Below are 72,089 nucleotides of genomic sequence, written 5' to 3'. Positions count from 1 at the left end.
CTCTAGAGACGGACTAGCACTCGCCCCAGTTGTACGACGACGTTGCTAGCGACTACACTGACGAAGCCTTTCTCTCATTTGCCGAGAGACAGTTAGAACAGCCTTCAGCTAAGTTAATGGCTACGACCTAGCAAGGCTCCATTTGTACCATTGCATGTATCTCAAGATAGTCTCACTTGTATCATCAAGAATGCTGTATACCAAAGGACGATATAAAAGTTAAGTGTTCTAGTAGCTACGTTCTTTTCTTTATCACATTCATAACGTATCCTGTTCCAGACTTCGCGCCAGTCGGCGTGTGTGTACGTGTGCCCTATCGGCTACCCGTCTATGTGGACTGGCTGCCTTGTCAGTCCACTACAAAAACCTCATTATAAAAATGACCCTCCTATAACAATGTCTTTTTCTTGGTCTCATGAATATTTTTCTAGCGAAGTTTCACCGTATTTGATATGCTGGACTTACAATGTCTGAAGTCTTTCCTAAAACTGCAGTCATCTTTTAACGAAGGTAAGCTATAGAGAAAGCATATATTTGAAAATAGTGTCGTAGTGTTTCCGTTCGTACTACAGTGATGTAGTGTTGATACTGTCAAATATTTGCGATGTATAAATGTCTGAAATAGACTCATTATTCGTTACAGATGCCTTACTGCTGTGACCATTCTGTAAGGAAAAAAGGGGAAAAACGAATTTAATCAGTTACCACGGTTTTTTGGTTGATAATGATCTAATAAATAGGCGGTTACGAGTGATTTTTCTACAAAACGTCACGACAAATACGTTAACTAATTCATTAGTAAATTGTAGTTAACATTTTACCGAGTCAGACTATAATCTGAGGTATTACTCCCAGCTAAATTAACCTCTCCCCAAAAACCATTAGCAGCAAAATCTGGTGTGTTTCAAACATAAGACAAGCGCGTGCCCTATGCAAGAATGTTGCATAATGAAGAGAAATATCAAAACTGGCTGATTATCGGTCCCTTCGGGTATAACCACAGATACGGGCAAAACAGCAGTTTCAGTATAGAAAATTTCGTTTATGTAAACATCACCACTTTATATTGACGGGGAAAACAATGAGAAACTGCTACTTAACCACGATATTATTGCAGTTGGCCGTTAACGGAAACAAGCGGTGATGTTGCAGTAAACAAGTAGAGTGTTGACTGAGGAAAATGCATCATACTGTCAGTGATGTCAGGTGGGTTGTGCATATACTATCAACCCTGATTAAGCGCTGATTCACGATAAGACGACCGTAGCTTCCTGAACACAAAGTGCAATAACATTGTGGTCGGCCAATACAGCTATCTGCTCATATTGTCAACGTCTTACCTGCCATGCGTGAAATTCAACATAATAATTGTTGACTGATGCTCCTACCGGTGTTAAAATAATTTAATACTACTGTCTCATAAAAGCAGATTTTACATTTTCTCTAAATTATTCACTTTTAATAACAACTGAGAACAAAGAACTCTACCGAAGCCGTCTCAAGCCCCGTTGAAAAATGAGGAGTGAGAGGAGTAACGCCTCGTTAAAAAACCTTGGTTCACCTGACCTGGGTGATAGTACCTTGTAAGGGTTCCTTGCCAGGATAACGGCGAACACCTCAACAGCAGTGTAAGCGGAGCAGCAGATCATCGGAACGGTGGAATTGGTGGAAGTGGCTAGCTTTATAAAGAAGATAAATCATATTTAAAAGTCCCGACATGCCTGTGTGGTTTACACCGCTACCCTGGCCGGCGTCTGTTCACCGTGTGAGGTGCGGCCTAACACTGAGCTCCAGGAACTAACAGTCCATGGTTCAGTCCAACCAGCATTAGCTGGAACCTAACTACAAGCAGAAGAATTCGTACAAGTAGCAGTGAAATTACTCCTGTGGTGTCAATCAAGCCATCGTATTGTGGGGAGCTAGGGGTCGTACGCCGCAGAAAGTCATAGTTCTCTGGTAAACTTCCATGAAAATCTTAAGGATATATTGGCACTCTTAACTTCCGAACACTAATTCAGACGGGAAAATTACAGAATCTTACTACAGAACTCAACAGACAGATAATTCAAGTCCTCACACTGAAGGAAACTAGATTCAGTGATTCGAAAACAACAGACTACAACAACTACCGTATCTTTAAAAGCAAAACAGATTAGGAGCTGTATTATTTGGTATGGTCTTTATTGTGAATAAACAGCAGCAGACTAATAATCATGCGAATTAAGCGCACAAACAAGACATATACAATTATTAATGCTCTTCGCGCCTACTAACATTTATAACAAAAAATAACCAGACAAGAAAGAAAAATTTTGGGACAAACTTGAAACTGAGATGTCCAAAATTCTGAAGGAGTACATAATAATTTAATTCTTGTTGGTGATTTCAACGCACAAATTGTCAAAGAGAGGATATATATATATATATATATATATATATATATATATATATATATATATATATAAAACGGCACACAAATTCACGAACAAGAATGGCATCAGGCTCATCGAGTTGTGCCAACAAAACAATCTAAAAATTATATCAACATCACTTCGAAAGAACCCTAAGAAGTAAAAAACTTGGTGATCCCTGATCTTTCAGCTACGTGAATTTCAAGTAGACCACGTTACGGTCTCCTATGATTTCCGAAAAGAAATACACGACGTTCAAATCTGCAGAAAAGCTAATATAATGACCTCAACCTTATCAGAGTCAAAATTAAATTCACATCAAAATAGGAAATGCCAAAGAAGAACACAATTGATTCCCAAATTTGATTTGGAAAAAAAAACAAGAATCAAAAATTACAGAAGTGTGGGAAATCAACCTGCAAATAACTGGAAAGATTTACAAACGTAGATTATACAGAAATCAATAGCACTTATCCCATTAAAGAAAAAAATCGAAGCACCCTTGGTGGAATTCAAATTTTGATAATGCAATAGAAGGGAGGTAACGAGTCTTCTTAAACTATAACTGTGATAAATAAGAAATGGCACAAGAAAAATTTTTTGTAGTCAGAAAACAAATATTTAAAATACTTAGACGAACTAAAAGAAAATATTTTAATGACGAATTAAACTCAATTGAAGAAGACTTTAGGAAACACAAAACACAGACTTTTACAAAACGTTTCATAATCAAATCAAAGTATACACCCCTCGAAACTTCTGTTTCAGGAAACAAAATGGAAAATTAGCCCTAGCTAACAAAGAAAATTCTCAATAATTAGCCAAATATTTCTCACGACTTCTAAACTGCTCACAACGAAGTACGAGATTCCCCAGCACACACTAATGAATCTTCACTAGCGCCAACTTACGAAGCAATTTGTAGTCACAATAAAATGCTCAATAATAATAATAAGTCATTGGGAGAAGGTGGAATTGTAGATTAACTACTAAAGAACGTTGGTCCAAATTCCTGAAAAGAAATCAATCAAGTCATCCAAGAAATTTGGCAGACAGAAAAAATTCCAGAGGATTTGAAATGTGCACTAATTCATCTATTGCACAAAAAGGGTGATAGATAAGATACAAAAAAAGCACAGAGCCATTTCACTTTTGATGTCACTTGCAAAATTTTATCCTCGTGTCTTCTAAAGAGAGCAAAAAAACAGCTAGAACATACAATTTCAGGTTACCAAAGAGGCTTTCGTTCTAATAGATCGTGCCCGGAACAGATCTTTAATCTTAAAACTATTTTAAAAATTAAATCAATCACTTCAAAACCGATGCTCTGCACATTTGTTGATTTTTTAAAAACCACACGATTCTATAGCTAGACCCTATGAAACATCGAAAATCACCTGATTATCGTTCTCCAATTCGCACACTCGCTAGTAAAATCATAATATTGACAACAAACTCGAAATTTTAGAACTGTCAAGTAAGTATGCTCATAAACAGTTTTGCACATTTTTCCTTATACACATCTCATTGCTGTCAATGTCTCATCATTGACCAATGTTGGTGAATATGTTCTAATCCAAGTTCTAAACGAAATATACCTTTCAACTTGCCAAGATACCATTTCAATAATGCGCATAAATATTCATTAATGGATTTGACGTTCTCCCGTAACATCACTGGAGGCAGCAATTATCCATTAGTGTAATTCGTGAATTTCCTAAATGCAGTTTTCTTTCGTACTTGTAAACCTTTGGTGTGAGAAAAGAGTTGGAAATGTATATAGTATCAGAAATTGAAATCCGGCACGTTTTTGTTGTAACAGTGGGGAAAACCGTTCAAGACTTACAAGTGCTCTTATGTATGAATATTTATCCCCAGTTGTGCTTAAGCATATAGTTCCTACGCTACAGAAGCATAAGAAAAACAGAAGATATTGGAGTCCAAACGGTTGAATCAGAAGATGCTGCTACTTTAACACCAGGCTCTCCACTCAGTAGCAGTTCTAAACAGTCAGCTGTCAGTGCTTTGCGGCTACAGGTTGAACTTCACAACCTGACAAGCCCCTGTAAGAAGTGTCGAGGCTAGCAGAGCTTACTAGCGGGCTGTGGCTGAATTTTCACTGGTGATAACGGAATTCCACCCTTAGAACAAGTGACCAGCCAACTCCTTCTGTCCCAGCATCTTGGATTCTAGAGATTACGGACAAAAAAGACAGGCCGTGGAGCGTACGTCACGATGGTAGGTCTGAGCTCGCTCGCTCGCTCAACTCATAATTCATAACTAGGGGAGCATGTGCCAACGAGAACTACATCTTCCACTGGAATCTGCTGTTATGAAGTCTGACTGATTATAAGCCCTGAAATAAAATTTAAGATCAATTCTCGACATAAATGGTATAACGGCTTTCTTATAGCATTTAGTCTCTTCTGCGTAACAGTCCTCATTTCACACAAGATGTGGCACCTTGTGCAACTGGTAATCATTTGGCATGATTTTTATTTCATTGTACCCCAGTACAGCGGTAACAAATTATTAGTAGGTCTATGGACTTCATATCGTTATGAGACTACTAAACAATAAAGCTACATAATAGTGGATTCCAGTAGAAGATGCAATTCTCGTTTGTAGATGCACACCCAGTTACGAGTTAACAGGTGTAGAAACGCAGTTTGTTCCTGAGCTGAGCGAGCTAGCAAGCGAGTTCGGCCTGCCTTCGTGGCGTATGTGCAGCGGCCTGTTTTTCTCACAGGCCTCGGTTGTACCAGTCTTCTAGAGGATCCTATACTTAGGACAAAAGCCCTTCTTCCACAGTGAATGAGGGGAAAACACAGTGGCCATCTTGAATTCTGTATTCAGTTAAAGTGGCCTATTTCTGTCACTATGACAATGTGACATACTGGATTTTGGAATTTCCTGCCATTTTATGCTTGGATAACTTCTCTGCTTCCACCATGATGTCAGAGGAGTGGAGCAAAACATCCATTTTTTTTTACTTTCCTCCTAATTTTCAGCTTTTGTATAAAAATGTATCTGTAAATAAACTCTCTCTCCTTGTGGGATGTGCAAGTACATATTATATTCAACTACTGCGGAATACTGACTGTTGTTTGGCCCTGCGCTGCGCACGTGAACAGTATTATGTAACAAAACTTTAGAATCACTGGAATACTGAATCTGAAATAATCAAAACTAATCTAATTAAATGCCAAACGTAACATACTGTGCTTTCAGAGCGTAATGTTTAACTGAAAGTCAATACTGAACTACATTATGATAGTTGCATGACATGAGGCGCAATTTCTGACAAGAAATATCCACAAAAATAAAATGTTGTTCTACTAGGAAGAAAAATTCTGTAAATTAATCTGCTTGCTTGACTCAACACGTGAGAAATCTGACTATGAACTGTGCGCAGTGAGATCTGCCCTGAAAAAAAAGTAACTTACTTCTTGTGATTCTTGAAGTTTTCCCGGCGGACATAATGTTTCATCATCTTTCGGGCGTGCACTCGGGACAGCGACAATTCTTCTTGCGATATTTCGGCTAGAAACCTCCAACTCGCCTTGAAGATGGCTGGGAGGTTTCTAGCCGAAATATCGCAAGAAGAATTGTCGCTGTCCCGAGTGCACGCCCGAAAGATGATGGAACAAAACTTACTTCTTGCTCACCATTCTATTTTATGTGTGATATACTGGCGTTCTGGAAAGCAAACTGAAATCAGCAGAAGCAACAGCTAAAGAAAAAAATAAACTAATCACTACAAAATTTGTTTTTGCTCGTCAAAAACAATCTGTGGCTTCATGTGGAGTAAGGTGCAATGCACACTGGATAAAACATTCAAAACTTCACTAAGAATAATGGCCATGACTTTTACTTTAAAGATAATCGTTCTTGAAAAATTAACCATTGATTATTGACAAAAAGGGACTATATAACATAAGATGACTAAAAATTACGAAATTCTCCAATAACAAAAATTACAGACATTTAGTCATTAGTGTTATTTGTGACATAATAAAAACAAAGAGATCACATTAACGCTAATCATGAATCTTATTCGTCATTTACGGGGCAAAAATTTTCTCAGTTAACAGTTCTGCCAAGCAAGCATTTCATTCCTACTTGAAATATTTCTCCAGAAATCTTCTCTATGAGTAGGATCAATGACATATGTTTACAAATAAGTTTTCATCTTCGTAATAAAATATTCTAGATAATTGCTTCAGATTCACAATTATCGAATCTACTTCTCTACAAAACTCAACTGTTCACTATTACACTTCAAGTAAGAACGCCCTAGCGCTGTACAACTGACAGGCGAGCAACCGAACCACACATAAACACAGTCAAGGATATTATTCACTGCTCCTGCAGTGCGCTCATTCAGCTTTGTCACAGTATAGCAAAGCTGTATTATTTTCAGTGGCAGAAAACATACGAAAACCTTACAATTCTTGAATATCCAGCCATTTTATACATGAGGCAGCTAGACTTTGTCACGTGGCTGGAGGGACAGTGGTGAGGATATCCGATGTGCCAGCCGGCCGAAGTGGCTGTGCAGTTCTAGGCGCTACAGTCTGGAGCCGAACGACCGCTACGGTCGAAGGTTCGAATCCTGCCTCGGGCATGGATGTGTGTGATGTCCTTAGGTTAGTTAGGTTTAATTAGTTCTAAGTTCTAGGCGACTGATGACCTCAGAAGTTAAGTCGCATAGTGCTCAGAGCCATCCGATGTGCCATCGGTGACGCCATAAGTCAGGTACTCTGTTCAAGAGCCAGCACTGCCCGAATACTGACGTTGATGGTTTCAGGCTTAAATGAAGTCATTTGAAAAGAGATTCAAAGACAATTATCTGTGAGGTGTCACCGCCAGACACCGCACTTGTTAGGTGGTAGAATTTAAATCGGCCGCGGTCCATTAGTATACGTCGGACCCACGTGTCGCCACTGTCAGTGATTGCAGACCGAGCGCCACCACACGGCAGGTCTAGAGAGACTTACTAGCACTCGCCCCAGTTGCACAGCCGACTTTGCTAGCGAAGCTACACTGACCAATACGCTCTCATTTGCCGAGACGATAGTTAGCTTAGCCTTCAGCTACGTCATTTGCTACTACCTAGCAAGGCGCCATTACCAGTTTATATTCAGTGTAATAATGTCTAAACAAGAGCGATGTTCTCCACTTGTGGATTAAAGTTACGTATTCCAAGATCTACGTTCTTTTCTTTATAGGATAATTACTTTACCTTGTTCCAGACCTCACGCCAATCTGCGTGAGCTTAACGCGTGCCTTTCGGCTACCTCCGAGTGGCTTGGCTGGCTTGCTACGCCACTACAATCTGTAGCCTATGATTGTGGCAGCTTGTGTTTCCTTGTTTCTCCTAAGTAAAACATTGTTTAATGCCAAAACGATATGAGTGACAAGGTGGGTTTACCACTTTGACATGTCCTATAAGTCAACTAAAGTGTCGCTGACGACGTCCACAGTCAGTGCCTGCGAACACTGCACAACAGCGCAATTTACAAAACGTGTATCACTGTTGTTTAGTGTAAACCCAACCTCAATTAACGTTACACAACAGATTTCCTGTTTCCAGTCAGATACTAGCTCCGCTCGATTGTAAAGAGTTACATTTTATGATAGGACTGTATCTAAAACACCTTCAGGTCAGAGTATACTAACTTGATATGCGCATTAGAAGTCGTTGTTCTAGCATTACGGATAATTAGGCGAACAGCACTGATAAGAATCCAACTCTGAACTGGATCGGTAGTGATAGCAACAGTCCTGTGCAAGAAACATAAAGTAACAATGTTGAGAATTTTTCTGTGTTTCTCAGCGTAATAATAAATCAGTAACTCCACCTGTATTGCTCGTAGTAGTTGCGATAGTAAGTTTATGAGGTTGTGATACTTGCTGTAAGTGGATCATTAAATGGGTGTGTTATGGGATTTGGAAATGGGAGATACGATACTGCGTGAAGAGTTTGACAGAGCACTGAAAGACCTGAGTCGAAACAAGGCCGCGGGAGTAGACAACATTCCATTAGAACTACTGACGGCCTTGGGAGAGCCAGTCCTGACAAAACTCTACCATGTGGTGAGCAAGATGTATGAGACAGGCGAAATACCCTCAGACTTCAAGAAGAATATAATAATTCCGATCCCAAAGAAAGCAGGTGTTGACAGATGTGAAAACTACCGAACTATCAGTTTAATAAGTCACAGCTACAAAATACTAACGCGAATTCTTTACAGACGAATGGAAAAACTGGTAGAAGCCGACCTCGGCGAAGATCAGTTTGGATTCCGCAGAAATGTTGGAACACGTGAGGCAATACTGACCCTACGACTTATCTTAGAAAATAGATTAAGGAAAGGCAAACCTACATTTCTAGCATTTGTGGACTTAGAGAAAGCTTTTGACAATGTTGACTGGAATACTCTCTTTCAAATTCTGAAGGTGGCAGGGGTAAAATACAGGGAGCGAAAGGCTATTTACAATTTGCACAGAAACCAGATGGCAATTATAAGAGTCGAGAGGTATGAAAGGGAAGCAGTGGTTGGGAAGGGAGTGAGACAGGGTTTTAGCCTGTCCCCGATGTTATTCAATCTGTATATTGAGCAAGCAGTAAAGGAAACAAAAGAAAAATTCGGAGTAGGTATTAAAATACATGGAGAAGAAATAAAAACGTTCAGGTTCGCCGATGACATTGTCATTCTGTCAGAGACAGCAAAGGACTTGGAAGAGCAGTTGAACGGAATGGACAGTGTCTTGAAAGGAGGATATAAGATGAAGATCAATAAAAGCAAAACGAGGATGATGGAATGTAGTCGAATTAAGTCGGGTGATGCTGAGGGAATTAGATTAGGAAATGAAACACTTAAAGTAGTAAAGGAGTTTTGCTATTTGGGGAGCAAAATAACTGATGATGGTCGAAGTAGAGAGGATATAAAATGTAGACTGGCAATAGCAAGGAAAGCGTTTCTGAAGAAAAGAAATTTGTTAATATCGAGTATAGATTTAAGTGTCAGGAAGTCGTTTCTGAAAGTATTTGTATCGAGCGTAGCCTTGTATGGAAGTGAAACATGGACGATAAATAGTTTGGATAAGAAGAGAAAAGAAGCTTTTGAAATGCGGTGCTACAGAAGAATGCTGAAGATTAGGTGGGTAGATCACATAACTAATGAGGCGGTATTAAATAGAATTGGGGAGAAGAGGAATTTGTGGCACAACTTGACAAGAAGATGGGACCGGTTGGTAGGACATGTTCTGAGGCATCAAGTGATCACAAATTTAGCATTGGAGGGCAGCGTGGAGGGTAAAAATCGTAGAGGGAGACCAAGAGATGAATACACTAAGCAGATTGAGAAGGATGTAGGTTGCAGTAGGTACTGGGAGATGAAGAAGCTTGCACAGGATAGAGTAGTTTGGAGAGCTGCATTAAACCAGTCTCAGGACTGAAGACAACAACAACTGCAATGGGATTTATAACTAGGTTCACGGGAAGAAGAGCTTCATTGAGGCAACTCGCTGCCGATTTTGCTTTAGGAAGGGCAGTGGCATGTTTGTGGAATGGGACAATAAAAAGCGGAGGTATGTCACTCGATAGCGCGAGCAACCTGAAGAACAATGTTTTCGGCCACACTACGCTTCTTGTGAGGGACAAAAACTTTTTAATTAAAATTAAGCGTGTATTAATTGTTTATTCTGCAGCTGATCTCTTAAACAGCTTCCACCACGTATTTGTAAATACACTAATATTTATGTTTTACTTACATCTTTAAAATATTTCTGTAGAATAACCAGGATAACGGATGGAACTACAGGTTTGTTAGATATTACTTATTGCTTCCCTACTGGTAAGTTACATTTAGTTAGAACATGAACCATCACATGGAAGGGTTTTCATCTTTTTTTACAAGGGTGTGGCAAAATTAAATTCATGATAAAGTCCCTCGGTATAGACTTTTGCTGCTTCATCTGTTGCGAAGTTTTACACGTCAAGTGCCTGTGCTGTTGAGGAAGAAATGGCAGCGTCTGAAGTACGGCATGGCATGGATCTGCCATGGTGTTTTCTCTTTTGAAAACAGTGACAGTTTTCTATTCTTCTGTGTCAGAGTAAATTTTTTTAATAGCTGTTTGATATGAGTGAGGATGAGACACCTTGAAGAGAGTGCGTTTGGAGATCTGACCGCATGCATGACAATGTTTCAGCAGCGTCTTTAAGTTCAAAATACTGAGTTGTACACATCTGAATCGCTTGGAACGAGTTCGTAACTTTAGCTGATGGAACTGCTGAGGTATTCACTGCTTCGCACAAAGACCATGTAGCTTCTGGTAATGAATGTTTCAAAGTATTTTTCCGTGATTTGACATTTGGAACAAGTATAATGTCACACAATCCAGTACTAAAAACACAACAACTCTGAAAACACAGTTTTGAAAACAAAATGTGTTTATAACGTTGAAATTTTCCACTCTTCGTATATTTTTTGATCTTACATGATTTCTCTTGTCTTGAATAACTCTCAAATTGCGAATCTATTCAATTTGCGTGACTTATTTCGTAAGTAATCAGTCACTCACATTGGATGGCACCGACGTTACATATATATTTTAATTTTTAATCTTTCACTGTGAGAGAAGAACCTTAGGAACATAGACACATAACAAAAGGCTGATGTTAATTAAGTTTGTTGATATATGAGTAATTAACCAATGATCTTACGGAAATTCGCAGGGGAGCTTCACATGCATAAATTGATTCAGTTTGTGTGTCAGGTTTATTTTCATCTGTGTATTTGTTTACTGTGTTACTGGTGATGCCATAGACGTAGTCTCCCACTCGAAGGCTTTCTGAGCTTTATCCAGTGTGAACTTCGCTATTCATGAAAGCTGAACGTTTAACAACAAGCTATAATCTTAAGAATTTCGTTACAAAGTACTATAGCGAGAAACTATTTTCTTGGCTGTTTACACTTCTATAGCATTTTGCGTCGTATACGTAAGTACGACTCCTGGAAGAGGATTCGCAACGTCTTCGGCAAATTTTATGAAGCACTTAATTATTTCGTCAGCAATATCCTGTTGGACGAATGATAATATCGTACACCTGCAACAGAAAAAGGATAATTATACATGCAGACAGAAGACAAGACACCCACGTAAAGAATTGAGAAATCGAAATGCACCAAAGCAAAGACATAACGCGGCATTTTCTTAAAGCCATTTTACAGTATGGCAGGTCATGTCATGTCACGCCCGATGTCGAGACGTTAATATCATTGTAGCAGTATATTATGTAATAACTTGTTTAATATATGACAGTAATAAACTGCGTTTCTAGCGTTGGTTGCTACAACTGTACACAGCACGAAAAATCTGCATACAGTATTAGAAAGATTACTATCATATATAAATTTTAATTTTGTTCAAGTCTGTGAAGTATACACATCCTAAGCAAGTTAGTAAATACATAAATATAGTATATACTGTAACTATCAAATATGTCTGTCACAGGCAGTAAGAAATCAAGAAACAGACGTTTAAAGTGCTGCATTAGTAGCAAATATGTATTATCGTACGAACACAGATTCCCAAAAGCACTTCCAATTTTGTGAACAACATTTCTGCTGTAAGGTGCTATCTGTTGCGTCAGCTGACACACAAGTTTTCAGGGTACAGGGCACTCATTGTCACTAGATAACTAAACCAGATGCCTTCGCAGGGGAAGGTCGCAGCAACCTTGGCTGGAACATCAGTTTTGCCTTTCAGCGGCAGTTAAAACACAAAGGACCAAAAAAAAAAAATGGCCGCTCCCAGAAGACATGGTGACGTTTATACCGAGTAACACTTCCTACGGCCTCAGTAACAGCCTCACTTTCCTTGACATGGACGCATGCTCAGATTCGGTTAGGAGGTGAGCGGTAAGGACGTTGTGTCCTCTCCCGAGGCATGTTGGCCCTCAGTAACGGCTCCTTGATACCTTGGAAAATCTTACTGAACGGAGTTTACGACCGAGCTGGCCATACACATTCTTTGTCCAGGAGAGATCTATCGATCTTTCTGGCCACAAGAGTAACTCAGTATAGAAAAATTACAACAAGATTTTGTTGCATGAGTGGTAACACTTGAGGACGCAAGACGTCTGCTACGTACCGCTCTGCCGTCAGAGTTTCGTCAACGACGGACAGCCTTGACCTGAACTCACACGCGATGGCTCCTCACACGAAGAGTTTGCAGTAAAACCACTTTGCTTCTCCGAAACACTGAAGGTAACTTTATCCTACGCAGGGGATGGTAATTCCCTAGTCTGCCTGCTGCTGCTCTCTGACCACGGGTGCGAGATTAGGCAGAATGCTCAGTACCTTCTCTCGGATGGCAGGTAGGGATGTGTGCAAGATACGGCGATCCTCCCTTTCCGTGGTCTGTTGTAGAGGTCCGGAACCTTGATAACAAGAATGCCTGCCCTCATATTCCCACGCCGTCCAATGCAAGGCAACATCGCAGATCTGGACAGTGCACTATTCGCACTAGCGGCCGAATGGAGACTTTTCGTACTTTTGTCAAGGGCTGATAACGCTGTGTCACACGAGTACGTGGTATCTCTGTGTCCCTCACAGTGATCGCTCAACACTTGGCATTGTTCATGCCCTTCGTAAACCCTATGAGGACTGGACATGAACGACACTGACGCACTGCAGTGCCTATTCTACCAGTCACAAATTTGGAAGTCTGACCATTTATGGACGCACCGATGGTATGTACATATACAAAGCTACATTGACATCCGGTCATATGTTCTGGGTGCTTCACATACTTTGTCAGGAAGTACAAATGATTATAAAAAAAATGAAGAAACTAAAAATGCTCTCGAAAGTGGGATCGGTAGAGTTGAGTGGTTTGGGCGTGAAAGTGTTCCTGTTTATGTGCTCCAATAGCATGTGAACAGTGCAGACCTGTGAAGAAACAGCTTTCAGAGTAGAGCTCATATTACCAGAACTGTCTCACTGTACTGACGTGGTAGTAAACAATCTATCTGTGTCCGGTGTTTGCATTGTTATGAGACTTTTAGCATTTCTTCAAACGACAATGCCACGGAGTTAGGAACAGATCTTACTGAAGCTTCAGATAGGCGATTTAGGCTGCAACGAACTTTTCTGAGGCCTATCGAAGCTGTATTGACAGCCGAGTAGGGAACAAACTGTAAAATAATTGCAGCAGCACAGGTGCTTCCTTTCATTATTCCAGTCCTGGCCGCGTGCAGAGGTAGCTTTACTTCCTCTCTACTCGAAGTGAGAAGACGTCACAGGGAAAACTATTATAAAAGAATAAAGACTGCTGTAACGTCAACGTGTGAAAGATATTCGTTCTACAAGACTTTACTTTTCCATAGTACAGCTGAAAGGAAGTTTTTTACTGTTCATTCAACAGAACTAACTTGACGTAGCAAGCATTTTAACTGAAAGAACAATAGTAACCACCACCTGGCGGTCCACATTCGAGAATATCATTTAACGTTGTTACTATCACTTTCCTTCAAGATTGTTTATTTAGCAACAAGAGTCCACCAGCGTGTATATCAAAAGATATTTTAGACAGCCATCCTCTTAGGCTGCGTACCTTTGACATTATTTTTCAGTATTAGCTAGTGTTAAAATCCTGTTTTCTTTTGTCAATGAGCCTCGCACTCAAGCTACAGTTTGTCATTTTAATGAAAATATTTGCTGTATGACTAAGTATTCGTGCTGATTTTCTGGGGCGATATTCAGCACATACTCGCGGCTAGCCATGCAGAGAGCAAGGCTGGGTGTCCCTGCTGCTCGCAAATGACCATCCGCTCCCACATTCTGGCCTCCCTCCTGGCAGCTGCTGAGAATATGTGGGATGTCTTTGATGTGAAAGAAGTACGGCTCGGTCGCAACTACAACCCTGCTGTGCTCAGAGTCAACACAGTGCCCAGAATCCAAATCACAAGAACTTTATTTTTAACAAATGTCGCAGCACTTTCCGTCATTGAGAAACAGACAGAACTGTATCTCCATCTGCTCTCTTCACACACTACAAAGTCTTGGCAGAAGAGATGAAAAGAGAACGGGGATATTCAAGCGTGGACTCAGAGCGGCCCAAATCATTTGTGTAATTCCCGTCAAAACCCGAAAGCCTTCACAGAAACATCTACACTGATGAGACATAATATTAGGACCAGCTGCTTAGCTGCGTATTGGTCCACCGTTGATGCGCAATGCAGTAGCCGTTCAGCGTGGCATGGAATGTTGAAGTTCTTGGTAGGTTTCAGCAGGTATGAGGTACAAGACTGCAACGCACAGGTCATTCAATTGCCACAAATTACGAACCTACTGTTTCTGGGAACGAAGCTGAAACCAATAACATTCCAGATGTGTCCTATATGTTCCAGAGCAGTTGAAACTGGTGATGACAGTCATGTGAATGCACTGTAACACCCCTCAGACAACTTTTGCACAATTCTGGACTTTTGACACGAACAGTTATCCTACTGCAAGATGTTACTGCCGTCGAACAAGCAAGAAGGGATGCAGGAGGTCCACAAAAACGTTCACGTAGTCGACAGCTGTGTGGGTGGCTTCGGTAACTTCCAGTGGTAGCCTACATAAATCTCCCTCACAGAACAATATTGCCCCAACCGGGTCTATCCACAGCGAACAGTTCGTCACGACCAATAACCTGGTGACGTAAAAACTTGTGATTCATCCGACCAGGCTACACTTCTCCATTGATCCAAGGTCCAATCACGACGATCTAGTACCCGCTGCAATCGTAATTACTTCGGTTGATGTGGGAATGCCTGGGAGTTGCCTGCTGTTGAGGCTCATGTTGGAGGATGTGCACCGAATGCAAACACTTGTGCGTGCACCAACATTGTGCTCTGTCGTCGCATCTGCCACAAATGGCGCCTAGTCTGCTTCACGAATGGGCAAGCCTCGAACTTCACCATTCGGTGGTGAGGCGTGAGGTTCGCCACGTTGTGGCCCATTCGTGGTACACCGTCGTTCAACCACTTTCTGCATCGACGTATGCACTCTGCGAACCACCGTAATGCACATTTTCTTTCCTACTCATTTCCTTTCCTGTTACACTATCATAAAGGGTGAGGGAACAACAACTGCCTATAAGCCTGGTTCTCTCATGTTATTTTCGTGGCCCTTAAGCAAAATGTAGACATGATGTAAAGTAGTCGAAAAGAGCGTCGTCGTCTCTCCAGGTATTCCCATTTGAGTTCCGTAATAGTTGCGTGCTGATCAACCTAAGGGTCACAAATCTAGCAGCGCACTCTGAACTGGTACCACGTCTTATTTTAATCCGACCTCTTGGGCATCCCAAACACTTGAGCAGTAGCCAAGAATGGATCACACTAGCGTTCTGAACACCATCTTATTTACAGATGATCAACTTTTCCTCAGAATTCTCCAAATGAAATGAAGTCGATTTTCGCCTTCCCTACTACCAGTCTGAGCTGCTGAATCCATTTCATCTCCCATTTAACTGTTACGCCTAGATATTTAATTGATGTGACTGTGTTAAGCAGCACATTACTAATACCACGCATCAGCATTAGGATAAATTTTTCCACATTTAGAGCAAGCTGCCACTAATCACCAATTAGAAATCTTAAGTCACATCATTTACGTATGTGGAGGTTAAGTGCGGCCCTATCTTAATTCCCTGGGGAACGCCTATTACTTAAAAATTCCTCAGGGCAGTCATATAACTGCGAACCTAAACAGTATGCTCGAACGTTCGTCAACAATGTACAATTGGTACCCGCAATATACAATTGGTACCCGAGTCAATCGGTTTCTAGCAATCTAGGACAGAAATCTAGGAATATGGAGTCCACCTCTTGTGCTCCGTCCATGGCTCGTAGGAAATAATGTGAGAAAGGAGCAAACTGAGTTTCTTAGAGAAGATGCTTTCTAATTCTGTTCTGATTCGTGTCCAGAAGCTTTCCTGTTTCAAAAAAAATTAGATTATTCGAACTCCGTATGTGTTCAAGAATTCTGCAGCATATCGATGTCACAGATATTTGTCTGTAATTCCGCTGGTCAGTTTTTTACGTTCCTTGTGTAGAGGAGTCGCCTGCACATTTTTCCGTCGCTTTGGACTTTGCCCGCGGCTTTGGACTTTGCCCTTATCTGCTAGGATCACTGCATCATCAGCATATAATAAATTATTTAAAAGAATGTTCCTGTTTATGTAGATGCCTTTCTGAAATTCTCATTTCCATGTATGTATTATTTCATTAATGTAGGTGTTGAACAAAGTTGGAGAGATGCAGCAGCCTTGTTGTACCCCTTTGTTAGTTGGTATCTCCTTAGTTGTTCTACCATTGAGATCTAGAGTGATATTTGTGTCTTGATATAAACATTTTTACACATATACTACATGCTTTGGATATCTACGATTCCTCATTATTCCCAAAGTTTCTGTCTATTGACATTGTCAAAAGCTTTTTTAAAGTCAGTAGAAGCAATGTGTGTTTCTTTATTATACTCTCTCCGTTTTTCTATTATTTGCTGTTGAATAAAAACTACATCTATTATGGAGTGTCCCTTCCTAAAGCCAGTTTGTTCCTCATACGGTACTGCTTCTGCTATGTTTTTAAGTCTTGTATTTAAAATCTTAGCATACATCTTGTATTCTGAGTCCAGTAAACTTATTCCTCTGTAATTATTGCATAGGCTTTTATCTCCTTTTTAAAAACTGATATCACTCTAGATGTTTTCCAGTCTTTTGGAATACTCTTCTTCTTCCAACATTCGTTGAAGAGATGTAGCTGTCGTTGGTGTAGCATCATTCCTCTATATTTTTATAATTCATCATTAATACCATATTTTCCTGTTGATTTTCTGTTCTTAAGTGATGTTAATGCAGATGTTAATTCGTCAGACTGTATTTCATCGAATCCTTTCTCGTCTTGTTGTTCAATTTCAGTTTCTTGTGCTGTATGTTCATGCCACAGCTCGCTGTAATGATTTATCCACTATTCTTCTTCAATACTATTTATTTGTATCTTCTCTCTTTCTGCTGTGTTTAAGGTTTTTAAAACCTTAAATGCCATTTGTTGTCTTCCTTGGATATCATGTTCGATAGAAATAAAGCTATCCCAGTGTTCCTGATGTGCTTTCCTTACTACGCATTTAGTGTTATTTCTTTTCTGCTTATGGTATTGTTTCTTCTCAATAGTGGGGCTGATTAAGTATTTTGTATATGCATCCTGTTTCTCTTTGACTGCTGTCATTATATACTAATTCGAAATTTTTTGGCGTTTTCTTATTATAATCTTTTTACTGCTTTGGTCTGGGATGTCTTCAAATTTTTGGAAAAAAAATTCTACAATGATTCGCATTGTTGGTAAAGGATTCTTTGAGGTGATTTTAGCTTGTGAATGTAAATATCTCCTGTAACCCTTTGTCTACAGTATGTGGGGCACAAATTGTTATTGTGGTCACCAGCACAGAGTTCATGATGAGCAATATAGGATGAGAATCGGGTGTTATTTAAGTTTTTGCATCCAAAGGCGTCTTTATGTTCTTCGTAGCACGTTGCAAAATTTTTTCCGTGTGTCCTATACGGAAGCGAGAACAGGAGCATGTCACTTTACATATGTTAGGCTTTCGATGCCACTCTCCATTGGATTCATGTGAATAATCTTTATTCTGTAGTTTAATGTCTGCGTGGAACGGTATTTCTTATATTATGTGGTCTGAAAAGACTTGTAAGTTTGTATGACACTTTGTCAAGGAATGTAAAGTGGGCAAATTTTGTCGTTTATGTCTTGGCTTCTGATGGTGGTAGTTGCTTAAATTTACTTTCGGTTTTTGAACTAGGGTGTTTACGAGGGAACTGTTATATATTTTTGGCTATAGATTTAAATATGTTCATTTATTTACATTCATCTGTTTCGCTGATGGCGATGCATATCGTGAACTTACAAGATGACCTGAAGTATTTTTGTGTTGGTTACGATGTCATGAGTTATTGGTAATTGTAACATCAGCAGTGGTGGATTTTCTCTATATTTGAAAGATATGCTTGTTATTGTAACTACAAATTAATTCCTTCATGTCCCTGATCTTCAACTATGATACTGATATTTAAGTGCATTCCATTCATGTCATCGACTAAATTATTTACTTCCTCTTTTGGACTGGTGAAAAGTGGTATTGAGTAATTCAGATATCTTTTATAGCATATAATTTTGGGGAAAAATTGTGGATGAGTTAATAGTTTTTATTGTAGATTAAGTATAAATAAGCCTGCAAGCAAACGCGCCAGGACGCTACAAATTGCCAGACTAGTGTCCTGTGTATAATACTTACTACTGAACAAAAATAGTTATGTTAGAACATTAATTCAAGTTATATCCTGAGTTCACAATGCTTACCACTGAATAAAAATAGTTATTTTAGAACATTAATTCAAGTGATATCCTGAGTTCACAAATTTCTCCATTGATTAGCTTTCTGTACCTGATTCAAATCTTTTGTATTCCTGACAGGTTGTTTTTGAAGAATATATTTTTGTAGAGGTTCAGTATGTCAATCGAGGCAAATACTGCAGTGTATAGCGTTATTAGATACTTAATGTTGATGATTAACACAAAAACATTGTAAATTGAAAATATGTTTTCAATAGTTTAATATTTCTTCAGTACATTATTAATATTTGTGGTAATTTTGTGTCCTGGGTTGTTTATGACATCTATAATTGGACATATGGGACAACGACTTTTGTGAATCTTAGGTTGAGACCTACGTCCTCGTGGACTGTTTATCCATTACAACATGGTACTGGGCTTCATTAATGGTTAATAGACAATTTAAATTTAAAGAATTTTTTTCAGCTGATCCTTATAATTTAGGGGTGTGGGCTGGTTTCAGTTCAGTGATACTGTTAGATTCAAAAAATTAAAGTGGTTTGGAATTGTAGTCACTGTGATACACGATAACTGCTGTGTTGCTGTTATCCGCCTTTTCAGAATGGCGTCATACCTCGAAAAGTTCCTGTTGATGTCTGTATTATCTCTTAAATTTGGATTGATATTGAAAATTGGTTTCCCTTAAGATTTTCTTTGATGGTTTTATTTGCTTTATGAGCTACGGCACTCTGTGTGTTATGGTTAAATTTAGCTGTGGCACAGGCTATTTTGTTCACAATTATTAAATTGTTCACATTATTGAGTAAATTGTATCGTTCCTTTGCATCAGGTGTAGTCTAGTGTGGGCTTTATTACATTACTCTTTGTTCAATGACTGTACTTGAGAAAACCCCTAAACACCATATTTTTGGGCACCAAAAGTACTAGTCGTGGGTCTGGCCGCTTCTGTAATGGTAAATCGTTGAAATTTTTACCGTATGTACTTAACACGATGTTCTCTGGGAACTTCTAAACATTTTTCGATTTTAACATGTGTTACAGGAATCCAGAGGTTCAAATTCACCGTAAATACTGAACTTAGCCGTAAATACAGTTTTAACTGACGTAGAGGTCGCATGGCAAGGGTTCTGGGGTCATTGTAAGGGTTCTGACTTGACTATCTTAACCTGGAAACTATTCGTTGGTGCTACTTGACATCGTAAGCACCTTACAAAAAATTGTCATACGAAATTTTTTGTACTTGTAAATCAAACACCGCATGAATTGGTATACTGTAGGCGTAGCCTAAAAATAATGAGCTCTTCTGTGTAAAGTACTGTAAAGTGAACTTATATTGGACGGAAAACGATTCTGTTTTAACCTAACGATATGTGTATTTATTTTTCGTGTACATGTGTGGAAGTATGTAAATATGTCGAAGTATACAAGTAAAATGTCAAAACATTACTGAGATACAGACTTCATCTTATACAAAGAGCAAACCCTACTGTAGCAGGCAAAAGAAGGGAACTAGCTGAACAATTCTTCTGTCGGAGCACAGAAAAGACAAATACGCTTACCCAGTAAAAGATTCAGAGAGAAGTGGGGATCCAGCTGCCTCAGTCCCCTTTCTGCCTTCCCCACCAAAAGTTTTTGGCATGTGAACATATTCGCGCTTTCTTGTGCTGCAAGACAGTAACAGAGAGACACTGACCTTAGAAAAAAGAAAGAGGGAGAGGGGTTGGGGGACGTGGCAGCGAAGGAGAAAGAAATGGGTGAATGTAATAATAGTGGGAACTAAAGAGAGAGGAGACAATGGAAACCAGAAAGAGAAATGACTGGAACCACACATAGGCTCAGAGGTCTGGAACCTTCCCATTCTCCCTCCCAACCAGCAAAAGTTAATAAGAAAAGCCTGCCCACTTTCTGCCACCACACCCACGCTTTAACGTTTCCTGGTGTAAGGCCAAAGCCTCAAGGAAATCACCCCCCAGGACACATGTGGAGAGGAGACAATACTGGCTGAAAAGAAAGATAGCAATGGTAGTGTGACAGAGAGAGACAACGAAAGTGAAAGAAGTAGACAGTCGTAAGGAAGAGCGAGAGAAAGGCATGAAGGCAATGACAATGGGAGAGAGACAGACAGGAAAAAGTCCAATGGGAGAAGAAGTAGACATAGGAAGGAGACGTATTTATGCAAAGAGTAGCAGTGAGAGGGAGATGATGAATATAATGGCATCGCTACAAAGAGGGATTGGATAAAAGGAAATAGAATGTTCTGTATTAAAAGAGTGCGAATAGTTCACATGCCAATATCCTTGTTGAGGTCGTCGGAATGAGGACTGACGCAGTTGGTTACCCACTTTTCAGTTAAATTCTTTTATAAAGGACTACATTTGCCTTCTTTCCGCTAGAAATAGTGGTATTTTACTGCTGGTATATACGTGCTACATTTAACAACAAGTCGTAGTTTTTCCTATGTGATCGTGGTAATGTTGCCGATCAAAGTTTCTTTTCTTTTTCACAGGTAAACAGAAGAAAATACTGTGTTATTGTTCTCACCCTTTTTATACCCTCATTTATTTCCTTTTGAATTATCTGAAGTAAATACACCACTTTTATTTCTTACCCAATAACTTGTTTCCATGTATGTCAATTTCATCTGTGTCACATAAAATCTTCATGAGCACTACTACTCTGTCAATATTCAACATCCTATTATCGTATCTCAAGATGGTTCCTCAATTGTTATTATTATTATTAATGGCCCTTAATATAAATCTAATATTGATCTGAAATGGGCTGTGTGCGTTTGTAACAACCAATGTTTCCTTTATTAACATTATAAAACTTAATGAAACTTTCATCAGACTTCGAACACCTATCCATTCAGTGTAAAAAATCTGTGCAAGATGTTGGATTACCTATGATAGTCTGTAATTTTCGTAGGAAGAAGAAATGCCTAATTAAATAAATATTTTATACACAGAAAAGGTTATCTGCATCTTTTATGACCATTATCAGTACGTACTTGAACACGTGGAGGTTGCGATAACATATAGATAACTGCATCCGCTATATCTTCAGGTTCAATCATAGGCGTATGCATATTTTCCAGTGCTTCAAGCGAATACTTTTTTAAGGTATTATATATACCTGTTTTCACAATTCCTGGCGATATTTCCTAAAACAAAAATCAAAGGTTAACAAACAAAAGACCATATTTAGTTTTAAAAACTGTTTTATTTGCCCTTGAAATTTATTATTTATCTAAGGATCATTTATATATTTCTCAAACTTATTATCCTAGTTCAAGTATAGTACACGTACGACGGTTATTCGGCAAGTAAGAAACAATCGGTCACAAAGTGGAAACCACAGTGAAAATCAAAACTGTTTTGCAACAGTTAGTTACAACTTCCACCTCCTTCGCTACATAGTCGCCGCTCCGACTTACACGTCTGTTCTAGCATTGTAAAACCTTACAATACACTCATCAAGAAGGCAGCCTGCTGCATTTTCCGACAATTTTCTACTCTGGTCTCCTGCTCGTTGTCTGTGCCAAAATGTTGTTTTCACAGCCAGCAGTTCCTCTGAGCAGGGACGAAAATCTTAGGGAGCAAATTGCGGGCTGTATGGTGGGTGATCAAACACTTCCCATGGAAAACGCTGCAGGAGCGTCCTCACTGTCCTTGAAGTGTGCGGTCGGAAACTTTCATGAAGAAGATAATGCATGACAGTTACGTTACTTGAAGTTTAATGAAACGAAGCCAAAAACTCCCGGCACGCATCATATTTTGCGGAAGTCACTATTCTATGGGCATCTTCATACACTCATTGTGCGCTCAGAACTAGAAAGAGCGACTTGACACTATCTACTGGCATACTAGAGACACAGCCCAACATATCTGTGCAAAGTCTGATAAGATTTTCACTGTGGTTTCCATTTCACGTCCAATCATTCCTTACTTTCCAAATTAGCCCTCCTACATTGTGAAATAAAGGTTTTACAACACGTTTTACCAATAAATTACATGATTTGTTCAGTCTAGAAAACCTAAAGTAGAGTTGATAGGTAAGATTCACTTTTCCAAAAGTGTTAAACTCATAAACAGAGAATAATTTCTATTACATAATTTAGTGTTCCCTAATCGTCGTATTTTAGACGCCATCGAAAGTATGAAGTTGACTTTAGTAAACATCTTTATTTTGTGATGGTGCCTGTCTTGCGAATTCAGTGGGTCAATTTGATTATTACATTGTGTGAATTGTTCTTTGACAATACTAAGAGTTGCCTATGTTTGGCATATGTACACTACAATTCAAGACTGGTCTTACTCAGTCAGATTAACGAGCTACTATTTTTCCAATAGTAAATAAGTATTGTGAGGCAGATGCTTTTGAGTAAGTGTGTAGTGTATCCACAGAATGGTGTGTGGTCTTAGCTAATGAAAGACTCGGCCAAAAGTCTTCAGAAATCCATAGCAGTTAGTTATGTTACGTAAGTAAAATTACATAAAGACTCATTTCGCTACTTTTAGACAGTTGAACTTTCATTGTCAGTTTTTCATTACGTTCTGAAGGCATGGATTTGTTTTAACTCTTCCTCAAACATAGGTAAGAATTCTACATGCGTCTTTAGAGTAGCTGATCTGGCAAGAGAGTGAAACGGAAATATAGGGCCAGAGCCTTATACACTCGTGCGCACACAGCATCCCAGGAATACTACGACCAACTTCGTCTGGGGGGTTGCTGGAGGGGGGGGGGGGTGAGGGGCTGTTGAAATGTGTCTTGAGGAACAAATCTAGATTAGAACCCGCGCTCAGAAACATCAGAAGAATGCAGTAGAAACTAAGTCAGTATTTTCCAAAATCCTAATGTGGAATACAAGAGGCAGGTCAAACTCAAATTTTTCCATCCATTAAAAAATTGAAAGCTACTTCTCACCCTTCTTTCGCTGCTCCCCGAAATTTTACTGGATAGACATTGCAAAATTTGTATGAAATTCTGTTTGGCAGCAATGAATCAAATTTGGAATTCCATCTCGTCGAGCGCAGTTTCCTCAGAGCCTAACACGTCTGTTACTTCATCAGTTTCTTTTATTTGTCATCTCTGAAACACATAATCACTGAAGAACACATACATTCGTGGCCCCATTGTCGTAAAGCTGTTGCAGTTCCTACTTCCTACATATTCATTACGGAATCAGTTAGTAGAATATTTTGTTGTGTAATGAGCAACATGTAAACCCAGTATCTAGGTAAAATGACTTACTTCCTGACTGCAAACCTGAGTATTTGCCATTCATACAAACAATGTAATCGTATTATTGACTACTGCGTCTATCCAGCTGTATTTTCATCTTCTCTAAATCATTTTATTTTTTACTTTTCAAAACTCTCAGTATCATAGCCACTTACACCACTGATTCCCTCATTTCAAACTTATTTCCATTTGAGTTACTAAAATTTAAGTGTAAATACTTACAACACAAAGTTGGTCCATTCTAGAAGTAGTAGGGCTAAGAAGAGAAAGAGACATCCTAGAGTTCGACCTAGAGGTCATTCTGGGAAATCTCATGCAACTGAGCTTTTCGTATTTTGCTGATGTCAGCATCAGTATTTTTTTTTATCTCCAGTCATTCGAGGAATCATGTCATACTGCCTCGTCCGAAGGTCAAGGAGGAGAGGGCCTGTGCATACCTACTGCCATTGTGGAAAATTTGCATTAAGTACCCACCGCCCCCCCCCCCACCCCCCCGACACATACACACACTGAGCAGCCCCCGCATTCGTGTGAGAAAGATTCAACTGCAGTTCATATGCATGCCATATTACACTGACTTCAGTAACACCCCCCCCCCCCCCCCCACACACACACACACACGCACACAAACTGCGCTACTACACAATTTGCGTGAAACACCCCACTACACCACTTCCCAACACTCCCGCAAACCTTGGCTTCCACTCTGCAGCTATTTTTGCATTACTAACTTAAAAAAAAATTCGTTTAAGGACTGCCTATGCCAGTCCTCACGTTGGTATCTAACTATGCATACCTCTAATTTACAAATAAAAACCAACATTTGCTCGAAAATATAAGTAATGATTTAAGAATTCTTATTCACTGAAAATGAGTTTTTTCCTTAAACACTTCCCCACAAGGTCTGTAAACATAAATAAAAGCAAGTCCATCTTCACATCCTACTTGCTCCTGCTACTTACCAGGTAGCTACATCAAAAATCGATATTTCTCTGTAAATAATTAAAAACCAACATTTGTTTCGAAAATATAAATAAGAAATTGAAAATTCGTATTTGTTGGAAGTGATCTGTAGCTTAAATGCGACTCCACAAACCCAGAAAACGCGAAATAATTGCAAATCCCAATTCCTCCAATCACCAGCAGAATACTGCACTGTAAAATCGAGACCATAGTTCGATCTTTGTAATACGCTCGTAGATGGCTCCAGTATCAATTAAAAAACAGCAGCAGCGCAAAAATGCAAAATTTACATTTTTATTAGACGTTAAAACGATGTCTGATGTTGCAATATTGCAATACTGTATCGTAAAAGAAAGTATGAGTTAATTTCCACATATATATATAGTCGTTAAATTAGTGACCAAAGTCTGAAGTATGCACCCCAGTGGTAAAGATCAACAGTCGACATTTTAGAAGCTAGGCCTTAAAATTCGACGTCGTAAAACTACCCTATCCGGGCCTATAGCTGCAGAAAAATATGTGCTAGGTTGGCCCTCAAATAGAGACACTGAATCTAATTACTCATAACACACTCTCAAAGTATATATTACAGTGTTTTTAAATGGTTAGAAGCACCAATTGAGGACGGACATCGATGATGCATCGTGTTATTCACTATAAAATATATAAATGAAGCTTTACTCTGGCAATTATTACTATTGCTACAAATAGCACAGGCCTATTAAATTCCATGTAAAAAACAGCAGTTTGCAGTCAGAAGGTCCTGTAAAAGCTTTATAGACTGTATTTGACCGATATTAAGCTTCGTAACACCGGAAGGGTGGGAGGGGGGATGCAGTGCTTTATGCCTACCTTTTGAAAATATTGAAATCTACTTAGGTACTTTATTTTTTAAAATTTTGTAAAAAAATATTTACTTTTTTTGATGAAGTCTTCTTCCAGATTCTATGATTGTTTCACATTTCTCGTTTAAGCTTAACCGGAAAATTTAAGTTTAAGTGAGATGGTCATAAAGTCTCTCGCCCTTGGTAGTAATGCAAGTTCCCACAACAGTCGTCTTACGCCACAAATAATAACAATGCGTGAACTTAGAACACATGTAAATTATCTTTCACTGGGTTGAAAATTGTCTCAACAACGATTCATTTCCCCTTGGTTATTTCTTGTTTCCTGTTCAAGGGCACTTAATTCAGTGCTAGATACAAGAGGAATGTGTTGCACGCAAGGATGTGAACAGTGGTAGATTACATAAGACTCTGGGCGCCTGAAACTGATGACGCAGCTTGCGAGTTTAGTGACAGTCACAAGCACTTGAAAAATTCATAGCTCCAAACCTCCTCACATTAGAAGACTAGTGGCACAAAACATAGAGACAGAAAGAGAAGACATAAGAGACGAAGGTAAAGTAGGAATAATAAGAGACCCATTTGAAAAGTTTTTGTCTCCAGAAATTGTCAACATCATAATAAAAATAAAGCGTACCAATGAAGAGGCATTGAGGCAGAAAATATCCAAGACAGACAATACTGAATTCATGGCGTATATAGGACTACTTATTGTTACAGAGAAGGAAAATGACAGTAATCATCTGTTACAGATTTATGGTCCTGCAGTTCAGGAAGGTTTGTTTATACTGCTACCATTAACCGAACCACTTTCCAGCAGCTTACTAAAATTGTAAGATTTATGAAGTTGCAAAGAGAAATCGTAATACGCCTAACGCAAAGCTATTTATGACTACCCTCGATTGCTATAAAGACGAAAGAAATGCCACAATACTTATTAATGGGATGCTATTATATATAACGCAGAGATATGTAGGTGTGGAAGTCGTCGTGTTCTAAAAAGAAATTAGTGGATCACATCGAGAGGTTCTACTAATCTATGATGCTGCCTCAGCTAGAATATAGGCATAATATCAAGCCCTCTCCCACATCATTCATGCTAGGACTTCCAATAAGAAAAGCGTAAACAAAACACCTGCAAATATTAAGAGGCACGTACCTCAACATCACAATGTAGCAGTATGACGGTGCCGGTTTGAAGAGACGAAGATGACAAAATGACACTGCACGGGAAATAAAGAGATGACAGCGGCAATAGTAGTGCGGGATTTCCAATAGTTGCCGACGTGACGTCATTGTATTCCATAACAGAGTAGTTGAAAAGACATCAAGTTATTACCTGAACGGTGTTGCACAGGTATTAAACACACGACCATGATCAGCCACGTTCGTCGTCACTTTGTAAAACCTATAAGCTGGTTACTAATAACATTGCCCGCTCCTGGACTTCTCATTTGACATGTATAATATATAAAAGATAACTTTCACTCTACATTTGGAGGTCATCCACATTAAACACTGTTATGGTATAGTACAACCCTAGGTGTCGCTTATATGGAAGATGTCCCCTCGAACATTCAACGCTCTGCCCTGTAACAACTTTGTAGACCTACTGAAGCAAGCTGCTTCCGTTAATGCAGATTTATAGAGCAGTTTCGCGAGGCAGAATACGTGCGCTGTGTGTAAATTAACGGCATCATCTCAGATTCCGGAAAAAAAGAAATGCTGGCCAATAATAACGTAACGGAGTAATTTAGTGGTAAATTCCTCGATTTGTGTGACAGGGTATCAAATGGCGACGGCCAGACCGTACCAACGATGGTACTGTGGAGAATAACGCTTCCGATTATTTTGGAGTCCGAGAATCTTATTATAAAAGCAGGCGGGCAGAATATAATAGTTAATGGTCTACCGTTAATGCAGTAGACAAACTGTAGAGGGGCTTCCGACCCAACGCTAGCAGCACTGCAGACACAGCCTACAGGAGCAGGAGACGCAGACTGGGTGCTCGAATACAGTGAGCGGAACCTGCTATAAGTGCGTGATGGTAAATTGTCATGTGTTACCCAGTTCTCATGAGCTGAAACGATTTGACTGCAGGAGGAAGGTAGAGCCGCAGCCGTGTTAATGATCAGCAACAAGCCAATACTGCTGACATAGTGATCTCAAATCATGGCAGTCTACCTATAATACGTCATAAAGTTCGGGTATACAGCCCTTCAGCAAGCCTACCGGCTTCTATAACAATAACACCATATGCTGGTGGCGATGTAAATACTGCTTGCTTATACGGATTTCCAAATCAGGTCCCTACATTATAGTCTGAGCATTGATGTATGTGATTCAGACACTCCGTATAGCAGTTTTCACTGGATGTATATAAAAGCGTATTTTAGTTCGTGTGCAGGGTTATGAATTGCATATGTGAACTTGCTTACAAAAACAAGTACATTTATTGCGCATTACAACAGTTACATATCAATTTGGTGAACTGTGAAGTTTAACGTCTCGCAAAAAGTAACATGCACCATTCGAGGAAATGAAGAGTGCACAGTCAACTTTAACACAGGTAAAAGCGTCTCCACGTAATGGAACATTGCGTTTCCCTGGTCCTGAAAACAAATTTTGCACAGACGGATACCCTCGTTGCTTTATTCAGAATATTTGCCTCAGGTTTAATATTTCACACATCGTTTGCAGTAATTATCACCTTTTTCGGTCGACAGATGGTATCCACAGTGTGAGTGTCCTTTACACGAATCAGAAACATACATTTGGAGAACCACAGAGCGTGTGCTGTCCTTGGATCATCGTTTTCACGCCAGTACTTCGAACACAACCACAATGAAAACACACTGTTCCAAAGCCACGCCCATCCGCGTGCTGCTTAGCAGGGTGGGGTCACTCACTGAATGTTGTTAATCTAACCTCCTGCGTGCTTTATTACGCCCACACTTTTCTCGGCACAATTTCGGCAGAAATATATTGAGATATTTATTCTGGAAAGAAATTTGGACGTATTTTCGGTTTGCACAGTTTGCCTCTCACTCCTATAAATACATTACTGGCCATTAAAATTGCTACACCAAGAAGAAATGCAGATGATAAATGGGTATTCATTGGAAAAATATATTATACTAGAACTGACATGTGATTACATTTTCACGCCATTTGGGTTCATAGATCCTGAGGAATCAGTACTTAGAACAACCACCTCTGGCCGTAGTAACGGCCTTGATACGCCTGGGCATTGAGTCAAACAGAGCTTGGATGGCGTGTACAGGTACAGCTGCGCATGCAGCTTCAATACGATACCACAGTTCATCAAGAGTAGTGACTGGCGTATTGTGACGAGCCAGTTGCTCTGCCACTATTGACCAGATTGGTGAGAGATCTGGAGAATGTGCTGGCCAGGGCAGCTGTCAAACATTTTCTTTAACCAGAAAGGCCCGTACAGGACCTGCAACATGCGGTCGTGCATTATCCTGCTGAAATGTAAGGTTTTGCAGGGATCGAATGAAGGGTAGTGCCACGAGTCGTAACACATCTGAAATATAACGTCCACTGTTCAAAATGCCGCCAATGCGAACAAGAGGCGACCGAGGCGTGTAACCAATGGCACCCTATACCACCACACCGCGTGATTCGCCAGTATAGCGATGACGAATACACGCTTCCAGTGTGCGTTCACCGCGATGTCGCCAAACACGGATGCGACCATCATGATGCTGTAAACAGAACCTGGATTCATCCGAAAAAATGACGTTTTGCCATTCGTGCACCCAGATTCGTCGTTGAGTACACCATCGCATGCGCTCCTTTCTGTGATGCTGCATCAAGGGTAACCGCAGCCATGGTCTCCGAGCTGATAGTCCATGCTGCTGCAAACGTCGTGCAGATGGTTGTTGTCTTGCAAACGTCCCCATCTGTTGACTCAGGGATCGAGACGTGGCTGCACGATCCGTTACAGCCATGAGGATAAGATTCCTGTCTTCTCTACTGTGGTGTCACCGCTAGACACCACACTTGCTAGGTGGTAACTTAAATCGGCCGCGGTCCTGTAGTACATGTCGGACCCGCGTGTCGCCACTGTGTATTCGCAAACGTAGCGCCACCACAGGGCAGGTCACAAGACACGGACATGACCTCGCCCCAGTTGTACGGACGACATAGCTTGCGACTAGACCTACCAAGTATTCCTCTCATTTGCCGAGAGACAGATTAAATAGCCTTCAGCTAGTCCATCGCTACTACCTAGCAAGGCGCCATGTGTATCATTGCTAATTGCTTACTACTATGCAAGAGATGTATTTCAACAAGAACAAGACTACATTAAAGTTAAGTATATTAAAATCTCTCTTCTTTTCTTTATAGTTTTTCATCCAGTCTCCTGTTTCAGAATTTACGCCCGTCTGCGTTAGTTTCGCGTGCTTCTAGCAACTCATTGTGTCGAGACTTTAGGGAAGCGACACAACAAATATTTTGGCGCCGAGGAGTGGTGCCGCGCCCACGTTGCAGTCTTTGTGTTATACTTGCTCTAATTTGCTTGTGTCATGGCTTCGCCGCATTCTCCAGATGTACTGTCCGAATTTTTTCGCTTGCAGAATCAGCAGACGCAGGCGTTATTGGAAGCCCTTGGACAGCTCGTCCAGGGTCAACGTGCGCTGCAAACCGATGCGGCGGCAGCCGCTTCTTCGCTACCGCAGCCACACAACGCTGTCGCACCGCCATTTAGGCCCTTTGAGGCCACAACCGAGAGCTGGACTGAGTGGGCCGATCAGTTCCGGTTCCACCTCACTGCTTATGGAATTCAAGGTAAAGAGCGGCAGCCGTTTTTGCTTTCTTGTGTCGGTGTGTCTACCTACCGGGTGATAGTGAAATTGTTTCCCCGACGCGACGTAGCAACTCTGACCTACGAGGAAATTTTGTCGGCTTTAGATGCCTATTTCAAAGAAACAGTTAATGTTGTTGCAAAACGGTATACGTTTTTTCGTACAAAACGTACGGCCGGTCAGACTAACAGGGAGTGGGTAGCAACTTTGCAAGGCCTTACTAGAGACTGCGCGTTTGCCTGTGAATGTGGCCTCCCATATTCAGATACTATGGTGCGTGATGCAATTGCACAGAACGTTTCTGATGTTCGCATAAGGGAACAGATTTTGAAACTAGTTAATCCCTCCCTGCAACAAGTGATAGACATATTGGACAGGCAAGACACACTTGACTTTGCTCAGGCATCATTTGAAACTTCGCCAGCAGTGTGTCACGTTAATCGGCCCGCCGGGCCCGCTGCATGGGACGCTAAGCGGCCCTCGCGCCCGACTTCGCAGCGGCCGCCTAGCTGGCAACCACGTGCGCCGCGTAAGCAAGCAAATGCAGTGAAATCTTGCCCGCGGTGTGCAACTAGACATTCGCGTGAAACTTGCCCGTCACGCCAAGCTATTTGCTTTTACTGTCACAAGAAAGGACATGTACAAAGTGTTTGCCAGAAAAAGTTAAGATCGGACAATCACACAAATTCCAGGCCCTTTGCTTCGCGCCGGAATCGAACCCAGGACACTCAGGCTCGTGGACCTTCGCCCATGGACATTCATGTAGTTCATGCCCACCCGTCCAGTGACACTTTAGCTAACAGTGACTGTGTTCGTCCCACCCAAAGTGTGCGTCGACGTCGCCGGAAATCCCGTAACGTCGCAAGTGCTTCTGTACCTGTATCAGTTCAAATTGCACGAGACAGTCGCTCTTGTCGTCAACAAGACAATAAACTTTTTGTGGACTTAGACTTTGCAGGAAAAGTGATACCATTCCAGCTCGATACCGGAGCTGCAGTTTCATTGCTCAATCACGACACGTACAAACAACTGGGCGCCCCGCCATTGCGTGCCGCAAATGTTAAGTTAACTAGTTACTCAGGACAGCATATACCTGTGTTAGGACAGTGCAGCCTTATTGCAACATACAAGGGACAGACAAAACTTGTGTCATTTTATGTTCTTCGTTCCTCTAGTGCAGTGAACTTGTTTGGTTTAGATTTGTTTCAATTGTTTAATATGTCTATTGTAAATCAGGTCCTATCAGTGAATCAGACTGTGCCTTCCGCCAGTGTTTCTAGTCTTTGTGAAGAATTTGCAGACATTTTTGCACCGGGCCTTGGTTGCGCTAAGAACTATGAAGCGCATTTGGAACTGAAAGACAACGCGCACCCGAAATTTTTCAGAGCGCGCAATGTTCCCCACGCATTGCGTGATGAGGTCGAAAAAACATTAGCCGAATTAGAATCTCAAGGTGTAATTGAACGTGTGCAGGCTTCTCTCTGGGCCTCACCCTTAGTCATTTTGCCAAAACCTTCCGGAAAACTGAGACTTTGCGTGGACTTCAAGGCCACTGTGAATCCACAACTGGTGACTGCTACTTTTCCTTTGCCCCGCCCGGAAGATCTTTTTGACAAACTGTGCCCGGGAAAATATTTTTCAAAATTGGACCTAGCAGATGCGTACTTGCAGATACCTGTGGACGAAGAATCCCAGCGCGTCTTAGTGGTAAACACGCATCTTGGCTTGTATCGCTTCAAAAGACTGCCATTCGGGTGTGCATCCGCCCCTGCTTTATTTCAGCAATATTTACAAACTCTTTGTGCGTCGGTCCCTACGGCTGCGAACTATCTGGACGATATTGTGATCTCAGGAAAGACAGAAGCCGAACATTTGCAGAATCTCCGGACATTATTTCAGGTATTGCGTCAGAATGGTCTTCGCTTGAGGAAGGACAAATGTGTGTTTTTTGCTCGTGACTTACCGTACCTGGGCCATGTCCTTAACGCCCAAGGTATACATCCGAGTCCAGAGCACCTTCGTGCCATTCAGGACTTGCCGTCACCGCAGAACTTAAAACAGCTACAGAGTGTGCTGGGTAAGGTAAATTATTATTCAAAGTTTGTGCGCAATGCTTCTTCCATTTCAGCTCCGCTTCATCGCTTACGCCGTAAAGGTGTTCCGTTCGTCTGGACGACGGAATGCGAACGCGCCTTTCGCCAGTTGAAATCGGCGTTACTTTCCAATACTTGCCTTACGCCCTTCGATCCCCGAAAACCCCTTTTGTTGATGGTAGATGCATAGGATTTCGGGATCGGTGCTGTGCTTGCGCACAAGGATGGCTCGCATGATCGCCCTATTGCCTTTGCGTCCAAATTGCTCTCATCTGCGCAAAGAAATTATTCACAAATAGAGAAAGAAGCTTTAGCTCTAGTGTTTGGTGTTACCAAGTTCCATGACTTCTTGTATGGTCGTCACTTTACAATCATCACGGACCACAAACCGTTGACATCACTTTTTCATCCGAACAAGCCTGTACCTCCTCGTACAGCGCAGAAATTCATTCGCTGGTCTCTTTTTCTCTCGCAGTACCGCTACGATATCTTGTATCGGTCCACTGCTAAGCACGGAAACGCTGATGCGTTGTCCCGTTTGCCTGTTGCTGAGGATAAAGCATTCGATTCTTCCGAACTTGCTTGCATGTTCATTGATTCGGAAGCCGATGACGTGGTCGCATCGTTTCCGATTGATTTTCGTCGTGTAGCTACTGCCACAGCTGCTGACCCTGTCCTTGCTCCCGTTTTGCGTTTTGTTGCTACGCAATGGCCCTTGTCAAAGTCAAGGATCGAGGATCCTTTGGTTCGCCGATTTTTTGCCCACAAGGAGAGACTTTTTGTCCGACGTGGTGTTTTGTTGTTGCGTTCCGATAATGATCAATCCCGCGTTGTGGTCCCACGTTCGTTACAGTCCTCTGTCTTACGGCTTCTTCACCAAGGACATTGGGGTATAGTGCGAACGAAACAACTTGCTCGTCAGCACTGTACTTGGTTCGGAATCGATGCTGCGATTGCGAATATGTGCTCCTCTTGCGTGGCGTGTGCCGAACAACAATCCGCACCGCCGCGGAAATTCTTTGCATGGCCGAAAGCCACTTCCCCTTGGCAACGCTTGCACATCGATTTTGCTGGTCCATTCTGGAATGCTCGATGGTTGGTTGTGGTCGATGCTTTCAGTAATTTTCCTTTTGTTGTCCGGATGTCTTCCACGACGTCTTCTGCCACCATCCAAGCCTTGTCTGCTATCTTTTGCATTGAAGGTTTTCCGCAGACTATTGTTTCCGACAATGGCCCACAATTCATGTCCGCAGAATTTCGGTCGTTCTGCAAGGCCAATGGTATTCAACATCTGACATCCGCGCCGTTTTCGCCTCAGTCAAACGGTGCCGCTGAACGATTGGTCCGGACTTTCAAGTCGCAGATGTTGAAGTTGAAAGAGTCGCATTCTCGGGAGGACGCTTTGTTGCTCTTTTTGTCCTCATATCGCTCTCAGCCCCGCGATGGTCGCTCGCCGGCTGAGTTGCTCCATGGTCGTCCTCATCGAACTCTGATGTCTTTGCTGCATCCGCCACGTCAGGTTCCTGTGCAGCGGCAGTCTCCTGCTTTTGCTCCTGGCGACGTTGTCTATTATCGCAACTATCGCGGTTCACAGCGTTGGCTCGCAGGGCGCATTCTTCGCTGCCTCGGCCGCGCGATGTATTTGGTTTTGGGGGCCTCTGGTGAGGTGCGTCGGCATCTCAATCAGCTGCGCCTCTGTCGTCGCCTGCGTTCTGCCGCTCCCCGTCTGCTTTCAGCGACGGAGCCGTCCGGTCAGCGCCTTGGGGACCCATCTACTGGCTCGCCTCATCCCCAGGTGTTACCGACGATGCCTTCCATTTTGCCTCATGGCGTCGCGCCGCCGCAGCCGCCGCCGGCGCCGCCAGCAGCGGACGCTTCGCTGCAGCCGCCTCGCGCCTCCCTGGGTCACGCGCCGCCGCTTGCTTCCCGTGACCAGCCGTCCTCCGCCATGGACCTCTTGCCCGCTCCGGACCAGATGTCGTCTTCGCCCGTCGGGTGCTCCGACCACATGGAGGTCGACCCCGCGGCTCCTCTTATATCATTACGTGCGCATACACCTCATGTTGACGTGCACCCTGGACTAGGTTTGCAGGCGTTTCCTAGCTCCCCTCGGACCGAATGGCCGGGTGCGGGTGGCACAGCCTCGCCTGTTGTTAGGCTCCCCACCTCATCGCATACGTCAACATGGGGTCCTCCCCACGGCGGGCGGAAGCCTTATCTCACGACCGTTCGCCGATTTGCGGGGGAGGAATGTGGTGTCACCGCTAGACACCACACTTGCTAGGTGGTAACTTAAATCGGCCGCGGTCCTGTAGTACATGTCGGACCCGCGTGTCGCCACTGTGTATTCGCAAACGTAGCGCCACCACAGGGCAGGTCACAAGACACGGACATGACCTCGCCCCAGTTGTACGGACGACATAGCTTGCGACTAGACCTACCAAGTATTCCTCTCATTTGCCGAGAGACAGATTAAATAGCCTTCAGCTAGTCCATCGCTACTACCTAGCAAGGCGCCATGTGTATCATTGCTAATTGCTTACTACTATGCAAGAGATGTATTTCAACAAGAACAAGACTACATTAAAGTTAAGTATATTAAAATCTCTCTTCTTTTCTTTATAGTTTTTCATCCAGTCTCCTGTTTCAGAATTTACGCCCGTCTGCGTTAGTTTCGCGTGCTTCTAGCAACTCATTGTGTCGAGACTTTAGGGAAGCGACACAACATCTACTGCTAGTGATACGAGGCCGTTGGGATCCAGCACGGCGTTCCGTATTACCCTCCTGAACCCACCAATTCCACATTCTGCTAACAGTCATTGGATCTCGACCAACGCGAGGAGCAATGTCGCGATACGATAAACCGCAATCGCGATGGGCTACAATCCGACCTTTATCAAAACCGGAAACGTGATGGTACGCATTTCTCCTCCTTATCACAACGACGTTTCTCCAGGCAACGCCGGTCAACTGCTGTTTGTGTATGAGAAATCGGTTGGAAACTTTCCTCATGTCAGCACGTTGTAGGTATCGCCACCGGCGCCAATCTTGTGTGAATGCTCTGAAAAGCTAATCATTTGCATATCACAGCATCTTCTTCCTGTCGGATAAATTTCGCTTCTGTAGCACGTCATCATTGTGGTGTAGCAATTTTAATGGCCAGTAGTGTATATCCGGGATGGCTGAATGACCATTATAGATCTGTAGCTGCCGTGAGGTGGAGTCACAAGTCACACTTCTGCATCACGTGCAGCTGCAGTCGATTTGGAGAACTGACTCAGCACAGCCGTATCATGCACGATACGACCTTCTGACGCAACCTGAGACACAGGTGAGGTCCACAAAACTCTTCTCGGTATCTTGAAAGGTCGAGAACCTGAGAACCGACGACTTGGCACCGTGGCTGTTGTGACCAGCCTGCTGCAACTAGAGATCAGGCGGGTCTTCCAGTTGCAGCAACAGAGCCATGAATGCTAACATGCGAGTATACACTCCCGACCATGGACCCTGTGTACACATCAATTTACGTTTTGGACTATTGGGATTTTAGATACACAGAGAGGTTTTCAAGGGACCATGGATGCAACGAGCAATCGACCACTAGTACTTTAATCGTCGTACTGACGAAGTATCCAAAATTATTTCTCCAATGACGTGACGTGCGTGATACGAGTGCGTCCACGTAGTATATTTAGTAAATTTCATGCGTTTCTATGTTTAATAGGGTTAATCTCGCGTTTTTGTAAATGTGATTTCCTCCAGTCATCAGCGCAATAGTTGCTCACTGAACAGCCAGTTGCGCAGCTCTTGAAAGCAGCAGCGACCATTGGTGACCCATCACGAGTCTGGAAAGTCGCATTAGACACCTCAGGTGTCACTTGTTTACCCCATGTGCTCTGTTTCCGAGGCACCTCCTAGTGCACCCGACGCGGTGGATCCGCCCTCACAGCATCGTCAGTGGCAGGTAGTAACGCTGTCGCATAGCACGAGGTGGACGGCCGATGTGGAGACTGGCCGCCTGGCCTCGCCCGTTCACCCTGAGAGTGGGCAGATGGCCGCTCCTTCAGGAGTGCCCAAGCAAGCTCACGGGGGGAGCTGTTTACTGGTTATTGGGAGCTCCAGTGATAGGCACGTTATGGAGCCCATTAGGCAGGTAGCGTTCAGGGCTGGAAAGAAAGCCCATGTGCACTCTGTATGTCTGCTGCAGGGTCCTCATAAGAGATGTGGAGGCGGCCTCGCCTGTGGCTACAGAGCATGCGTGTTCCAGTCGTCTGGAAGTTGTGGCTCACGTCGGCACCAACGACGCCTGTCGCATGGATCCTGAAGCGATCCTCAGTTCGTACAGCCATCTGACAGGGGAAGTGAAAACTGCTGGACTCGTGTGAGGGGTGCAAGCAGAGTTCGTAGTTTGCAACATCGTTCCCAGAGCTGGTCGGTGTTCTTTGGTTTGGAGCCGAGTGAGGGAACTCAACCAAATTCTTCGTCGACTCTGTGACGACCTAGGGTGCAGATTTCTGGACGTGCTTTATCGTGTGGGGATTTGTAGGACACTCCTTGACAGGCAGGTCAGGGGTGCGCTACACAAAGGAAGCAGCTACTCGGACAGCAGAGTACTCGTGGAGAGCACATGACGTTTTTTTTTTTTAGCAAGGCGGTAGTCTGAGGTTCTCTGATGAACACTCGTCAGTCGATCTACAGACAGGGAAGTCAAACTGACTTCAGAGTAGAGCCATTTCGACTGTCACAATTTTATGTGTAAACTGTCGAAGTATACGTAATAAATTTCCCAAATTTACTGTCCTCCAAGAAAGATGTCGTGCTCATACTATTCTATCACGAAGCCTGGATACTTATAATGTGCTTTTAACATCCTGTTCACTACATTTCCTTTCCTGCAATTTATATATACTTGTTTGAACTGTATATTTACCGGGTTGGAAAATTCTCTATGATTGAATAGTATATTTACGTAACCGCAAAATTAAGAAACACCAGTCTTGCTCGGAGACTTTGAAATGTAACAACGTAATGCTTTTGAAACTTACCCCACACCGTATCTTGCTGTTCCTGGCAACCAGGTCCTTCCGCAGTCCTTCTAGCAGAGCCTTGACAGCATGCTTGCTGGCGTAGTACATCGAGTACAGTGGATCGAATGGCATGATGTGACCTGCTATACTGGAAGCAAGAAAAAGAAACAAACTTGTACTGCCTGTACTATATGGATACAAATTGTATACTGTGTAAGACGGCAAGATTTAACCACCAAACATGAATAATTTTCACAATTCGTATTTCATTTACTTCGGGGAGCGAAAGCTAGCGAATTCTTAACCGTTTCTTGGTTGATACTTGGTAGCCTCATACTGACATTTCTGTGGAGATGCAAGCTGAGACTCTAATTTTCTGACAGAAAGGCGAAAGTGCGACTTCACGGCCACAGTGATCGACATGGAACAAGGGCTGTGGGAAGCCAGTTTCCTGGATCTAAAAGCAGAATGCTGGTAGTTTACAGCCCAAGACAGTCGACTCGTCGCGAGGCCGGTGGGAAAGGACTTCTCGTGATTGACCTGTGGTCGCCAAGGAGGCCTCGGTGAGATGATGCTGAAAGTATGAGATTGTAGAGATAGAATCTTACAGGTGCCATGAGCAGTCTTTTTTAGCATAAGGAACGTACGTGGGATGCCTGCCGCAAATGAATGCTAACGTCCGAAAGAAGTTCTTATGCGAAGTGCCAAGCCGCATTTCTGCCAAAAGACACGTAAACGTATTCGGTTAGTTCCATTGCAGATGGTGGAGGTGTCATAATATTTTCTAGAAGTTTCTATTGACCTGAACATGAGCTGAAAGAGGTTGAGTGATAGTTTCATGACGTGTAGAGTGGAAGATACTCCATTTGTATCGGGGGCTGTGATTGGCTGTAAGGAGAATTCACACTAACTATGCGAGATTTACTCTAAACTGGACGCTTCTGGCGGGGGACGTCTCTTGGTGGTGTCGGTGGGACATATTTGGCTAGACAGCGATTTTGAGAGCTCTCTGGTGAGCGTCAGTGAGTGATAAACTTAGGTGGATAGAGTTTTGAGACATGGCTGGCGAGGTGTCAGCGAACTGTCTCAGCATTAGATTCGAATGTGCAGACGTTGCCACTAGGAACGGCATCATTCGTCTCTCTATGGACAGAGATACGAACCTGTGCTTGTGCGTGGGGGCGGAGGCATTACAAAGTGCTTCTTTACGAGCTCACACTTCAAAAAAGTCTCTGATCCTGTTTTATAAGCAAGTCGAATTTTTAATTCGTCATTACACAAGTGGCCTCGACCTCAGGAGGTTGCAGACGCCATTTTACGTCCTCTGTGTAGTCAGAATTTTCAGCTACGCAACACAGTTTGTCTCTGCGACCACTGGCAGCAGTTCCCAGATAATCGCTGCAGAATTGTTCTTCACAGAATTGAATTCGGCAATATACGCACCACGAATCGGCACATAGGAACTCTTTTAACAGTACGTGTGTTAAGTTCCATTTCTTTGATCGCAGAGCCGTTCATTGTCAGTGCCGGTAAGGGTAAAGGCTTTCGTAACTTCCATGTTAATCAGTGTCAGCCGCCTAAGTGTTTCTGTCGTATAAGCGAGGACGCGATTCCGAGTCACGTCATGAACGTTTTGACAATCTCAAATTTAGGTTAGTGAGTTGGAGTTAACGTTCTGTCTCAATGAATGTTCACTTTGCATTGTATCTTTGATAGTTGTTTTTATAATAAAAGTATTATCAGTGCCCGGTTGTTCTACTCTTCCTAGAATTAGACTCCAGTCACCGATCTTGGTCAATTTAGAGTGGAGTATCGTCACAGCTTGGGGACTACCGCAGCTGGGGACTGTCATTGGCATGACTAACTTAATTCACTTATTCGGCGATGCCACAACGTTGCCATCACGTCATTTACTGCTATCACACATAATCACCCGCATTTAGAAGGGGTAGTATTGGCACTGAAGTGACAGGACCCTTACGAACACAAGTCTGTATTTATCATTATTTTCTATCCTTAAAATACATAAACTTCAGTGTGATACTTAAGAAGTTCCAGGTTCCTCCCTACCAACCATTGGAACGAAACAGAGGGTTAAGTGTGAGGAGAATGTTTGATAGATTCGACCTGTGCAGGAACTGATACACCAGATGTGCTGTACATTTAGTTCCTCCGTGGAGTTTTTCGTTGATGAATATTACTAATGTTAGTTTCAACTCTGCAGCATGTTGTTGGTCGTAACAGTGAGCAAGTCACAGTATTTATCACTACTGGGCAGTGGTTTTGGCACATGATGCGTTAGTACACAGATATAGCAAAATGCATGGAGCTCTACAAAGAGTAGGTTATGAAGATCTGTAGGTTACAATAATTGAGCGCCTTCGTTTCTATAGTTCGAGTGAACACAAAAAAGTATACTATGAGTTTGTTTTTCTTTTTCGCTAAATGGTCCTACACAGGACAGAGACGGTGCCTCGCATTAAAGTCTACTCTATGTTGCGGACTTGAAACCATCTGTCATGCACTTCCTCAGGTCTAAGCGAAGAAGTTTTAATGCTCCGTCGATATCGGGGTTACTAGGACAAACACTAGTTCAGTTTAACAATGATCTTGTTAGGAAATTAACGGTGGTGACCCTGAAGGAATTATTCTGGCTTGGGCCTTAAAATAAACAAAGAAACCACAGGAAATTTTCATGGGGATCGCTGGACGGGGGTTTAAAATCCTCACCTCCGCCTTTTTTATCCACCGCACCGTCTCACGTAATGCGAATTTTCCTGTTTCCTTAGATGCACGAGAATTCTACATCGCAGCAGAATGCTACATTACTTTCACAGAATCCGTCTTTTAAAGGGAAGTGAAAATAGACCCGTTGTAACGATTCCTTCAACCGGGAAAACCTGATATAATGCGAATATTTTCTTCTGACAATCAAACGTCTTATCTACACCGGTGTCCAAAATTCAAGAAACAAACGGAAATAGTGCAAGACTGCGTTAATTTTGCAACAAAACAATTTGAACCGGTGACAGTAAAGTAGAAACAACGTAAAAAATGCAGAAGGCAAACAACTGCACCATTTATAACGGTAGACAAAGATGTTCTTCGTTTTTTCCAACTTAATGCATTTTCACACACATTCCGACAACTGGTCAATGTACTTAGCATGGGGTGTTACCACCTCTGGCAGCAATATATGTCTGACTAAGAGTGGTGATGCTGTGAGTGATGTCATCAGTCTCACGTTGAGGCAATAACGCCAATTTTTTCTGCAGAGCTGTTCGGAAGTTTTCAAGGGTGGTTGGGGGATGCTTCCTAGCACATCGCAGACGTGTTCCATAGGATTCAAATCGGGGGAGCGAGCAGTATCATCCGCTTCCAAAAGAATATCAATCACCCGTGCTCTAAAAGTCGAGCAGTATCATCCATCAGTACGAAGTGTGGGCCCACAACTCCTCGCAAGAACCACACATGAGGCCCCAGGCTCTCGGCGCGATACCTGGCATCAGTTAAGCATTGCCTGTTCACTCGTACAATTTTATGAAGAGGTGTTCGGGTAGTCAGCGTAATCCCTGCCCACATCATTAGGAATCCTCCTCGATACCGCCGTCTTTCCTCAATGTTTGGATTCCGAAAATGTGTTCTACGCTCCCTCCAGATGCGTCTGCGTCGATAATCACTCTCCAGACCAAAACGGGACAAAGAACATTGGCCCACTGTGGCATGTTGATGGCCCTTCTGAGAAGACGCGTCAGAGGTACACATACAGCAGATCTCAGACAGTAAAGACCTCTATGCTGTAGCCTTCCACACAGCGTTTGCCTCGCGGGTGCTGCGATGTCAGACCCCAGCTGCCATGCACTACTAAGGCGGTCCGTCGTGCTCTTACAGCCAAATAATGGTTCTCTCTTTCAGATATTACACGTGGTAGGCCCTGCCCTGGTCATCGGGATACAGTTTCGATCTCTGTAAACAACAGAACGATTCACATTAAGCCATCGGGGTACATTAGTTTGGGACTGTCCTGCTTCCATTCTTTTTACGGCTCTCCACTGCAAAGAGTCTGATATGCGACATCTCTGTGCAACATTGCACCGTCTGTGACAGTGTACACCACGACCGTGGATGTTGGGCGACTCGACAAATACTATCTCGTTTGATGGGTGCACTGACGTCATCGTTGCCGTGCTTGTACGTTGACCGGAATGCTATCTTTCATGCAGATAACGATTGTACGGACATCTGTTGACATTTTGTATGATTATATCGTGAATCAGACACAGGAAGGGAAAATAATGGTTTGTTCCTTTAATTTTGAACACCAGTGTAGACTGTGGAGATAAGAGTCAGCTTTCATGTTCGTTAATAAACACACAAAAATACAAGAACTTCTAGCCCTTTTCTAAACATGAGACGTTGATTGGAAATTGAGCAACGAAAACGCCCAACAACAACAAAACATAATCGTAATGAATATTTTGTAAATTGCGCAGTTGTTAAATTTTGAATCAAATGCAGATGAAACTAAAGTCTGACGAGGTCGGCTGTCATAGACAGTAGATAACCGCCCGTCACTCTAGCGCACTCACACACATACACACACACACACACACACACACACACACACACACACACACACACACATACACACACACACACACACTACCACCAACAGTAACAGCAGCGGATTTACAGTAATGATTAACAGTGATGTCAATAGTTAAGTGAAAGATTATAAACTCTAAAAATAAAACACCAACTGCAAATCTTCAAGTGTTACCTTAACCCAGATAAAAATTACACTGTTTGTAAAAAGTGAGGTAGTGTTTGTTATTTCGGTAGCTATAAATATGTACCAGTACTTCGAGAACCAGGTATTCGGGAAACAGAAATCATTTTATTATTCTTCAACGACAGTACACAGTGATATCACCACCTGTAATTGTACTGTCCGAATTGTAAAGAAAGTAGCTGGTCTTCTAATAAAGAAAGCTAAATGCGGTGTAATGTTAAGCCTAACAGGAAAAGTATCACGCACGTGTATAACCCTGTACGAATATTTGGAAGAGTGTATTTACAAGATGACATTGCTTGTGGTTTTTCAAACCAAGATTCAATTTTTATATCGTGAAAAATCTTTCTAGTTTTATAGATGGGTAGATAATCTACATATCGTGAAATAAAGTATATTTAAAGATGTTCATTTTTCTGCTCTGAGAATCTGGTGAACGTGTAAAACCGAAATAGTTACGATAGCTCTAAAAAAAAAAAAATGGAAAAGTACTAGAACACAAATATCTGTAACCTAAGAGCTAGCGTCAACTCAGGCGTAATGCAACAATATAATTTAAGCTGTGTGGTAATAGAAACTTGGTTTACTAAGTGTAGTAAAAAATCATGGAAAAAAGTTTGCTCGGTAAACAACTCACCTTACTTGTTGACATTGTCTCTTATGAGGGACACACACTTGGTCCAGCGATCTTCCATCTTTGTCATCCCATCAACAGAAAGAGGTTCTGTCAGACTCTGCGAAATACTCGTTGACTGCAGCTGTCAGTTTTTCATTTGTTGAAAATTCCTTACCAGCAAGCCAAAATTTAAAGTTAGGGAACAGGAAAAAGTAACTTGGAGCTGAGCTTGGTGTACAAGGCGAATGAGGAAGCAGTTCAAAGCCCATTTCACACCATTATCGCTGATATTTGGGATGGAACATTATACTGCTGAAAGAGTACTTTTTCGTGTGCCAACCTAGGTTTTATTCAGCCAACACAAGTTTCAAACGATCGAGGAATGGAGCATAATAGGTTTCAGGTTCGGGTCTACGTTTTCCCAAGTAATCTATGAGGATTATTCCTTGAGAATCGCAATAAACAGTACGGCACTGGAGAATTCTGAACCGATCTCACTTTACATTGCAACATGTATTTGCTACATGATGAAGAGGAGTACTGTAATCCAAGAACTGTCAAGAAACTTATTAGTTCCTCCCTAAGGTACCTCATGAAATGTTCTTCATGTCAGAGCTATCGCAGGTGTCAGTGCAGAATTCAAGCTTAGGGCGGTTTTGAGGTACCAGAGACAATGATTCTCACGCGGTACCTGATGTCGACGTTTATTGGAAGCTAAATGCTGATTGGCTCTATGTTTAAGAATACCTCTATACAGTCTCACAAGACGAAAATACATCGCTATAGACGCTTTGAGGTCTACCGGCATATGTGGATGACGAAGCCGTCGTCGACCCCCCTGTCCAGCATGCTCTGGACGGCCTCCCTCGTGCAGACGGACAGCCCCAGGACGTTGACGTCCAGTGTGTGCCGCCACTCGGCTGTCTGTCCAGCTGGGAACACAGCATGCCGCCATCATCAGTCAGCAATAAAGCGAAGGACGAGGACTGCAGTGAAACCGTGCAAACTGACACAGCATTCGAAATACTTATGCTGTTAAAGTTACTGACCCTGTATACAATGAAGCTACTCACAACAGTCACTATTTTAAATGTAGTTACACAGCATCGTCGTTTAAGCTTATTCTGCAATCCTCGTCGCAAGAAGTCGAGTGCACACTGTTGTATCTACTTCTTCACAGCCACCATACGTCACCAATATAAACAATTTGAGACGCTGAAGACTGTGTTCCACGGGGTCCAAACTGCAAAAGTCGTAGGATGTCATATCTGGACTGTGCGATGGGTAAGGGATCTTGATCCACTCTAGGAAGCTGCCAGATTAGCTGCCAAAGATTCGTGCGGTTCAGCATTACCGTTGTGAATTTGGATCGCGTCCGTGTTCTTGTGAAATCTCTTCGTGGTAATGACGCCTTTATGCTTGTGAAAGGCGAATGTGTCTCTCGCTATTTATGAACAGCGACATTACAGAAAATGAAGAACTGCGTCCTTATCGTTCCAAAAATAGTAATAATGATTTTTTTTGCCGCTGGGTGTCTCTTACATTTGTTTAGTATTCCGAAGGAGATACGTCGCTTGTACCTCGATCTTTCTCATTCTGGATTATATACAGGGTGGTTGGAAACAGTCTGAAAAGCTTTAGAGGGTGTTGCAGAGTAGGCTGAGTTGAGAAATAATTGTTAAGAAAATAACTCGATTCGTTGCGCCGTTTCGGAAATAATAAGCGCTGAAGGTCCCTGAGCGCGCAAATTTAAGCAGACCTCCAGATAAAGTTAGTATGAGTTGTTATAGCATGGATGCCAACTTACGATACTGCTCAGCCTTTGGCCCTGGTTCGATCCTTACTACCGTCCCGTGTCTAATTATTGTGTCGCTCTCTTGCTCGGTATTCGGGAAACAAACGAACATGTTTGGCGGCACTGTCTCTGGCGAGCCTCTTGAATTTGCGCGCTCAAGCCCCAACGGCCTTATTGGCTAACTTCCACTGTCTTTTATTCGGACACGGCGCAACTTACCCTGAAACAGGATGACGTGCTATTCAGACAGTTTCTGACAACTCTTTATATTCACGTTTCGTCAGTAGATGGGATACAACCATGTTTTTATTGGCTTCCAATACTTGCAAACATCATCACGATAAAGAAGACAGCCAAAACAGTTGGCTGTCATCCTTTATCGTGAAGAATTTCAACAGTTGCTGTTGCAGCCATGTTTAAAATCTTGACTTGCAAACATCTCTTTATCAGTCTCAATCGAATAGGGCCACGGTTTCTGACAGTACAAATTTTCTTCCACTCTGCGTAATGCTTTTGGAACGCAGACCATGTTTTTAGAAAGCTCTCAGGTTTTTAAACCATTGTCTGCGTAAATAGAGTCGTCTTCTTGGTCAGGATTTGTATCAATGATTTTTGTTTAAAGTGTCCCACTTTTGAAACAATATGTAACACTGTAATTCCGTTACTATCAAAAACTTTTATTTCATTATATTTCATGAATCTGATATTTTATTTTTCAATTTCAGTATTGCGTAAATGTTTTGAAGGAATCATCATAAATCATTTGTAACTGATATTTTATCAGAAAGGTGTCTAAAATCGAACATGCAATAAATATACGAATTTGAACTACAAAGAACACAGCTAAAACAAAACAAGTTGCCTCTAGTGAGACGATCGTAAAAATAAATCAATCGTACTGTGCGAATGGAACCTGTTGCCTAATTGAAAAAGACTCAGCTTAAACAAAAATTATTGAAACAGGTTCTGTAGGTTAAAGATATCTATAATACCAAAGGTATACATAATTGCTGCGTTACAAAATGGTAAATACGAACAATATTGAAGAAGGAAGTTAATGCAAGTCGCATCACAAAGCTGCACTGCTAGTACACAACCTGAACATCCAGGTCTTTTACCTGCCTTGGTCCACTGTCTAGTCGATGAATGTTCGTTCGTCTCGTTATTTACAAACTGCGTTTGAGAATCAAAGTGGTTGTGCCAAACTTACAGTAATGAATGCGGCAGGGAATGATTCCATCGTATAACACTGATTAAAAATAGTTAAAAGTAAGAGGGCAGATGGACAAGCATTAGCTCGCCCTCTCGGATCAATCCAACAAGTAAAACGGTATTAAGAATGAGATATTCACTCTGCAGCGGAGTGTGCGCTGATATGAAACTTCCTGGCAGATTAAAACTGTGTGCCCGACCGAGACTCGAACTCGGGACCTTTGCCTTTCGCGGGCAAGTGCTCTACCATCTGAGCTACCGAAGCACGACTCACGCCCGGTACTCACAGCTTTACTTCTGCCAGTATCTCATCTCCTACCTTCCAAACTTTACAGAAGCTCTCCTGCGAACCTTGCAGAACTAGCACTCCTGAAAGAAAGGATACTGCGGAGACATGGCTTAGCCACAGCCTGGGGGATGTTTCCAGAATGAGATATTCACTCTGCAGCGGAGAGTGCGCTGATATGAAACTTCCTGGCAGATTAAAACTGTGTGCCCGAGCGAGACTCGAACTCGGGACCTTTGCCTTTCGCGGGCAAGTGCTCTACCATCTGAGCTACCGAAGCACGACTCACGCCCGGTACTCACAGCTTTACTTCTGCCAGTATCTCATCTCCTACCTTCCAAAATTTACAGAAGCTAGGTTCGCAGGAGAGCCGAATGGACGTACTCTAGTACTTTGCTCTCACATTGATGTCTTGGGCAAGGAATTTGTATGATCTTTGTGTTAGGTGTACGATAGTTATGCGTTTAAACATGATATAAATCTGAAATCCACTACCACAAACTCTAACATGATGGTCCGAAAGTGTAAGACGCCACTGAGATAGATGGATATACAAGTATAAAAAATACGAAAGGGTTTCGCGGAAGTTGTGAAATCTAGAAAATAAAAAAGTTGTGGAAGCTTTTTAATTGTAATTACATCCTTTATTCCTTGACAGATATGTAATAATGACAATATGGCGTGGGGCGGTGGGAGGGGAGAGGGAGTCTGCTATTGGGCAGAACGACGCCCAACTGGTGCGAGTGTGGACATATAACTTTTTCTGTCGCTATACACCTATAAATGATAGTGCTGCTTGAACGTAAAGTTACTGTAGCTTATATTCCAACATATCACCAGACGTTTGTGGGAAGTGCTCAGACTACTATTCACGTAAGAAAATTACATATGTGTAGTTGTAAGAGGAGGATTGATTTGACATCGGTAATTGTAATTTCAATCCACTGAAGAGTATAGCCGACATAGGGAGATGATAGACTCAATTCGTAAACAGCTACACGGTACAGCAATGCAGGGGTTCAACTGGATCTGCTATAGTGTACAAACAGGGCGGGCAATATAGCTGTAGCAAAATGGATCGCAGAACGTCCTCTCATTAGCTCCCCTATGCAGATCCTGACATGTTCTTTGTGGCACTATCGACTGTGACGTTTATTACAGTACACCAACACATACTGGTGATGCCTTTCTATCCCTTTTGTCAGTGGGAACACTTTTGATCATCACATATTGCCGGAGGCCTGTGTTTTATAGCACTTGTTTGAGAGAGTCGTGGAGGAGATGCAGCAGTTCCCAGAAGGGCTGAATGAAAATACCTACAGTCCATTCTCGACTCTCACTGGCTAGGACACTTCAAATCAAGTAAGTTTCTAAAAATGAGGGGAATCGAGACACCTAGCCTGTGTGTGTGGACATAATTTTTCATTGCACCGATTGGTGTAAGGGGCAGGAAAGGTCTTATGTGGAAAATTATGTCCACTCATAACAATGGTATAGATATGGAAATTTCCAGAGCCCAAGCCGTCAACAGAAGTCATTTCCAATACTTTGTTCATTGGCAAATGTCAGACTGGTACGATGATCGTAATATTTAATTGTAATTACACTGATGTATATGTGGTTGGTTTCCTAGGACGACTTTGCTTGATGTCCAGGTGTTTGGCAGAGGTAGCTAGTGACGGGAACGAAATGACATTCCTGGCTTAAGGCGCAAGCCGTCGCTAAGCCTCTGAAACCAGTCAGGCGAGATAAAATCATGCCGCCCTCTAGGCGGGTGAAGAGCGGACTAATACTAATACTAATGTTTCGGGCAGCCTTTGTGATCATATTCAGTGTGGGTATTCACCGGTTTTGACGTGGATATTTGAGAAAATTCAGTATCAATCACTGACAAATGTTGGCACTAGAGATATTGATAAAATCCAAATTCCTACCATTCCACTCGTCCCTAGACGCCTCCACATCTGGACATTCCTGTCTGGAATGCCAAGTCTGGCTGCAGACATGGAGCGATCGCTGAGACGCGAGTACACGGCGGCAATCAGTGGTGGCGTGAGTCTCTGGCCTGCTGGGGCACTGCGTGTGGACATCCGGACATGAGCGCTTCGAATTAACGCGTGTTTCAGCGATCTCCGACATCTAACAGTGACAACTGTCACTACAATATAGAACGTGGCTTAACTATGAGTTATATAATGCTTCTCAATAGCGTCCAGTGACTCCAGCTTCTGGTGTCTCACCTGGGGGGGGGGGGGGGGGGCTGGTTATCTCTTCTAACAACATCCCAAATTTTAGTAGGATGTTGACACATTTGTTCCCTCCCTAGTTACAAGCCCACTCCAGTGTGCAGACACGGTTCTAATATGACGTAATGTTTAAGCACACACACTCCTGAAGTGTTACATTGATTCCAAGATCAGTTATTCAGGCTGTGGGTAAGTCATTTTTCTACAATATTCTTTTTTCCAGGCTTTCTGGTTCTACAAGAAGGCATGCAGGAGTTCCATGAAGTGTGGAATCTATGATAGAAGTACAGGTTTGTAGGAGGGGCGTGAGTTGCGACCTGCGACTGAATAGCTCAGTTAGTAGAGCGCTTACCGGTGTAGCACGAAGGTTCTTGGTTCGAGTACTAGTCTGGTACAAAGCATTAATAGCCAGGGCGTTTCAGATCAGCAGGTATTCTGTTACAGACTAAAATTCTTTCTGGACGTCAGGAAGACACTGCAAAAATAGTTCCCTGCCCTCAAATTGAACGCTGAAACTGCTTGGATGTGTGTGTGGGGAGGGGATATGGACGGCTGCTACTCGCAATCCATGAGGTTCAGAATTGCATGCATGCATATCCGGAAGGACAGTGTATCCTCCTTCTTATCACGACAGGCACTGCAATATCAAATTTATCTGCCAATGCTGGACAGCGACATTCAATTAAACTTTCCTCCGCTGCACGGGAATTACATAATGTGTGTACGAGTACAGGTTCTGTTGCAGGAACGAAGACATGCGGAAGTTTAGGTCAGGCCACGAGTCCTTCACGGATAGCCAAAGCGATTAACGTGAATGCTCATGTAAAGCTGGAAGTAAAGGTTCGAATGTCGGGTCGGCACAAATTTTCACTGTCATCATTCCCTTATTAAGCTGATGTTTCTTCGCACTCGCAAATTCGAATAAATTTTGTGTGTTTCATAACACAATGCCTGAGATGCATGTATGTCCGGAAGCACATTGCATCGTTCTTCTTATCAACACAGGCACTGCAATATCGTAAAACTGGAAAGGAAGTTACTCATCTAGGCTGAGGCACAAATTTCTTGTCACAATCAATAGCTACGGCCCTGTGCTGATAGATAACACCTTTCATCGTAAACAAGAACCGAAAATTCAACCCCTGTTCTATTCGCTCTGGTGCTCTTTGCATTGACTGCAGGAGCGGTGTACAGTACCATAGCTAGGACAGGTAAAGTGGGATGTAAAAAATTACTTGTCCTTAGTATGATAAGTTCTATATTGGACAGTCAGGCAGAGGGATAGCAATCAAGCAAAGGGATAGCAGCTTGGCTGGCAGAACATGAAATCAACAGGAGGTCGCAGAATGATGACCCCACATTCGCTGAGCATGTACTGCGAAGACCCCAGCTACCAGTTAGTGTCACATGTCACTTAGCAGACTAACACAAATTCACCTCCATACGTTAGCAGATCTTGACGAGGCCTGGAGAAAATTCTGGCAGTGCATAAAATTAGTAACTGAGTCAAAGGCTTCTATCCAGTAACTCATCGAAAAGTCCAGTCTGGTGTGACAACAGAAGACAGCAATAGGAACAGTAATTTTAAATTTCGCGTTTAAAAAATCATTCACGTAGGAATATAGTACAGACATCGTCGTTTGACCGCCACACATACCCCAGTACGAGAAACATAGTTATAGTCATCTCTGATATAGAGAAGCATCTGAAAAAGCTGAAAAGAAATCAGTCGCCGGGTCCGTATGGAATGCAGTATTCGGTGTTACGGGGAGTACTCTTTGGCACTGAACCCGTTACCTAGCTTGCATAATCTCCGGCTCAGAGTGAAGTCTCAACTGAGTGGAAAAAAGCGCAGGTGACTCGTGCGTGTAAGAGGAGTATATGAACGGATCCCTAACGCTATCGAGGAAAATAATAAATCTCCTTTGGACACAAAAGTTTGTCCGCAAATCAGCACAGATTTAGAATGCACCGCTCGTGAAAAATGCTTGTCCTTTTCTTGTATGAAAACCTGCGAACCATTGTTGAAGGGCAACAGGCAAATTCAATTTTTTTAGATTTCCAGAATGAATTCCACACATTGCCACACAGCACTCTATTGTGGTTTAAAGAAGGTCCTACCATATGGAACAGTACGTAGTTCGTTGTTCCAGAGTGCAAATGAGACGAGGTTATTATCTCGAGTATGCCAGGGACGAGTGATGAAACCTGTCTTATTCTCTATATATGGATAAACGATGTGATGGGTAAGGCAACGGTTTTCTGACTATACTGCAGTGTAATGGACAGTGTTTTCGTAGAGTGTGTTAGAGGCTACAGGATGAGTCGGAGATAATTTCAATTTGGTATGATGAATGACAGCTTGATGCAAATGTAGAAAGGTGTCAGTTAATGCGGATGAGTAGGAAAAACACTCCTGTACTGTTCGGTACATTGGTGGTGTTGTGCTGATGGACACAGACATGACGATTATACGGGCTGTAACATGTGTAGTTGCGGATATTGTTACACATGGGACCTTGAAGTGTACACACATCAGCGTGCTGGTTGTTGTTTCTCTGCGTGTAACAGTCTTCCCGCAAACACATCAGAAGCTTTACGACCTGAGGCTTTCTGCATGACAATGCTGCACCACTAAGAGGACTATGCCTGTCAGTATGCACTAAGCGTTTTGTGTCCACACGTCCACGCCTCACACCTGACCTGCTGCCCGGGGGAAAGACAGTCATTCAGTGCTTTCTCTTGCCTTATGTACTTGGAGGTACTAACCAACTAAAAGATATATGACTTGTACTGACTATGACTTTTAGTCTGCAGTGACATAAATAAAGAAGTAATATTGCTCAGTATGCTGTCCTCAGCAACCAGTAGAAATATCTGATCTTACTTAAAGCAAGTCCCTCTAACTAAGGGCTCACCTTCAGAGGACGTCATGTTTCCAAATAGAGAAGGAATTAGAATATTTCATCAAAATATAAGAGGTATTAGAGACAAAGTTAGCGAACTGCTTGTAGATTATTGGTGTATCGGAGCTCCACTTAAATAATTTCACACTTTGCAATATTTTCTTTCTCTGTGAGGTACTGGATGAGTTAAACAAAAGGTTTCGAACGCTAGGCATATTTTTTTGATTTAACTAAGGCGTTTGATTGTGTTGATCACAAAATATTGCTGCAGACGTTGGCCCATTACGTAATATTGGGAGTAGCTCACACTTGTTTCACCTCTTACTTTAGCAATAAACAGCAAAAGATTATTATTCACAATGTTGAGAATGGCTGTGATGTGGGGTTTGAGTGGGGTACAATCAAGTAGGAGGTGCCCCAGCGATCAGTGTTGGGGCCACTCCTATTCCTTATTTATATAAATGATATGCCCTCTGGCATTAGGGGTAACTCTAAAACATTTCTGTTTGCTGATGACACTAGCTTGGTAGTAAAGTATGTTATGTGCAACATTGGCTCGGTTTCATATAGTGCAGTCCATGACCTAGGTTCATGGCTTGTAGAAAATAAGCTAACGCTATATCACAGTAAGACTCAGTTTTTACTGTTTCTAACACACAATTCAACAAAACCCGACGTTTTAATTTCACAGAATTGGCATATAGTGAAACTGAGCAGTTCAGATTTCTAGGTGTTCAGATAGATAGTACACTGCGATGGAAAGCCCACGTTCAGGATCTTGTTCAGAGACTTAATACTGCCATTTTTACTATTCGAACGGTATCTGAAGTGAGTGATCGTTCGACAAGAAAATTAGTCTACTTTGCTTATATTCATTTGCTTATGTCGTATGGTATTATATTTTGGGGTAACTCTTCCCATTCTAAAATGATATTTTTGGCTCAGAAACGGGGAGTTCGGGCAATAAGTGGTGTAAGTTCACGATCCCCTTGTCGACCCCTGATCACGATATATATATTAGCTTATTCTCAAGAATAAGCAACTTTCACTTAGTTAATACATGTCAGAAATCAAACCTGCATTTGGATCGGACTTCCTTGACTCCTGTGCAGAAAGGTGTGCCGTATACTGCTGCATCCATTTTCAATAAGCTACCACTCGAATTAAAAAATATTTGCACTAATACACGCGCATTCAAATCAAAACTAAAGAGTTTCCTCATGGGTCACCCCTTCTACTCTGTCGAGGAATTCCTTTAAAAATTAAACTCATTCTGGTTGAATTGTTGATCGCGTCTACTTTAACTTATGGGCTGACATTTTTCTGGTTCATAAAGTTTTGATTTTTATCTGTTATTACCTCTATGTTGTAATTTCAAGTACTGACACGTTCCATGACCTTGGTCCTATGGAACTTGACGTGTAAATAAAAATAAAATTGTTGTGGCGTAACAAGCTAGCTACGCCACACTGAGAAGGGAGCCGAAAGGCACGCGTACACACACGCCGACTGGCGTCAAGTCTGGAACAGGATACGTTATGACTGCTATAAAGAAAATACGTAGCTTTGGAATATACTTAACTTTTAATGCTTCCTTTGGTACATCTCTCTTGACTATACAAATGAGACTCGTAAGATACATGCACTGTGACAATTGGCGCCTTGCTAAGTCGTAGCCATTAACTTAGCTGAAGGCTATTCTAACTGTCTCTCGGCAAATGAGAGCAAAGGCTTCGTCAGTATAGTCGCTAGCAACGTCGTCGTACAACTGGGGCGAGTTCTCTTACGTCTCTCGAGACCTGCCGTGTGGTGGCGCTCGGTCTGCGATCACACAGTGGCGACACGCGGGTCCGACATGTACTAATGGACCGCGGCCGATTTAAGCTACCACCTAGCAAGTGTGGTGTCTGGCGGTGACACCACAAAAATAAATTACACCCGTTACGCTCTATATGTCTACGTGTAACATTGCAAAGCTACATGAAATGAAAGGAGCAAGTAGTGTCGGCAGTAGGGAAGGCGAATTATCGATTTAAATTTATTGGAAGAATTCTGATGAAACTTTGGCTCAGATATGGAGGAGACCGCGAATAGAACACTTGTGCGACCCATTCTTGAGTAGTGCTCCAGTAATTTGGGTCTCCAAAAGTTCGGATTAAAGGAAGATGTCGGAGCAACTCAAAGACGGTCTGCGTGATTTGTTACTACAGGCTCGAGCAACACGCGGGCATCACCAAGATGCTTCGTGAAAAAAAATGAGAATCCACGGAGGTCGACGCTGTCATTCCGGTAATGAAAATCTGGACTCTATTGAAGGATTTCGCTAGTGTGAATATAGAAGCCAAACGCAACATTAAGGTAAGTCTTGGTTTGTTTGCTTGCCGACATTAGATAGTGTGTTTTGAATCTCTGAGAACATGACAAGTTCAGACAATAGTGCTTACAGTGTTACAGTCCTACAGTCGGACTCACTTGTTAGCAGCAAGAACTGTTAATACATTTTGGAAGAAACAACATCCTGTTTGTGGAGACGGTGACGAGCACTTGTCCATCAAATGCCGCTCATATACATTGTTATAGCACATTAATAAGCTCACAGGTAAACCAAATGAAAAAAATAGCACTTGTTTCAGGTCTTACTGTAACCTTTCGTATTGTCCATAGCAGCATTGGTGATGCACAAGTGGTCGAGGGGTATCGTCTTTGATTATTGATTTGATTGACGTCTTCGGTCCCAAGTTCGAAACACGAAACTACTTAAATATTGATTAATAACCATCATAGGCGGGCGAAGACTTCCGACATAAGAATCACCCTCTTTCTGCCAACGGCCTTGTCAAAGAGGGCGATGCAGCGGACGGAGGTTAAGGCCACTCTCTTGTCCTCGGTTTAGGAAACTGCCCCTAAGGGCGGAAGAAACAACAATATCAAACGTCCAAGGTCATGGAACGTGTCAGTACATGAAATTACAATATAAAAGTAATAACAGATAAAGATAAAATGTTTATGAACCAGAAAAAAGTCAGCCCATAAGTTTAAGTAAACGCAATCAACAATGCAGAAGGCAATGGAAATCACTGCATTAAAGACACATAACGTGTATCCAGAAGATATGTAGCCTGTAACTGAAAAATTTTCATGATGATCTCTCCATTGACAAAAGATTCCGGAACAGTCCCCCATTCGAATCTCTGGGAGTGGACTGCCAAAGGGGAGGTGACCATGAGAAAAAGGTTAAATAACCAACGAAAGGATAGCGTCCTACGAGTCGGGACGTGGGTTTGTCAGGAGCCTGAACGTGGTCGGGAAGCTAGAAAATCTGAGGAGAGAAATTCAAAGGCTCACTATAGACATAGTAGAGTTCAGTGAAGAGAAATGGAAAGAAGACAAGGATTTATGATTAGATGAGTATAGGGTAATATCGACAGCAGCGACAAATGGTGAAACGGGAGTAGGATTCATTTCAAATTGAACGAAGGGAAGAGAGTGTGTTACTGTGAACATTTCCCTGATAGAGTTGTTTGTATGAGAATCGACAGCAAACCAACACCAACGATAGTTCAGGTATAAATGCCGACGTCGCAGACTGAATATTTAGAGACAGAGAAAGTATATAAGGATATTGAGCGGGTAATACAGTATGAATAGGGAGATGAAAATATAATAGTAATCGGGGACTGGAATACAGTTCTAAGGGAAGGAGAATAAGGGCGCGGGACAAGGAATGAGAGACTAGAAAGATTGATTTAGTTCTGTTATAAGTTTCAGCTAGTAATAGTAAATACTCTGTTCAAGAATCACAAGAGGTGGAAGTTTTCTTGGAGAAGTCTGAGTGATACGGGAATATTCAGTTCGATTAAATCATAGACATGCAGAGATTCTGAAATCAGATACTCGACTGAGTTGATATAGACTCAGATCAGAATGCAGTGGTGATCAAGAGTAGGCTGAAGTGTAAGAGATTAGTCAGGCAGAATCAATAAGCAAAGAAGTGGGATACGAGAGTAATGAGGAATGACAAGATACGCTAAGTTCTCTATGGCTGTAGATACAACAATAAGGAATAGCTCAGTAGGCAGTACAGTTGACGAGCAATGAACATCTCTAATAAGAGCAATGATAGAAGTTGGATAGAAAAACATTGGTTCAAAAGAAATAACTCCGAAAAAACACAACTTCAGTTGATCGGTGAAAGAAAGAAGTACAGGAGTGTTCAGGGAAATTCAGGAATAAAGAAATACAAGTTGCAGAGGAATGAAACAAATAGGAAGTGTAGTGTGCAGGGAAATTCAGGAAATACAAATTGCTGAGGAATGAAGCTAAGGCGAAATGGCTGCATGAAAAACGTGAAGAAATCGAAAAAGAAATGATGGTCGGAAGGACTGAGGCAGCAGGAAAATCAAAACAGCCTACGGTGAAATTAATAGCAAGAGTGGTAAGATTGAGGGTGCAACGGGAATTCCACTGTTAAATGCAGACGAGTGAGAAGATAGTTGGAAAGAGTACATTGAAGGCCTCTATGAAGGGGAGGGTATATCTGTTGTGGTAGAAAATGAAACACCAGTGGATTTAGAAGAGATTAAAATCAGAATTCACGAGAGCTTTGGAGGACTTAAGATCAAATAAGGCGGAACGGATAGATATCATTCCAAGAGAATTTCTAAAATCCTTGGCGGAACTGGCAACAAAACGACTATTCAGGTTGGTGTGTAGAATGTATGAGTAGTCTGACGACATACCATTTGACTTTCGGAAGAATATCATCCACACAGTTCCGAAGACTGCAAGAGCTGCCAAGTGCGAGAATTATCGCACAATCAGCTTAACAGCTCATGGCTTTAGAAAAAGGTAAAGGCACCAGACAGGCAATCCTGACATGTCGGTTGGAAATGGATGCAAGACTAAAGATAAATCAAGATACATTCATAGGATTTGTCGACCTGGAAAAAGCGTTCGAGAATATAAAATGGTGCAAGATGTTCGTAATTCTGAGAAAAATAGGGGTAAGCTATAGGGAGGGGCGGTTAATATACAATACGTACGAGATCCAGGAGGGAATAATAACAGTGGACGATCAAGAACGAAGGGCTCGTATTAAGAAGGCTGTAGCCTTTCGCCCCTACTCTTCAATCTGTACATTGAGGAAGCAATGATGGAAATAAAAGAAAGGTTCAGGAGTGGAATTAAAAGACAAAGTGAAAGGATATCAATGACAAGATTTGCTGATGACATTACTATCTTGAGTGGAAGTGAAGATGAACTACATGATCTTCTGAACTGAATTAATAGTCTAATTAGTACAGAATATGGTTTGAGAGTAAATCGTAGAAAGACGAATGTAATGAGAAGTAGCAGAAATGAGAACAGCGAGAAACCTAACATCAGGACCTATGGTCACGAAGTAGATGAAGTTAATGGATTCCTCTTCCTAGGCAACAACATAACTAGTGTCGGACAGGACAAGGTGGACATCAAAAGCAGACTAGCACCGGTAAAAAGGGCCTTAATCTGTTGAAGGAATTTCTCAGAAAGTACATTTGGAGCACAACATTGTGTGGTAGCGAAGCATGGGCTGTGGGAAACCCGGAACCGAAGAGAATCGAAGCATTTGAGATGTGGAGCTACGGATGAATGTTGAAAATTAGGTTGAATGGTAAGGTAATTAAGACGAATTTTTGCACAGAATCGGAGAGGAAAGGGATATGTGGAAAACTTTCACATGCAGAAGGGACAGGACGATAGGTCATTAGTTTAAGACATCAGAGAATGACTTCCGTGGTACCAGACGGAGATGTAGAGGAGACAAACTGCAAAGGAGGACAGAGATTGGAATACATTCAGAAAATAATTGGGGACGTAGGTTGTAAGTGCTACTCTGAGATGAAGAGTTTGGCACAGGAGAGGAATTCGTGGCGGGCCGCATCAAACCAGTCAGAAGACTGATGACCCAAAAAAAGTAGCATTTGAGGATGACCTATGAAGGCTGAAACCCAGTTACGATTGTGTCATAAAAAAGTGACTGAGCTAAAAATAGAAAAAAGTAATACCTTACTCTTAATACATCACATTCATTTCTCTATGGCACTGAAACCCACGCTATTTCTGTTTCAGTTAGCTAAATAACACTTCGAACAGAAATACTTGCCCAGTTTTCGAACCAGTCCGATTTTCAGATGCTGTACCGAGGCTGGTGGTTAGTTAACTACCTGGACCCTGTCGATCCTCTTGTCGAGGCCGACGACCTCGAGCCCCCTCCTGAGCAGCGCCCGTGCTGTGGCGGCGCCGATGCCGGAGTTGGCGCCCGTCACCAGGGCGACGCGACCTGCGTACCGCTCCATCCTGACAGCAAGTGGCGCGCCTCAGCGGCTGTTCGCCTCCAGAGGACAGGCGGCCCGCGTAGCTCCGGCAAGGGCAGCCCTTTATCGCCATATCGCAGTCCATATTCCTCTCCGCTGGCGCGCAAACAGATCTGTGTGTCCGATGGACGACTTCAGGGGAACGCTACGGACAGACGCATTTGTGTCCTTTAGGCTTCATCTGTAACGAGTAGCTTTTAGAGCCTGGAACTTTGTTTCATTCATAACGACAATCGGTTGACCGCAGTTGTATGTAAATAAATAAATAGCAGCATTTGTTCCAAACAAATTGTTTGCTGACGACGGTTTTGTAAAGCTACATAACGTCGGTGGAGTAAGCTCCACATTCGAAATAAAGGTATCGTTCTACGAGGGGCGTTCAATAATTAATGTAACACATTTTTTTCTCTGTCCGTTTCTGTTGAAAACATGAAGACTTTGCTGGGGGACATCGTGGAATACCCCGCTTCAGCTTCTGTAGTTTCATGAAGTTCCGATCTGTGGTGGCGCTATATGTAGCCCTCTGTAATGCAGGTGCGTTCAAAGCAGAGCGCTGTCAATACGTTTCTTTTGGTGGAAAACCAGAGTATCGCAGATATTCATAAGCTCTTGCAGAATGTCTGCGGAGGCGTAGGAGGGTGTCTGTCATCACTGCAACAGAGTCGTGCAAACCTGACCGATCTCAGGCGCTCCGGTTCGTTGCACACGGCTGTGACTCCTGCAGTGTTGGAACGTGTCGACATTTTCATTCGAGGTGATCGATAGATCACAGACAGCCACCTCGCTGCAGAGCTGGACACCTCTGTTCGTAGTGTGGACACTTTGATATACCCTCTCATGGTGCAACGATCAACTCTGAAGTTTACCCTGGTGCCCTCATGACACTGAAGGAACGACTTCAGTGTGTTGCCACAAAAATGTAAACGACTGTCTCCTTCTCCATAACAACAGAACACCTCACACAAGTCTGCACATCCAACAGGAGCTCAAAATAGTTCACTGGATTGTTCTTCGTCATTCACCCTACAGCCTGGATCTCGCACTTTCCGAGTTCCATGTCTCTGGTCGAAAGAGAAATGGACTCCGCGGGAAGCAGCACGTGGATGATGCTACAAGACGTTGGCTCCGACGTGGACCAGCAGGTGGTACCGTGCGGGCATACAGGTCAGCGTGGTAGGGAGGCGTAAGGCCGTCTCATCGGACCGAGATTATGCTGAAAAATAGAGTTTCGTATCCAAAAGAGAGGGAAACAATATCCTGCACTGGAATGGTAAATCAAACCAACCTGCCTTCAGAAATATCTGTTGCATTACACACTGAACGTCCCTCATATTATTATTTCTTCAAATAGCTTCAGGCATTGGTCCACACAACCAAGTACTAAATGTGTAAACACGAAAAAAATTAAACTGCAAACCCTTTGGGTATAGGGTTTCTGGGCAGGTATGTTGACTTTTCAGGTATATCAGAAGAACGATCATTTGAAGGCGAAATATTCATATGGACATATTCTGGAATTGTTTCCGAGATAGTATAGCTTCATATTCAGCTTCAGTGCTGTTCAATAAAATATCGGGTGTACACATGTACAGATGTATAACAGGAAGTAAATGTTACAACGTATTTTACAAAGTGTCAATTGAAAAATATCATTTTTTGTAACAGATTCACCTTAAGCCCTCTTGTGCATGTCACATTACACGTGTTTTACAGTTGACAATAAATTCTAGAATATCCCACCGTCAGCTTCATTGGATATGTACTGTTGGTTGTGCGAGTGCTTCTGTACGTTCCCTAATGAGAGCAGCAGCTTCAATGATGCCACCAAGCAGTTCATCTCTCGTATTCACCTTTCGTTTCTACACCCCACATTTCATGTAACACCATAAACAAAGACAATTCCCAATATACTAGAATCTCTACCATTTACTATGGGACACTAAAAAGTGGTTCTTTTAAAATTAATCTCTGTATACGTTTCTTCTTCTTCTGTTTCGTCTTCTTCTTCATCCTTGTCGTTTCCTATTTCTCTATAATGCAGGTTTAGGCGACGTGCACCTGTTCGTCTTTCCTGTCACGTGCTCATGACAGTTGTGTTAAATAGTAAATATTATAATTCTTATGCTAGAAACATCGTGTCAGGGAGGCATTTTCAAACCTTTTTTTTTTCCTTAAAGGCGCACTTGATTTTCCATCTTAAATATAAATTGCCCTTTGTCTCTTCATTCAAAGTAACCAAAGAGAGAAGCCTATGACATGAATAGGATGCTTTCGTAACGCAGTTAAATAATCTTTTACTGTATTTGCGTCGATAGCTGATGAAGCTAGAGGACCTGTTACTGATTCTTACTGTCACATTTTCAACTTTCAAATCAAATGCACACTATTTTTAATGTTTACGTTTGCAAAAAACCTTATTACGTCTCCTTCGTTAGGCTATAAATGTGTGTGTGCCTCCTCAACGCCCGTTCAGTGAATGTTGCTGCATTATGCGCCTCCGCAGCAGGCGCTTCCTTCCTGCACCCATGGCGACTGCTGTTCATCGCCGACGGAGGCTGGAATTCCCACTCCAGAACCGCAACTGAAGGTCCACTGAGCGCCGACAGGAGGCCTTTCCAGGTGGATCACGTTTTCTGCTTCATCGTACAGACTGCCGTTGGCACGTACGGCCCTACAACGTTCGTCGGAAGGTTCTAAGCTGGAGGAGCCAGCATCAAGTTCAGGAGTACATTTTGGTGGCATTCCAAGGGTGACATTATTCTCGAACGTGAAATGGATCAACACAAGTATGCATCTATCCCTGAGGACATGGTCACTCCTACATGCAGTTTGCTTTTCCTCTACACCACTGCATCTACCAGCAGGACAATGCAAAGCATCACACAGCTCGCAGTGTACACGTGAAATTGGAACACCAGGGTGAGTACTCCTCTAATCAGCAAACTCCCCCTATTTAAGATCAGTCAAATTCTGTGGGACCACGTCGATCGGGCTGTCACGCCGTTCATTCTCAAGCTGTCACAGAGTGATGGACTTCGGGCAAGTGAGAGACTGCTTGTTTACTCAGAGGACAGTGTATGTTTGACATGTTGTATTGTATGTTCTGTGACTATGTAATAAAGTGTGGTTAGACTGCTAATCGCTGCTCTACTGTGATTCACGACATAAAAATTTGGTGCCGAAACCCGGGAGACAATGAATTTCCAAGTAATACCGTGGTAGGCGAGGAACTGATAAGTCTTTGTGGTCGTTAATACCTTCCAAAGTTGGACTAGTCCCAAATTCGTAGATTGGAATGTTTTCGCGTTATCTGTATATATCGTGTGGGGTAGCCCGCGTCTTCCGGCGAATCGCTGAAGTGCCATAAGAAACTTGTCCGTTGACAAGTCTGTACAGAGTACGAGGTGTACAGCTCGTGTGGCAGCACGTGTGACAAGAGTGATATATGACTTGCGCGTTTCTTTCCCCACTTCAAATTTTTATGTCGTGAATCACAATAGAGCAGAGATTAGCAGTCTAACAACACATTATTACATAGTCACAGAACATACAATACAACATGTCAAAGATATACTGTCCTAAGAGTAAACAAACAGTCTCTCACTTGCCCGAAGTCCATCACTCTGTGACACAAGCAAAGTACATAGAACAGCTGGCCACGCCACGTCCTTGTCGGTACCTTCCAGAGCCTCACTGACTTTCTACCTTCAAGTATGCGTTACGTTACAAAAGGTGGTTGTTGAGCGTTTTGACAGGTGGTCACATAAATGGTTCAATGCTTCAAATTGCTCTGAGCACTACGGGACTCAACTGCTGAGGTCATTAGTCCCCTAGAAGTTAGAACTAGTTAAACCTAACTAACCTAAGGACATCACAAACATCCATGTCCGAGGCAGGATTCGAACCTGCGACCGTAGCGGTCTTGCGGTTCCAGACTGCAGCGCCTTTAACCGCACGGCCACTTCGGCCGGCTCACATAAATGGGACTGGATCGTCTGTAGTCATGAAAATAAAGACTATGAAATCTGTGTCATTCAGAGTTGGGCTTTACGATAAAATAATAAAATGAAAGAACAAGGTAATAAGTATAAACATATATTATCGTAAAAGATACCCTTGGCGATAAGTAATTTACAGATTCGATGATTTAGAGAAATTAGAACTTAATGGCGTGAGAAGTAATAAATACCATCCCGATTTGGGTTTCCGTGATTTCCCTAAATCGCTCCAGGGAAATGACGGGATGGTTCCCTCAAAAAGGGCACGGCCGATTTCCTTCCACACCCTTAACAGAATGCCCGCTTGTGCTCCGTCTCTAATGATCTCGATATCGACGGGGCGTTAAACACAATCTTCCATTTTTCCTTTTGTTTTCACTTTTTTATGTTTACACATTCCAGTAAAATGGAGACTGTCATCTTCAACTGCAATTTGCATTTGTCTTCACTGCAAGCCTTTGACACTTATCTCAATACGGGTGGGATATTAGTGTGAGTGTGTGCTGTTGTATGGGAGTTGAGTAAAAACAAGGGAACACCGCGAAAAATGCATGCGTGAACATGCCCAGCCAAGGCGGCAGGGTACGCCGTTCTATTTGACCACGAACGGCATCTGCGCATCGTTCACATTACGTTGAAAATGTAAGTTGTACAAAAAAAGAGTTTTCTGCGTGATTGTGACAGCATTATGTCGCAGTTAAGTGTATTCCGCGGCTGTTGCTCGTAATAGTCTATCTAACAGACTGTTTGTGTCAGTTGTTCACATTTCTTTTTGTCATACTCGTCGTATACTCACTGGTGATTGTAGCAGTTACGCGGACCGATTAAATCCACAACATTGCATCCAATCGCTCCAGACGTCCTTCAATATACTTCTATATTAATTATCTCTTCTACGTATAATTCGAAGAAATGCAAGCTACTGGCTCATTACTGACTACAATAAAAGTTCGTTTCTGCGTGGTCCCCGGCAGAAATATGCTGCCACATGTTTTCAAAGTTCAACCGTAATCGGCCATTGTCGATTACTGCATTCGTTATGATTTATCGCCCCATGAAAGAAGAACAGTACTCATCTTCTTTAGCAGGGGAATAAAGATACCTTTTAGTTTCACAATCAGCTTCATCCCATTAAACTATGGGTATGTTTAATAACCTCTATCGTGTCCCTGCATATCGTATGACAATACAGGCGCGTGACTTCCAGGCCAAGAGTTTTACCAAACAGAATGTGATGCTCTCCTGATCGCAGAACATTTCGTAACAGCTGATATATCCGTGTTTCTCCATTTTAAAGTTGGGTTTCTTCACAAAAATTCAGCTAACAACCCCAGTAATAACCCAGAATATTTTCGGCTATGGAAGCCACACCCACAAACTGATAAAAAAAGACAGGAAAGTCATTAAAAAAGCATGGACAGTATTTCTATTTGTCCAAAATAGGAAACAGTCATTGTCATCCCGTCTCAAGAAAGACCTTCGAAGTTACATCCTCACAACATAGGACAATCTCGGGAGAAACATGAATACTATCACATATTATTTGTATCGGTGACAAAAATAATACATCTTTCAGTGAGAGAACATATCAAAAGATATGACAAGAAATTTTAGATCGCACAGATCAGATGAGGTTCAGAACCACAGTTCTTACATCATCATCCGTGGATGGTCTTGCATTGAAATTCAGTGCAACAGGAAGTAAGCCAAAATATCACATTGGGTGTGACGGTTATCCAAAAATTTGCTTCAAGTACTGAGAGCAACAGAGAAAACAAAGAATTCAGCCTTTATTTTGCTAGATTTTGCGAAGAATACTTTTCTCAATTATCGGCTTTCCTAGCTGATTACCATCTGTAAATAATTTAGCGTTACACATTTCTGCGTCGTTGTGGAGATCAGCCGAAGACTGCTTCGTGCAGTCCTCTGCACTAGTCTGTTATTAAAAGCTCTTCAGCTCTGAGTAACTACCGCAATTTACATAAATTTTAACCACAATTTACATCAATTTGAACCTGATTACTGTACTCTAGCCCTGGTCTTCTACTGTACTTTTAACTCTCCACTCTTCCTCCATTTCGAAACTGGCATTCCTCGATTCCTTTTGGCGTGTCTTATCAAAATGAAATTTGCTTGTTATATTTGCACATTGCTAACCTTCAGTTACTTACGTGTCGCTTATTCGCGACGAACTTCTGTTGTTATCGCAGAACCCACTCATAAACTTTCACTGCAGCGTCTGTTACGGTAGTTTCTCTGCTTGAGCTCTTTAGGATGTGAATAACCTAAGCCAACTAAGGGAAAGAGAGCTGAGACGTTAGGCATGCTTTTACAAATTCCGAAGGAAAACAGAGCCTGCGTCTTCTTTCTTTTCTGTTCGAGGCTGTGACAGAGAAAGGTGTCCTTTCTTACGGTGTAAAATGGTGTACCGTTGAGACCGACAACTGTGCGGCTGGTCCCGGCAGAGGTTCGAGTCCTCCCTCAGGCATGGGTGTGTGTGTTTGTCCTTAGGATAATTTAGGTTAAGTAGTGTGTAAGCTTTGGAACTGATGACCTTAGCAGTTAAGTCCCATAAGATTTCATACACATTTGAACATTTGAGACTGACTGTATATACGTGAGGGGCGTTCAGTAAGTAACACAACCATTTTTTTTTTCCTGAGAGCGTATTATGGATTCAAATACTCCATACTATTCCCCACAGGCTTTGCCTACAAAATCCTACTTTTCAACATCATCTCCGTTCAGTGTGAGAGCCTTATGCCACTTTACTGGGAGGGCCTGTAGTCTAACATGGGAGCATTCTACTGGCCAACGTCTGAGCCATCGTCTTGCTATATCAGTAAGCTCACCATCACCCGGGTACTTTTTCCCGCAGAGTGCGTTCTTCATTGGTGTAATAGATGGTAGCCGGAGGGTGCGAAATGTCAGCACACGATTTTGAGTGAGTCAGCACTAACAACAGAGACACACAGTTGTGCAGCCTGGCGTCTGATTGTGACTCATCGATCACTTGCAAACAGAGAGTCCACACATTGCAAAACTGCAGGAGTGACAGCTGTGTGCGGCCGGCAGGCTGGCTGTCAGGCAGACTTACGCGACCCCGTTGTGACGATGACAGACACCTCGCCCAGTGACTCGCCGTGGTTTTGTTCACTGCCAGATCTCCGTAGACATTCTGCAAGCGGCTAGAATATCTGCGATACACCAGTTTTCCGCCAAAAGAAACTCAGTGACAGCTGTCTGCTTGTAACGCACCTCCGCTACAGGCGCCATTTTGAAGGCCACGTATAGCGCCACCACCTATCGGAATTCCATGAAACTGGAGGGTGTGAAGCAGGAATATGCCACGATGTCTCACAACAAAATATTTTTTTTTTAACCAAAATGATGGAACAAATAAATGCGTTTCATTACTTATTGACCGCCCCTCGTACATGATGAGAAGTCTGTGAGAGTTGTAATACCCACGGCTACATTTTATTCAGAATAATATTCACGACAGCATTGTGTGTGGAAAGTGAATGAACGTTCTTGCGATATTAATAAAAACGACTTCATCGTTAGTAAAATAACAAATAATTATTGTAAATGACATAATTTAATATTTTGTAAGAAACTATATCTCAGACAATACCCATGGAGAAAGATAATGGCAATCTCAATCTTTTGTTTTCTTATGATTCTTCTAGAATAATCCTTCTTCTTTTTCGAACTGTTGTACTGATAGGATGTGATTGATGTCTGGTAACACAGATGTCCGTAAAAGAGTATATTATGTTGCTAATTTTATAGTTCATAAATATAGTTTATGTGTCACTGAAATAAATCTTCTTTGATTGGAGTTTTATTTCATTTTGACTCTCGTCATATGTAAATGTTAAGTTTTCTGAGCAGCTACAAAGAAGCGCAGCCATTGGAACTATTGATCTACAGTGCGGTTTATTGGGAAATGCTGAATAATAAGCGATTAACACTAAGAAATATTTTCAAATGTTAATACATATAGTAAAGATACAAAAAGATTTAATATATATTATTTGTTAATAGTAAAACAGGGGTAGGAGAAGAATCGGTAAGTCACTGTCTTACGTTAGCCGCCATCTTAGTGATATACTGCAGCGGTAGTTTTAAATTAACTTTCTATACAGACATAAATGTTGTTGCTCATAATAGTGGTAATAATTGTGTATTGGTGGCCCAGAACCCAATCTTAGGTAATAAATTCCAGTTAGACTGTGAGTAATCCCTAAATATTGTGAACTTCTATAAATGGAAACAGCATCTTATGTGATACAAATTCTTATATGCTGATGTATGAAGCCTGGTTATTTCGTAAAGACTTTTATGAAATATTTTGAAGCGAAAAAATACATTAGTGTTGTGTGAGTGTGGTATTGTGTGACAAAACTGTTCATTTTGCTGAAAGAAAACGTGTTACCACCCCGAATAACAGTAGCGTTAAATTCGATAAACGATCTGCAACTAGTAAAGAGACTATTATGGAATACCACTGAAAATTACTAAAAATCATTACTTTTGTTTAGTTCAGATTACGTGTCATACATTTAGCTTGTTTGCTGATATATATATATATATATCATTACTATTGTGCGTGAACTTCGTGCCATTTACACTGCTTGACAGACAACATTGCTACACGTTCCCAGATGGAGATTTGTTTAACAAAATAACGATCATTAGCCGGGAAAAGCTGTTATTAAATAAAACTTCATATTCCATTAATAGTAAGTAACTTATTTTATTGTAATCTTGCTGAAATTGTACAACAAGCAATCAAACCACAATACAGCACGCCACAGAGTAAGCAATATATGAAAGCGGTAGCGGGTTTGTATGTGTGAAGTACTTGTGTGAAATTAAAGGTCCTCTTATATGGCTACTCTGCGTCAGAGATGTCCATTCTTTGTTTACTAAATATATGGCGAGAAATGTTGGGTTGTCGACGTGTATCTGGGTCAGAGACAGAATGCTATGGGAGAGTGCCTTTCCGCAGTTACAGTTCAGTTTTGCAGTTTCCGTTTATAAACTGCGTTTAATTGGCCATCAGGATAAGCAAGTCGGCATTTCATTCACCACGTACCTTCTCCATCTTTTATTCTTATCAAACCTTTGTGAAGGAACTGGTCTTTCTATGCTGTGCTGAGACCAGGAATTGTTTCAACTAACCTTAATTAGATTCGTCTAGGTTAAAACATGCCTATTGCTAAAAAAATACTGATACGTCTAAATTTTGATAACTGAGTATACTGTGGGACGAGGTTTCAGCATATAACGTGGACATTTTCGAAGTTCTATGTTTCCTTTTGCACAATGTTGTTCTGGCGTAACCACAAGCGCTGGAACGAAGCTGAAGAACGCTAGAGAAGAGAAGGCGGTGAAACGATATCGGCCAGTGGTGCACTGATTAGGACCGCACCACGACAGCAGCGGCCACTACAAGAGGAGAATATAAGCGCCACTCCTGCCTGCCTCGGCCGTTCAGTATTCGGACAGCATCAGCATGGCCCAGCAGAGAGTGCTCCGGTAGCAGTGACGTGTCATCCATATCAACTGCTTGCATTAACACTGTATATAGCAAGGGACACTTATTTGCATGTCGCCCATTGCTTGCGACCACTTGTTGTACATAGAAGTTAAGTTTTGTCATTCTTCTTATTTGTCATAAAAATAGAATGCCTAAAGGATGCTGCGTTCTCGGACTGCTGTACAACAATTCAAGCAAAGAGACGAATGACAGGACCCCACAAATGTCCACCATTCTCGGACACCCACTGCGCCGAACTGGTTGAAGTCATACGATATCTTAATTGAATTTGGTCGTAATTACTTTTTTTGTTTTTACTAAAGTTTGCAATGGGAATTGGAACTCAAACTTCAGAACGGCCGATGAGGAATAAAATTTAAATATATGTCTTCTCATGGATTTTAATTACAGGGCAGTTGGGGGTTAATGAGCACAAGAATATTGGATGGTGTGCTGGAATGCACGTTAGGGAGAAGTTTGGGTTAGTAGTTCACTCCAAGCTACATTTATTCACGAAACAGAATGAAATACTCAACTCCTGTAAACACTTATAATTTAAAAAGTCCTTTCACTATCGATCCTTGAGGGGTGTCTGCTTTAACAATTTTAGTCAACAGTATTCCGTAAGGATTAGGTTAAGTGAAAAATTCGAAGTGGACACACTTAAAGAGACACCTAAAGAGAGCAGACGACTAGGTCACCATCTCTAGGGTAGACGAGGTGTGAAAACTGGCTTGAAGCCGACAGTGGAAAGACATCAAGAAACTTAATAAGGATCGCGATGCAAGAAGTAAATCATGACTGGATGAGGAACAAGGCCTTCCCTAACTGAATCTAGTTAAACGACCAGATATTTATCACTCATGAAGTGTCCAAAAAGTGCTTCTGACATATGAACTAAAAATCGTAGATACTTCCTAACATGGTAATACTTACTATCTGACAACTAAAATCACATTTCCAGTGAGCACAGCAGTGGCAGTCACACTAAACAGATCAAGAACAGCGTTTGCTGCATCTGAACAACTTTCAGTCTGTAGCAACTCCGAGGAAAGAGACAGATAAAAACTTGGAAGTGGCGAACTGACCAGTCGACAAAGTGATTTTTCAGTGGTTCCGAGAGGCTCCTCCAGTCAGGAGACAGCAGACACAGCAGCTGGTTTCTCGTTTCAGTATTTCCTAAGCATAAAAAATTGAAGCAATCGTTTTTCTTGCGCAGCGATCTTCAAGAAACCATTCGTGAAGCCACTCGTTAAGAATGAACAAGCAGACCGAGCTTCCCCCCTCTGCTCGCACCCGCTAGACTGCCGACACAACGTAGCCTCCGGTAAAAGATCCTACGGCCATTCCAAGGCCCAAAGACGGGACCGAAGAGGACCATCTAAATTCATCGACGTGCGTGCGTTCGTATTTACACAGACGTTCACACAACCAAGCAATCATCCACGTTTAGGAAGGGTGGCTAAAGGTACGTAATATGTTGAATATCGAGCGTAATAAAATGAGAATAAAAGTCAAATCCGTTCAAAAAATGGTTCTCTGAACACTATGGGACTTAACTACTGCAGTCATCAGTCCCCTACTTAAACCTAGATAACCTAAGGACATCACACACATCCATGCCCGAGGCAGGATTCGAACCTGCGACCGTAGCGGTCGCGCGGTTCCAGACTGTAGCGCCTAGAACCGCTCGGCCACCCCGGCCGGCGTCAAATCCGTTCGCAGTGTGAACTTTGCCCATGATAAGATAAAAAATCTAAGAAAACGTAAGCAGAAAAGAGACAGTCTGCAGAACATAACAAAGTTACTGCGCCCTTCCAACGTAAAACATTTGTCTGACCGAGATACAACAATAATATTATTAAGGTAACGGAAATCTAAAATCGTTATTTCTGATTCGCACCTTTCATCCATTAAATTCAGTACAAATTTTGTAGTTAAGCCGAAGTACACAACCCTGATAGTAATGAAACAAAATATTGTCATTGTAGTATATACTTAAATACTTTCCTTATACTTGATGCGCCAAAGATAACGATTAGCGTCCTATCTTTGAGCACGCGCCATACATCTAAATCATACTCCTAAAGCCACCAAACGGCATGGAAGGTAATTCTGGAGCCAGTAAAAGATCAGCCATTCCTTGTTACACTAACGAATAATGTGTGTGTCTGCTACTTCAAGTTTATAAATACAAGCTCATTTCTTATTGTGGTGTGCATACTGTAAGACCTTTGGCACACACACCATCAAATTATTTGACTTGTCGCTCTAAGGAAGTAGGTGAGTGTCAGCAATATGTCTCGTGGTCTGATCGTGGCGTGTTTATCTTCCGCTGTTAGGTCAGACGATAGAAATGCCACTTGCACGCTTAGAGTAGCAGATTGATGGTGACCAACTTTAAACAGAACTGGATTAATTTTCACACACATTTATTAAAATAATAAAAAGCATAGACATAACGCAACTTGATTCTTGATGCTGTTTACAACTGACAATCTGAAGTTCCTTTGGTCTTGGTGCGTTAATCTTATTCTCACATATCTCTGATACTTGACAAAGTGTCTATACATTTCTCTTCATGGCTATGTACAGGAATATGACAATATTATTAGGCGCAGACTGAAACTTGACTATAGACTGGTACAGACAATTGCAGACTAATGCAGACTGGTACAGACTAATGCAGACAAATGCAGACTGACTAATCGGAGGTCTGTACACTCGTTATAATACCTTGCGCGTTCAGGTATCACTGCACGAGTGTGATCCGCGAGGAGAAAAGGTTCTACGTTAGCAGCAATCTCATTGGCTGCTTACATATTAATACGCGGATCGGCGGAAGCAGAATTTGGTCCATCTCTAAGGCAGCGCCATATCGTAGTGCGGAGACAGACGAGCGCTGCGCCTGCGCTGTTGTGCTTAGCGGGGCGCGCGCTATTGGGAAAGTTGTGTACACGCTGACTACGCGGAACTATGTACACAACACTTATCCTTCTATGTTTCACAGATGGCGAACTGTTATGTGTTGCATGACACTTGTAACTTCATCTACGGTAATTTAACAGGACAACGGCCAATTCTCTAGCATTGTGGACCATCTTGATTCATTAATGCTCTCACGTACTGAGCCTAGGTAATTACAACATTAGCTAAGTAACTGCACATGCCACCTGAGGCAAATTTTGTGTATCACTAGGCTATACTGGAAGCCACTTCATAATGCTTTGCAGTAATATCATTGGTATGATAAATAATCGGGTCTCGAGTATTAAGATTTGTTTGATCTCTTCTGTATAGATTATCTCCATCGACTTAGTGATTTTACACATTTAATGTGTCCTTCATGTGACCATGATGAAGTTGCCAAAACAATAATCTTCCGTTTTTCGGTATATACAATTCTACCCCAAAGAAGAGCATGAATGAGATGGGTGCTCAGATTTATAAAATAGTTAAGATAGTACACGTAAATTACATATCTGTAAGTTAGCTATTGAGAGCAACCTTAAGCTTCAGCTTCTTAGAGTAATTCTGTTGATTTGCTAGCTACGTATGTTTCATTTACATCACATCCACAGCGAGGTCTTGAGTTAACATTTTACACTATTTAATATCATATTTTTGTATTTTGTATTACTTTCACATATTAGCTGTTGATGTTCACTTACATCACGACAACAGTGGGGCCATAGCTTTGACTAAGTCATTTCATTTTTGTGACGATTTACATTTGTCTCTTATGCAAGAGCTTTTTCAATCTAAGTATTTTGCACAACTTCTACCGTTAATTGTAAATATGTTAAATCATATTACAATCATGTCTTCGATATGGGTAACATCTTTCAGGTATCATTGCTGGGAACTTCTCACATTTTACTAGATCAGTGTTGCACGTAGAAAATTATTACTTATGTTGTTAATCAATATCATATAATAATAAAATTACCCTCACAGACATTGATGATAATTGTGGGAGGAACATGTTGAAATTTATCAAGACTATTTATCAAAGAAATTTTCTGCTATTTAGTCGTTATTGAAATATTTTATTTCTGATTGTACTTGCAAATAAATACGACTTCCTAGCAGTAGAGGTTATGAAAAGGGGTCACCTTGGAATGTGTTCTTCCTTTTAGTTCAAAAAAAATGTTTATAGCCTGTTCTCCCTTTTTAAGAGACTCTGATGAAAGTTGTCCATTATATTTGGATATTTGCCAAATTCTATAGATTCGGTTTGTTTCATCTCAGGTATCTCCAATTGATTTTTTTCTCTCACCTTTGAACCCACTGATTGACTTTCGTTATGTGATCTGCTGTGATAGTGTACATAATAAGGTTAATAAGAGCAAGAGGGCCCCAGCCAACGAGGTAATAAGGGTCAAAGTCATTGGTCATATAAAAGCAGAACAATAATGAAGGCTTCTTATTCATCTGCCCATGACTATGGTACGGATACGATGTTCTGTCTTATAGCGTGAAATAATGTGTTGTTG

At 42.0% G+C, this 72,089-nt stretch overlaps 1 protein-coding gene across 1 annotated transcript; it reads right to left on the bottom strand.

Annotated features, from left to right (window-relative positions):
- Positions 1-36,237: 36,237 nt before the first annotated feature.
- Positions 36,238-58,029, bottom strand: LOC126235580 (dehydrogenase/reductase SDR family member 11-like). Its single transcript, XM_049944296.1, has 5 exons — positions 57,898-58,029; positions 46,160-46,214; positions 44,049-44,178; positions 37,857-37,986; positions 36,238-36,318 (listed from the first exon to the last, which is right to left on the bottom strand). The coding sequence occupies exons 1-5, from the start codon at positions 58,027-58,029 to the stop codon at positions 36,238-36,240; spliced, it is 528 nt and encodes a 175-aa protein (XP_049800253.1).
- Positions 58,030-72,089: the final 14,060 nt, after the last annotated feature.

This window comes from Schistocerca nitens, chromosome 2 (genome assembly GCF_023898315.1).
Source record: "Schistocerca nitens isolate TAMUIC-IGC-003100 chromosome 2, iqSchNite1.1, whole genome shotgun sequence".
In the NCBI taxonomy this organism is placed as follows: domain Eukaryota; kingdom Metazoa; phylum Arthropoda; class Insecta; order Orthoptera; family Acrididae; genus Schistocerca; species Schistocerca nitens.
This window is presented reverse-complemented; position numbering and strand designations above follow the sequence as displayed.

Bases quoted from the DNA above. Each gene is read 5' to 3' on its own strand.
- LOC126235580 (XM_049944296.1), bottom strand. From the start codon at position 58,029: ATGGAGCGGTACGCAGGTCGCGTCGCCCTGGTGACGGGCGCCAACTCC. The intron at 46,215-57,897 runs GTAGTTAACTAA...TCTCAAACGCAG, and splicing joins AGAGGATCGACAGGGTCCAG to TTTGTAAATAACGAGACGAA. The intron at 36,319-37,856 runs GTAAGTTTCAAA...ATGTGTACACAG, and splicing joins ACAGCAAGATACGGTGTGGG to GGTCCATGGTCGGGAGTGTA.